Source organism: Aricia agestis, chromosome 7 (genome assembly GCF_905147365.1).
Source record: "Aricia agestis chromosome 7, ilAriAges1.1, whole genome shotgun sequence".
NCBI classification, from domain to species: domain Eukaryota; kingdom Metazoa; phylum Arthropoda; class Insecta; order Lepidoptera; family Lycaenidae; genus Aricia; species Aricia agestis.
Window position 1 is genome coordinate 8587835 of NC_056412.1, and position 55045 is coordinate 8642879.

Genomic DNA, 55045 nt, shown 5'->3' on the forward strand with positions numbered 1-55045 from the left:
TGCGTTGATAGTAAGCCTGCAGCAGTAAAAAAGCTTTACGGAAACTTTCGAAAACATGATTGGCTTGGCCGACTAGTCGGCCGATTAGTCGGCCTCTTTGCAGCCGACTAATCGGCTAGTCGGCCAAAGACATGATCGGCACATCTCTGATTCTTAGTTATCCTCAATTAAATGTTATTTTGTTAAAATTTATTTTATTTTTCTTTCTTCTTTGTAGTTAGGAGTCAATAATAATATAAGATTATACTGTGGTAAAGTTTTTTTCAATTAATTAAAACAGGTGGTAATTATTGTAATAATTTATTTACGTAACTAATACAAAACGATAGTAATTATGTATACCAATTCATGCTGTACAGTCTCTATGGTTAAACTTCGTAATTTTGAGAGAAGAGTTGCAAGTACTGTTGTATTTACTATTACATTAATTATTACAATAATACGATGAGTTACGGTATATAAATATTATAGCCATGTAATACGAATTGATACAGTTAGATACATATTATGATTAATATACAATATTTACCTTAAAAGTAATATTTAGGAAATAATAAAATGGTACGATTTCTATATTTAGCACTTACAACATTAGGTAAAAATGTATAAACTTGGTATTTTGTAAAAATAAAAAGACATTACAAAAAAATACTAATTATTCAGTCACGTATTCTTAAAATAACAAATAAAAAAATTGGCACATTCTTTTGTAACCAAAATAATTATGAATCTAGATTTACACATCCAGAATTGTTTTTGCGCGTTTTACGGCCATTCCCAATATTTGATCTATCTCTGGTTTTGCCCTACTAGAGATAGGAATAGCTCACAATTGACATAATTTATGTCTAATGTGAGCTATTCCTATCTCTAGTAGGGCAAAACCAGAGATAGATCAAATATTGGGAACGGCCGTTAGACGATTACTTATCTATAATCAGAGATCGATATATAGATTATGAAGGAAATGGTTTACATGCAAATACTTTTGAACTCCCGAAAAACCTAATTATTTTAAAACGCAACACGGTGTTTGCGCGGCGGTCTTTGTGCTTCCACTAAAATCTGTAAATTATTTCTTCTGGATGTATTAAAGGGGTACGAAGATAGTGGCCGACCTACCGTACCGCTATTGTGTTTTTTCGCGTTCACGATTATTTTTTTTCAAAAATGGATAGCTAACATCAATACAAACAAAAAATAATCCTGGACAAAACCACGTAAGGTGTCACATTTCGAAGATATGAGCTGCCAAAGTTTTACCATTTAAGATATTGCAACTTTGGCAGCTCAAATCTTTGAATTGTGGCACTTTACGCGGTTTTGTTCAACAATGGCGGAAAGTAGATCGGTCAGGCTCCATACAAAAATCTTCATACCCCTTTAATTTTAAGGATAAAAAAATATACTTAAGCGAAAATCTCCAGCCACACAGTCAATAGTGGTTTAAAAGTACCATAGAATAAAGGTGACATTGTTTGCAAGCCGTAACAGTTACAATATGACTAGGAGTTATAATCACACAAAATATTTCTAACAATGTGCCCAAACAGGAATGTCGTCATGTTCCAAATTTAAATAACGAGGAGATCCTATAATACACTAATTTAATAATCAAAATATACTGAAATTAATTAAAAATAAAGATCATTCTATTTTCTGGCAGTGGACGGTAAACAGGCTGGTTGTTTTAACTTTCAAATAACGTACGAAATAGCTCGCAAATTTTATGATAAAATGTTATGTAACAATATACATGTATACAATATTATAACCTAATATTATGTACGTTATACTTATAACTCAAGTCTCAACATTTTATACTGATTCTTACAATGCCTTATGTTTGACATGTTATTCTATCAGATTAGATTGATATGATACAAAATATAATGTGTTAAAATTACAAGTGATAATGCAGCATTTTCGAGCAGTTTTCTTATCAATTCCTCAGATTTTTATGTCAATTCAACGACTTTGTTAAAGTCAGAATATACTTACATACATTATTTTGTATAGTATTACTAGAGAAATTGAGTCATATAGGCAGAGGGCGGACTTACGTTATTTGGTCGTGTTATGTCAAGCACAGCGAACGGATTACAAATTGTAATTTACAAGTAACATTGACATGTCTTAGCCCTATCAAGTGACGAAGATAGGTAACGGCCTATGAGTCAATTTCTTTGATGGTACATTTAATATATTGTGACTAAACTATAAAATAATCGAGTAACATTTTCGTGGCAGTTCCAAATAAAAATAACACCAACTTAACACAAATTAAAAATTAGCTTATTCCTGAGACTGTGTTTTTAAATATAAAATACAACAATTATAATACAGGATTAATCAAATGAGATAAGTTCTGCGTCTAATATGTTAATATACCATAGCTAATACTAACCGGGCTAAACTAAACTATATACAATCAGATAACTACATGATTACTTTTGTCTAAGGAGCAAGTTACATCGGAAAAGGTGTTAAATGAGCCCTAAGTCAGCAAATGGAATCTTACAGGACCTAATCCATTATAGAGAACTATAAATAAACTGATATGGTTCCTTCTGAATTGACATTACCCAATACTATGAATATCTAGTGAGTAGTGACCTACGACTCCCGCCTATGGGCCCTAAAGGTTGTACTTATGTTCACATACAAAAATACTGGTTTCCCATTCAGTTACTCCAATTACTAAAGGCTGGTTCAAGCATAATATGTATTGCTTTGAGATCCTATTATTGCCATGCGGTTATTGAATTTTCTTCCGATATAATATCATACAAAAATGGAATGGTCCGAGTGAATTCGTTGTTACATAATCAAATTTAAACTCAGTTTGAAATGACTAGCTGAGCTTGAGATTACAAAAATATTATTTTATCATCCATCGTGTCAATCGTACAAAAAGACGCCAAGTACGGGTGTTAGTGCGTGTGTTTTAAATTACGTTAAATTTATACCTATACCTCGTTGTGAGCATTATTTAAAAAGTCGTACAAAACATTTTACAAACCATTCACGTATTTCATATTATCAACCATTCTCTCTATACCCATATAATATGTAAAAATATGAAAAACACCGGGAGCACAAAATGATCGACAACTGACTACATATTCTATGTAAAAAAACTTGTATCCGAATGCTTTTATTATTTAGAACGGTCTAAATTCATGTATATTTTGGGGTTCGTAAGAAATAATTAGCACATTTAACAAATAAAATGTTATTGTTTTGGAATGCAATATCACAGGTAGCCTTAATATCTTGTTGCCAATTTGTGGACTGTTAAATGGTTTTGAAGCAGAAATATATTTAAGTAGGTGATCGGTAATGTTGAAGTAATAAACCTTCGATTTCGCAGCAACACAATTTTGTACAATAAAAGGTGGGGCCACATTATCTTGATTCTTGAAGTAACATTAAATGGTGTGGAGTAACTTTCCGCAGAAACGACAAGTTCACACGCGAATTTTTACGCGAAAAAAACAGATTTCAAGAAATTGGTCCCACCTTTAATCAGTGTTCATGACTGCTGTGGGGCGTGCCGAGAAAATGCATAATAATGCCGCTTGTCGCCCGTACCGGGGTAGCTGGGGAGACGTAAAATAACATCTTGTGCCATATTCCTGTCATAAACGCCGTTAGCGCACCGCCGCCGCAATCAAACAAACAGAAAATTCTACTGTCTCACACTTCAAACGATAACGCTTCACGTTCCATCTCGCTCTATCGCTTTCTTGGCGGTCGATGTGATAGCAGCGAAATCATTTGACAGATTACCACACCATCACGAAAAAGCGACAGATCTACCGTCTCACTCTTGGCGAGTAGTATTGCGCTGTGCATCTCGCTCTATCGCGATTCGCGGTCAGTCAGCAGTCGATCCGACAAGGCAGCGGGAGATCAGAGCGGGGAGGCGAGGGGTGTGCGGGGGGCGCGGCGGGCGCGGGGCAGCGTGGCGGGGGGCGCGGGGGCGGGGCGCAGCAGGGCGAGCAGCAGGCGCAGTCAGTCCGCCAGCACGGCCGCCGCCACCGCAGACAGCTCCTCCCGCAGCGCGCGGAACGCCGGCCGCTCCTCCGGCAGATGCCGCCAGCACGCCTTCATCACCTGAAAAATGATTAAAACTTATTAATCGGGTCTTAACGCGATTTATTCTACTTACGACATAATTTTGCGTACATACAACACGAAAGTTTCAAATTTTAACCTGAATAATGAATTTTATATTTTGTTAATCTCGCTAAGTGTCTGAAGCTACGAATAATAAAGACTATTATTATTCGTAGGTCTGAAGTCTATTGCATGCGTTTGACATTGCTGACGTAATCATGCCGAACTTCCGCCGCGGAACTTCGGCATGGTGTGTTTAGACACTAAAACTCGACAACGGCTAAACCGATTTAGCTAATTTAGTCTTGAAATATTCGTGGAAGTCTAGGGAATGTTTATAATAGAAAGCAAGTGATAGAAAGTTCACCAGGTCTTAAAGTTCTTAATAGATACGACATTAAACCCCTTATTTATAATAAAATTAAATACTAGAAATTTTAAAAAAATACTAGAAAAACGACAAATTTGTATTGTGAGCCCCAAACATTGAGCAGGCTGATGATGAAATACTACTTAGAACATACTCCAATTATGTCACTTTAAAAACAAAAAAAAAGTAGACTGACTACCCGTTTGGATGCTTCAATGCAATGGACAGACAAAAAGACACCAATAGATAGATATGTCAAACTTATAACACCCCCTCTATGCAATTTTTTGTCAAATAAGTACCATCGAGGAAATTGATTCCTAGGCAGTTGACGGACCTACGTCATGTGGTCGGTTTATGTCAATTCAGTGTTAGCTGTGATCGGTCGGATGGGTTTGACTTAACGCGACCAAATTACTAGGTCCGCCATCTTCTTCAAGGACTTCAGAGCGTAACCGCGTTATTATATAATTCGCGTGTATATGCATTACGAGTTGTATTGTCGCTTGTAACAGTTGCAGTAACTAAACTTTACTTACATTATATATTTCGTTTAAACAGCCTTTTGGTTTTTCCAGCACCTGTCCTCTTTGAACCATCTCTACTACTTCGGAATTTTTCATGCGACCGTACGGCACCTTGCCACATGTGAACACTTCCCACATTAGCACACCTAAAAGATAAAACACAAAAATTCAATAACACCTATTTTAATACGATAGCCTTATTACTTATTAGTCGTTCCTGTTACATTAAATTTAATGAGTCAGAAAAACACGGGCATACAACAGTGTGTAAAACACCATACCGAAGATACGCGGCCGAAGTTTGGCAAGATTACGCCTGCAACGCCGTATTACCGATGACACACCATGCCGAAATTACGTCGCGTTATATTGTATGCGTAGCGCATTGCTGACGTAATCATGCCGAACTTCGGCCGCGTATTTTCGGCCTAGTAAACTAATTCTGCAAATTCAAGAACTTTCTTTTCTATGGAAATAATAGGCGATGTATCGCGATGAATGCCGAATACTATAATTGTTTTACTTTAAGCTGATTGCACATTTGTCAGCACCGTAATGAAATGACGTTAGGAAATGCGGCGCTTACGGTGCGGATGAATATTGTGTTCGCACCGTACGAGCCGCATTTCGTGAAGTCATTTCATACAACGAATTCTAAAATTCGGGTGCTGACAAATGTGCGACCAATTTTAATAGTACTACGAGAGTATAAGACCGTAATTGAGACGTACGTACCGAAAGCCCAGACATCGGATTTAGACGAGAACCGCGTGTAGTTGAGGACTTCAGGCGGCGCCCATTTGATGGGGAATTTTGTACCTCCCGAACTCGTGTATTGGTCATCTAGAACGTATCGTGCTAAGCCAAAGTCTGCGACCTAAAAAAAAACATTAGTTTTAATTTTTGATAAGACGCATATTTAGAAAGATATATCGAGAGGTTTTACTTTTCCAACTTATTACTTGCGATTAAGGGTCAATTCAAACCGCAACGCGACGCGTATTTCCTAATTTGTATGGATTTGACAGATATGCAAGACGTCTTACGCTCACGAAATCTGTCAATTCAATACAACTCAAAAAGTACATTATAATATTTACCTTTACGACTAGTGCATCGCCAACCAAACAATTTCTAGCAGCTAAATCTCGATGTATATAATTATGTTTTTCTAAATACGCCATTCCTCTACACACCTGAAATATTAAGTTGGTTTTATTATAAACATAATCATTGAATTATTATACGTTATTTATATATAAAAGAAATGTGATTTAAAGTCATTTGAATTATGTTTGCACTGTGCATATTATTGTAATGTACTTTATAATTTTGCTGTCAAACAATATTGCCATCGCGTTTCTATCGCGCACCTATGGGAAAGAAATAAGCGAGTGTAAGACACAAGTAGAGATGGGTATTGTAGCTCTACCATGAGTTTAAAGCTATACCCCCTTACTAATAAACGTTGTATAAGCTTTGAATAGTTATACAGTGTTTTATCTTCTTCAATCCAATTAACAATGTCACTTGTGTGACAGGAACAAAACACTGTATAACTATTCAAAGCTTATACAACGTTTATTAGTAAGGGGGTAAGTATTTATCGATACTCGATACCGACTACGTAAATATTTAGTATGGCGATTTTAGTTCCGAAAGTAACCGCTAGAGGCGCTGTAAAATTTGCCATACTAAAAATTTATGTAGTCGGTATCGAGTATCGATAAATACTATAGCTTAGAGCTACTGATTGTTATGTGCTTATCATCAGCACCACAACCAAAATTAACATAACGCAACCAATCTACGTAGGTCCATCTGCCTATGAATTTTCTATGAAAACTTCTATGATAGTACCTACATTCTAAGCAGAAGCAAAAAAAAACATTCTAACCACAGACAGACTAAAGAACATACTTTCGACAGACGAGCATTGCTCGTCGTTTGGGAACGCAAAGTACATACACATGCGGTATCTATCTTGATCTATGTCTGTGAAATTAAAGATCTATCCATCTATCACGACCTTAGTCACGACCTTACGGCTCAGTTAGTGGCGAGTTGGTAGCGTAACACAAGTCCTTCAGGTACTTAGCACGGGGCCAGACAGACGTGGTGTGAATTGTCCTAGATATTTTTATCACCTGTATGCACATATCTAACAGCACGGCCGGGCCCAGCTGGTCGGGCGCGGTGCGTCGCAGGTAGTTGAACAGGGAGCCGTGCCGCATATACTCTGTCACTATGTAGATCGGCCGGTGTTTGGAGCACACTCCGTACAGTTGCACTAGATTATCGTGCTTTAGGTTCCTGGGAAACACAGTAATAATAATAGTTTAAAAAAAAAAACTAAAAAAACACGCATTTGAAAAATCAAAAGAAAAAAAATGAAGAAATTATTGCATTGTAACTGGCTCTTAAGCGGTTTCTTTCCGACAAAGACTACGTAATTAGATGTGAGCAAATTACGAAGGTATGTGTGCAGGTCTGCTGACTTGTATTATGTGCGCTATTAGTCGAGTCACTCACATCATGACTTTGGCCTCGTCTATGAAGTCGTCCTCTGACATGGTGCCCTCCTTCATCATCTTGACGGCGGTGTCGATGCGACCGCGCAGCCGCCCGCGCCGCACCACGCCGAACTGGCCCGCGCCGAGCTCCTCCAGCAGGACCAACTCGCCCGGGTCGATCTCCCATTTGTCTGAAATTTTAGAGCCAAGAAAACATTTAATTATGTAAGAGCTTTTTTTTTATTATTTTGTGGGAATATGCGTGGTGGCCACAAGGTAAGATCTTCTGACCGAGCGAGGTGTTATGCTCGGTCAGGCCGAAGCCCACGTGATACATTTCAGCTGTCGTATAGTGAGCGAAAAAATAGCTCACAACGCGTTGTGGTCACAGTGAAACAGCCACGACGCGTTCTGGCAATCACAAAAAGACCATAACGCGAAATTCGTTTTGTGGCTGATATACTATTCGTTTTTCTTGATTTGTTCTTGATTGATTAATCGTCCATAGGTATGGAAGATTATATTTGAATTACCACGCGAACTACAGAATATTTTTTCTTTTACTTAATCACTGCATAGTGTGTTTTTCATTATTACTTATTTGAAAATATCCATAGTTCCATAATATTCGTGCTAATATTATTACAGTCTGTCTGTCTGGCGCAACGTGTTATTGTTTGTTGTAGTTTTTTTTTTTTAAATATAAGGTAATCTGATCTTAATAAATTATAAAAATTTAGTTTCATTTTAAATATAATTTATATATAATACATACTACTAATTGATGCCCGCAACTACGTTGCGCCAGACATACAGTAATAATATTAGTACGGATAGTATGGAACTATGGATATTTTATAAATAATAATGATAAACACGTTATTTAGTAAAAGAAAAAATATTTTGTATTACGCGTGGTAATTCAAATATAATCTTCCATACCAATGGACGATTAATCAATCAAGAACAAATCAAGAAAAACGAATAGCTTATATATCAGCCACAACACGAATTTAGCGTTGTGGCTGTTTCACTGTGACCACAACGCGTTGTGAGCCACTTTTTCGCTCATTGAGCGATTTCGATCTTTGAGCGTAACATATATACCGACGCACTTAGAAAACTTCGATAGCGCGATCCGGGAATGTTAGGCGAATGTGGGTACCGCCACAATTTAACCTGCGACCCGCCGGGACTTTATCAGTGGGCCACGTGAATCGGTAATCTCGAACAACGTTATTTTTTTACCCCAAAATAATTTTGGTGGCCCGTATGAAAATAGATTGAGTACCGCTGGACTATACAGGTTCAATAACTTGAAAGTTGCCGCGATTATGACTTATTAATAAATGTAATAACCTAAGTTTAACGTTGCCAGAATATTTTAAAACATTTCGAATTATAATATGATATAATATGTAATATTGTCAATATCAACCACACGATGCTACAGCGCACAACAATAGTAAGTATACCGTGTGAGAGTCCGGCGGTGGGCGGGGCGGGGCGGTCGCAGGGCGTGGCCTTGAGCCGCGAGCACAGCCCGCCGCTGTTGTGTTTGTGGTAGTTGATGAGCTCGGGGATGCTCGCGCAGCAGTGCTTGTCCGACAGGTAGAACTCGCCGCGCGCGTTTTGCTTTATGTGATAGTGCTTCGTTTGAGGATGATTCCTGAAACATACGAGGAGATATGAGAATATAAGTACAGATAAGTTTTGACAGTTTTGACTATTATTGACTAGCGAAGGAACTTGCTTACTTACACTTTAGTGAACAAGGACAGCGTGTACATGCCCTTGGTGGAGGAGTTGCGTACGACGAAGCAGCCCTCCTTGTCCTCCTGCTTGAGAAGCGACTCGGCGCGCTGCCGCGACATCTCACCCACGTACCATCTGGACGTTCACAAAAACAACACTGTATAACTATCAGAGACGTTAATTCATAGGCAAATAGCAGACGAAGGGCCTATTTCACCACTTCCTGGTAAGTGCCGGATAGGCTATTCCAAAGTTAATATACCTAGCGGAATAGAGAAACAAAGAGCTGAGCAAGCGAGATGTCACTATCAGTAACACTGCGTGGTAAAAAGACACGTGTGAATTGTGATACATGACAGCAGAACCCTTTTTTCATCTGTTTTGAGATTCAGTCTGCACTTATCGGCACGTTGACAATTTGAGCTCTAAGAAAAATGTATGTAGGAACACGCACACGTAAACACACAGATGTAATTCAATTTTATATTAGTATCTAGTGTATGGAAAACTTACTCATATTTCTGCAATCCTATAGTTTCCTTCTCCTTCACATAATTACTTGGAATGTAGCCCACTGACCTGAAATTATTATAAAAATACTATTATTGACATTTTTTTCAGTCATTACATCCAATATCGTATTAATATTTATTATCTCTCGTAAAACACAAAATGATTGGCATGAACAAAACAGGATTGAAATTATTGTTTTAACTTTATGTAAATCATAATATTTCTGCAATTATTATGAATAACATACTATGAACTACTTTAGAGATTTTTTGTTTACTTCTGACTTAATAACACTTACCCGTGTTCATCTTTGACTTTCCACCAATGCTCCTGAGAATCATCTATTACTTCATATTCCGCACCCTGAAATAAAATATTAAAAATACTTAAATTACCAGTTATTTTTTAGTAAAATTAAAAAAAAACGCTTAAAATTATTTCAGTACTAAATAAAAGACATTTTATTTTTTATTGGCTGTAAAATATTATATTTTATTGGCTTTAAAATATTTTATACTTTATTATAACAATAATTAAACTATGCAAGAACATTATAAGGTCATGTTAAGCTGACCATATTTTACGATCTTTTAACCTACATAATAAAGATAGATAACTTGATCGTGCCAACATTTCGAACGTAAGGATGGGCAGTAGGTTATAAGTTATAAACTTATAACATAACACACTTTGACACAAACATCTTAACACGCGAAAAACAGATGCCAATTTTGTAAATGATAACAATAGTATTTTAAAAAGATAAAACCGACTTCAAAATTGTACGTAATTAAGAATTAAAATTCCCTATCTCAAAAACTACTGAACCGATTTTGATGAAACTTATAGTATTCCCTAAGTTGAACAATACCTAGAACAACAAAAAAAGAATTACTTAAATCGGACTAGTAGTTCCGGAGATATGCGAATACAAACATAAAAACATACATACATAAATACACTTTTGAAATTTGGCACATTTGTTCAGACACCGATATAGACTAACATATTATATGAAAACTGGGCAGTTCTGGAAATATTACATACATACAGGTCAAATTGATAATCTCCTTTTTTTAAGTCGATTAAAAAAGATGTCAATAGTCAAAAACATGCCATAAAATAATATGTCGTACGTCGGTACTAGGGACAGTCGAGTGAGGCAGTTTAAGGACAATCGACATAATACGCCTCGCCTATAATGTATAATGTATAATGTATATGGTGAGTGCAATGTAAAAGGGAATGTATGTAAGGAGATATGTAACGTTATACCTTCTCTAGTGACAAGTCGCCAGCCTCGATCGCTTTGAACGGGTAGAGCGCGACCACAACTTTTATCCTTGGTTTCTCCTGAAAGTAACGGGTGTCGGTTTATCATTTCATCATATGCTCATTTCACAAGGGTTGTAAGCGGTGTCCAGCTCGGCTGGTAGTTTGGTGACTGTTCATTTTATAACTTATACTGTGGGCGACAAAAACGAAACTCATAATTTAATATGTCATTTCGAGTTGCTTTAATAAAGATATAAGAAGATATATGTGTGACTTGATATGCTATTTAAAAAAACTATAACTAATAATAAAACTATAATAAATAATGATACTTGTAGATTTAATTTTAAAAATCAGATGCCTGTAAAGAAACGTCAGTAGATAAAATTGACATGTAGAATCGACATGAAATCGATGAAAACTGCCTTGTGATAATAATTTTAATATCATTCCTTCACCAACTAATACAATATAGAAAACGATAAATTTTCGTGAGGCAACTTTAAACAACGATTGTCAATTGTAATATGCCAGGCACATCTTTTTAGGCCGCATATACTATACTTATTAGTGAAATTTCCTTTGACCTACCTTTAGCTTAGCTGAAGGCGTGCCGGGGGGCGCACCTCCCCCTGGCATGGTGACTACTGCTGTAAAGAAAAGAAAAGAAATATCAGTAAAATTTCCTACAAAAAAAATCCTATGTTAATGAATGCTTGTTTTTAATGATACCTAAATATATTTCAATTTTCGAGAGCACTCTGCACATTTTACAATAAAGACACTATTTTTTTACGTTAAAATTATAACTACTAGTTAGGGTTCCCTAGAACAAATTCTTTTATTACTATCAAACAAATATTTCCTGAGTAGCTTTATTTTGATAAGACGAACAACAATTTCCTCTGCGAAAATTCTTAAAAGTAGTAGCTAACAGAGATAGAAAGGATTTAATATTTTGATGGTCCTAAAATTAATTCGTGGTCCTAAAATATGGATTGTTCTGTTTGTATAGGACAATGTTACTCTTAAATTATATAACTATTTAACTATCAATATACAAAAAATCTGCTGGTTAGGGTTCGGTAGTCAACCAAGTTTTGTTGATTACAAATTATACAATTTGTCAAGAAATCGGACTGCATTCTTTAATATAAAACGCAAACAAAGAGTTAAAATAAACAATCACTATGCACCGAACGTAAAAGGCCTTATAAACCTTGAGTTATTGTTTAAATCTATTCGATTGAAAAAGGTTTCAGACACAAAAAAAGTTATAAAACGTGTCAACTTAACCCTGATTTAATGTTGAGTTTTAGATTGAGAACAGTTCCGTCAACAGTAGAGTAAACCTTCAAGAAAAGAGCGTATTCCCTCTTAAAAGGCCGGCAACGCACCTGCAGCTCTTCTGATGTTGCGAGTGTCCATGGGCGACGGTAGTTGCTTACCATCAGGTGACCCGTTTGCTCGTTTGCCCCCTTATTTAATAAAAAAAAAAAGATGCACTCTATATTTTATGTTTTTAATATTAGCAAATAACTTTAGAATAACATTTGTATTTAAGTCTTTAAGGCCTTTAGTAAATAGTTCATAATATTATTATATTATTTATAGAATAATTTCCGTAGAATACTTTTGTTACAAATATTTGTTTCCACACTCAACAACTTCAACTCGACCGTTTTTTGCGGAATTAAGTTGAGAAATTTACGGTATCATAGACAAGAAAAATTAAATTACATACCAAAAATAATTAACGTAGAAACAGTTTCCACGCCAATTGATTACTTACTTAAAAATAGTTCACAATATTATTCTTAAAAAATCTAATTACAATAAGCCCTCAAACGATCAAGGCTTTGCACTGCTAATAACCTGAAAACTTTTATTAAGAGGATTCCACACTGCCATTTTTTCCATACAAACGTTGTCCCCTGTTTCCTCCCTGGATAATGCTAGTAGAGTTATAATTTTTTTCCTGAATATCTACGGCCACTAATACAATGTCCCTATGTTTTCCTTTTTTTCATAATTTAATTATTAAATAAGATATGAACGTTCAAAAACCCAAAAAAATGGCCAGATTTTCCACTGTGTTCAAACGTCCAGAAAACAGATTTGGATAGATTATACAAAAAAAGCAAAACATAGGAACACAGCTCAAGCCTTTTTTAATCTTTAATGAAAAAAGTACTTAAATCGGTTAAGTTTTGGAGAAGGAATCAGGGGACAACGAATCGTTGATTTTCTGGATTTTCTGCAGTTGTCTCTATCGCGTTCTGCGGTATAGGCTTGAGGTAAGGGAGACAGCTATAGATTTTACACGTACTTTTTTTCATTTCTCTAGCCGCTGTGGTATCCTCTTAAGTGTGTAGACACTCGGGTCGGACTCTTTGCGCTCACTGATTTCGGTGTTATGAATAAGCTACTGGTCAACTCTACACTAGTCCTATGAAATATAATCCTGAAATATTATATTACATTGAGTTTATGACATTCTACTGTGACATAGTAATAATTTATATCATAGAATATAGTAGTATTAAACGAGCAATTTCCTAATTTACGGGTTTCCTCAGGACTGTATTTATAAAATTAAATTAAGAAATTAAAAAAAACCCCGCCAAACAACTTTAAAAAGTAATGAAAAAATTTTTTTGTTTCAGTTGTACCTATGGGGACCCCTAAAATTTTTAATATTTTTTTCATTTTGTATCAAAATCTTAATGCGGTTCACAGACTACATTTACTTACCAATTTTCAATAGTGCAGCTCTCATAGTTTCGGAGAAAAGTGGCTGTGACATACGGACAGACAGACAGACAGACAGACATGACGAATCTATAAGGGTTCCCTTTTTTGCCATTTGGCTACGGAACCCTAAAAAAGAGAAAAAGTCTAAAAAAACTTTAAAAAATATCAAATCCTTTTTTAAGGTTCCGTACCTAAAGGGTAAAAACGGGACCCTATTCCTAAGACTTCGATATCTGTCCGTCTGTCTGTCTGTGTGTCTCCAGGCTGTAACTGAAGAACCACTATAGCTAGCCTTCTGAATTTTTCACAGATTGTGTATATCTGTTGCCGCTATAACAACAAATACTAAAAACAAAATAAATAAAATATTTAAGGAGGGCTCCTATACAACAAACGGTATTTTTTGCTCGATATTTATAACGGCCACACATAGGTACATGAAATATTCAGTTGTGTTTGTACTTTAATAATTAATAATGAAATTTAAATAAAAATTTAAATCCCATACAAAAAACACAATTTTCAGCCTATTTTTCTCTATTGTGGTACGGAACCCTTCGTGCGCGAATCTAGCTCGCACTTGGCTGATTTTTTACTTACTTTATCAATCAAAATAATATTATGTACTTACTCATAGATTTAAGTAGGATATCAGTAAAAACCGCATAAAATGCATTTTTTGCATTTTTTAAGAGCATAAAACATTTAAGTACTGTAATTATTGCTGTAGTTAAAACAAAACAGTCCGTCAAAACCAAAAAACTAAAAAGTAATGTTTCGAGAAATAAAAAAGCAACTTGAAATATCTTTAAACGAGCAATTCTTGTATATATATATAATTGGAATCTCGGATTCGGCTCCAACGATTTTCATGAAATTTAATATAAGTATAGAGGGTTTGGGGGGCGATAAATCGATCAAGCTAGGAATCATTTTTAGAAATTGTCATTTTCATCGCATACCGAGCAAAGCTCGGTCAAATAGCTAGTAAAACTTTATGAGAGACATAAAAGATGGTTCATTACATTTTGAGTGCACGGAAAAGTTGCGTAAAGGATTTAAATCATAATTTGTCTGTAGTACAACTGTAACCTCGATGCGCTAATGCATGTGGGCATCAAAAAGAAAGTAGCACATCCCACGAGCGAGATGGATATATCAATGCGTCTTCTTCTACATGCAAAATAAAAATATATGTACATACAGATTTTTACGTCTGATAACTTGATTTTTTTTTTTCATTTCAATTAAATAATTTTCAAGTCAAGTTATTCCTCATTCCCAAGTCCTATGTGAAATAATAGCCGACTTCAATAATAATACTTAATAACAAACATACATATTATGTACTATATGCATCGGACTCTACCGACAAAATTAGAGATGTAAATGGGTGCCAAGTTCTGTGCTTTTAAATTATACATAGTTCAGTTTTTAACTTAGTTGGACACATTGCCTTGTGTCTAGAGCAGCCTTTCCCAAAGTGGGCATTAACGCCCCCTTGTGGGCGCTAAAGGCCTAAAGGGGAGCGGTGTGGGACCCAGAAAAAACATAGGGGCGTTGTGTCCTCCACACATTTAATTTAAAAGTAGTAGGTGAAACAAAGGGGGCGCCAAAATTTTTTTCTCAAAGTGGGCGGTAGACAAAATAAGTTTGGGAACCCCTTGTCTACAGTCTATAGGCCTACCTATTTATAATGTTAAATAAACGAAAGTAACAAAATATTGCATTGGCGTTATTCAACGTAGAGTTTTATTTTATTTTCGTTTATTGGGGTCTCCAAACAGTCTTACATTTAATAATAAAGTAAAGTATACATTTATAAGATTTACTAAATGCAAAACTAACGGCGGTGACCACAGATGAATAATTAGTATAGGAAAAAATAGAGATCTAGAGAGCAGAGAGTAGTGTACGTAGAGTTACAGTTTAAGTATGCCTTAAATTCCATTGAATATAACTTCGGCGGCACTTATCCTTAACAATTAATATTGCAAGTTGTCAATAAAATGCGCGTATGTCGCTTACCAATTAACAGGAAGCGGAAGAAATACGATTCAAAGCATACAATGATTTACCAGGAAAAATTAACCTGACCATACTCGAGCATTCTACTTGGTTTGGCTGCACTCCACGCATTCCAACATTACGTGAGATTAAGGGCTTTCAAAGCGAATCTGGCAATATCTCTCAAAAGGAAGGGGTATCAAAAAGGATTCAAAAACTCACTAACTTTACCACCAAACATGTGATTTATGTAATGCCTAAGCATTGAATAAACAAGTTGTGGAGATCCACTACAGTAACTCGTAAAATGATATTTAAGTAGTTTAGTATAACTGCACACAAACTGCGGGGCTAAAATGGTCGCTTTGGAGAATCATACAATTAATCATAATATGATTAATTTTTAAACTCCACTTTGCATGCAATTCATATAGTGATTCGCTTATATCAATATATGATTCTCCAAAGCGACCATTTTAGCCCTGCTGGGAATAAATTAAACCTATATTTATTGAACCGCGTAGGCCCGCGGTGTGAAAATGAAAGTAAAGAAAACCGTTATGTGTTACAAAATACTTTATGGAAGTTATTTTGTCAGTTTCAAGTTTATTGTTGTTTGGCGAGATACTTCTTGGATTTTGTTATTAATTTAAGTATTTTTATGGATACTTAGGGTCTGTTTCAACACTTTCTGATAAAGTGCCGAATAGGCTAGGACTAATTAATAAAAAAAGAAATAACTTTTTTGACAGATTCTCCATACTTCATCTGTCAAGTCAAGTGGTGGATAACCTATTTGGCACTTATCAGGAAGTGGTGAAACAGGCCCTTAGACTTTAAAGCAATTTTATTCGCTTCCCTTGCTATGTTTTCACAACGTTATGTCCTTAGTTGTGAAAAAAGAAATTTTCTTATAAGACATCCGCTCTACCATTTTTAGCCCTATTGAATTATTGCCGGGTAATAGATAAAACTAACTAGAGCTAACAATTAAAACTTATAAACTTAAAAGTTGAGCAGTGAGAACTAAGTAACTAACACACTCTTTCTATAATAAGTTCTCAGTTATTTATTGCTAAAGAGAGGAAGGTTTCCTTGAAACAATAAATTAGCATTATGTCATAGCTCTACATACCGAATTAAAACTCCTTTCTCTTGAGTTAGAGCCGAAAAAAGTGAGCATAATTTTATCATAGTAACTTAAAGTATTGTAATATCAGCTTATAACTTATAAGACTGATGTTTAAAATTTAAAGGTCATGACAAAAACTATGTTTTGAACAAAATCATGACTTGTTTTTGCCTTAATTATGTACCATCAAGTATTATTAATATAATCAAAGTGTACAAGGCTCTATCATTCGTCGTGCTTGTCCAGAAGTTAATTGTTTTTATTCGTATTTGACAAGTGATTAATCGTTTTTAGTTAAATTAAGTAGTCCACGATGTCCTCATGTTAACTTCATATAAAAGATGAAATACCTTGTCTTCATGTAGCTTTTTTTAACAAAATATAGACCGTACATTTCATCTTTTTAGGATATTGTACTCTACATAACAAGCAGACATTACAGTAATCGGCATGACCTTTTAATACTTATAAAACGTTGCGAGTTGCGACGATACCCATATTTACTTTTCACGTTTATGAATATTCTCAAACTCCTACCTTATGTTCGTCGAATAAAAATCGTGTAATCCAACACTGTGAACGTATAAACTTATTTTCCGTACCAAAAAACACTATAACAACTTAAAAACACAGAACATACACCTGACCACGACAAGAAAGTGAAGTGCAGCGAAATAAGTGAACGCAAACTAAAACTGGTGGCTCCGAGGCCACAGGAAAAAAAAGGTCACACTAAATGCCGTACCCTCTAACGCCGGTAGGAAGGACGATAGCGACAGACACGCTATTTTCGACTTCTTTTTGGTAACCATTGGCTCGTCTTCGGACTTGGCCTGCAACATGGAAGACGACCGGATGTCCGCGGCGCTCGCAGCACACTGCCGCCCGCGCCCGTCCGCCGTCGCCCGCGCGTGTCAATGCACCTCGGTAAAGAGTGGCACACAATACGAGGGCCCTTATTGACGAATATATTATTCCGCCGTTTATACAAAACTTTAGCCATACAACTAATTGAGGACCTAGTTTATTTACAAACAATTATTGTTTAACATTCATCAAATCCTATGCAAACAAGTAATTCCATGTAGAGTTTGCCCGTAACTTTTTAAGTCAATATTCACTTGGTAGTTTAGGCGCATAAATAGACGTATTTACCTACTACGCAAACATTCTTGGAAAAACAGTAATATTAGAGAAAAATTGATCAAAATAAAATTTTTCTACAAAGGAAAGCTCCCACTTTTAACTTTAAGCACAAGGCTCTATTATGAAAACGTTTTTAAGGAGCAAGTACTGCGACGATTGTCTCTCGACTCTATAAGCGGAGAAGCACAGTTATCGGAGCTTTAAGCTCTTGCTCTACAATTATGATCCAGCTTTATCCAGTTTTCCCTATATTCGTATTCGATTTTTTATCCCTGATCCCATGAATATGCAATGGACTGAAGCTATGTAATGCCTCTTCTCTAACAATTATAAAGCCTTATTAATTTATAAAATTATTTACACCGCGCTTACTGTAATCAAAATATGTCTGTCTGTCTGTCTGTCTGCCATTGCCTGTCAAATCATTTTAAAAGCAGACAAGGAGCTCGGCAACGTAGCAAAAGCACGGAGTAAATATTTTGATATTTAAGGACCTTAAAGAGGAGGAGGACTCACTAGAGTAAACTCCAGATTTCCTACGGAATAGGTTTAAAAAAACAAAATAGTTGAAAAGTTGGATCCTTCAGTAACTATTAGTAGTGGTATCGCAATACATTAAGATTGAGCTCCAAATTATAAGTGTAGTGGTGATGTTAAAGATATAAACGCACAATATATTGATCAGTCATAATTTATTACATACACAAGAGGCTCAAATATAGAGGCAGATATTTTTATAGTGTCATGGTGAACAACGACTTACAAACCAGTAAGAGGAGATGGTCATACACGGCCTACATTTGCCGTAGGAGCTCAGTCCGCTGTCTCTTTCGCGCAAAACTAACTGCACCTTGCTAGATAGAGACAGATATACGGCGTTTCTAACATTAAACAACTTATAACATGCTTTTTGTTAAGCTTTATGGAAAAATAATAAAGAAAAATAGTAAGAATATTACTAATTATTATTTTAATTAAGATTTCATTCATTTGTAAAATTAACTCAGCTCAGCAGGTTGTCTTTTCGACTCCATTACGTTGGGCGATTCTAGTTATTTTAATTAGTGAACATAATACTTTTGGATTAATTAAACTTATGAGTTATAAATCTGAAATCTGAATAGTAAGCATTTATTTTTATTTATTTAACATTTATTGTACACAAGAGACTTATTCTAAAACAATTGACATGGAAAGACGACACAAAGGAACTGTTCGAAAAAGTACATTCACTTTCAAAAATGAAAGTAAGTAAGTAGCTGCGAGACAAAAAATTGGGACATGCGTCAGCCGAGACTAAGTAATGACACAGCCGGCAGACTGGGGTAATGGATCACCCGAGATGTATGGGGTGGACCCCCGACCCACGTGACTCAGAAACAACCTAGTGAAAATCCTTCTCCACTGACTATTCGGAGCATATTCTAGAAGGATTTTCTACATCAGCCTCGATGTTTATATACGTGGGAGAGCCATGCTTAGGCACGAATGGGCCTGGTCGACCGGACAAATACCACGTTCTCACAGAAAACCGGCTGTGTTTCGCCGAGTGAGTGAGTTTACCTATTCCCTCTTAAAAGGCCGGCAATGCACCTGCAGCTCTTCTGATGCTCCGAGTTTCCATGGGCGACGGAAGTTGCTTTCCATCAGGTGACCCGTTTGCTCGTTTGCCCCCTTATTTCATTAAAAATGTTTGTAATAAAATCTTGAAAGTAAACTTGGCCTTCGACTAAGAACATTATTTTCCAAAAACCCAAGAAAATCCAACTCTAAAAACTTGTCCAAATTTTCTCTAACTCAACAAACATAATTACTATCGTAACGGTATAGTCTGATATGGCGAGCGATCCGTTTTGACGACGCGTGTATAATCGGTAATGCGTCGTTTGCGTCACTATTTATAACGTGTCTGTCACCCACAGTTTCCCGGCATAAAACAAATCTATCGCAGCGCCACGCCGCGTGCCACTGATATGGACATTAATCTACAGATATTTACATAATATTATTTACTATTTTATTTATTAAAGGTGGGTTGCACTAACTTACTAACTTGACTATAACTACAATTAAAAATGTCAAATCTTTGGTTAAAGTTAAAAATGGACGCCATCAAGACGCCATATTTAACCATAACCATAGAGCTCGACAAGGCTATAAATGCACGTGGCGAAAAAAGGAACTAAAGCTGTCATCATACAAAAACGCCATTTTTGACAGTTCTAATTTACCAGCAGCGCCCCCGCCCACATTCTTATAAAGCTTTGTCGGACCAGCAACGTCCTCTGTCAAATTCTGTGGTCAAAGTTAAGGTTAAAGTTAAATTAGCCTTAACTATAACCATAACTTTGACCATAACTTTAACCACGCCTCTGGTGCAACCCAACCTTAGTAAACAAAGCCCAAATTGTAATCGACTCAGCATCTTACATGAGCACCGATCGACCTTGTCACGACAAATACTTTGAGCCGACTTTCGACTTCCGATTAAATGTGTCAAAGCCTAAATCGGAAGCGCCGGAAACAAACAAAGGCTTGAAACCTATTGTTTGAAACAATATTCAAAAATACTAGCTGACCCCGAAAACGTTATAAATACGTTGTCTTGGTATGAAAACTAGACATTTAAAAAGTTGGTCCTGCGGCTGATCCCCTGCCACGTGCCGGTGGTATCGGTTTGTCCGACACAATAATATATATATGTTACGAGTGTGAAAGAAGACTGCGCAAAATGCAAATACTTCATCGCTATAAGTATTAAAAATAATGTATAGCTGGCCTGGTTTCAGTGAAACCGGCCACCGTCACTGCAACCATTTTATTATTTTCATTAATTACAATATGGATGGATAGATAAGTCTGACTAGACGGAAGCTGCCCCGTGTGCACGACACAGAACGTATCCGCATTACGGGCTTATCATGATTATTCCAAATAATTACATTAAAATAATATTATAAACGGCTATTTTGTTAAATAACAAACATATTAACCTGAATCTTTATTTGAAAACTTCATGCTAAAGAAAAGATAGCACAAAATTGTCCTGAACGTTTGAACTTACCTACAGGTCACTTGGAACTTGGAAGTAGCATTAAGTTGATGAAAAATGCTGGTATTACTTATTGTGTTAAAATTAAAGTTCAGTTACAGTACAATATAGGTACCTAAGGCCTTGATTACACCTACTATCTACCGAGTAGAGTGGCGAGTCATTGGCGAGACGGTGCAATCAGACAACTTGATTGGCAGAAAGCACTGCCAATGAAGTAGTCTGTTTGCACTGTCTTGTCTGCTCGGTAGTTGTGATCAAGGCATAATCGATTTTTATCTACTTAGCCTTAATCCTTTCCTCAACTGTCGCAGCCAGCGGCGGCGCGGCCGACCAGAATACGTCACATGAATGTGCGGCTGAAACCAGTTTTTCCCAATTGTACTCACCCAAGACGTTGTTGTTGGGAGCTTGCTCCCGCAGTATAAGCTCGAGGTCGGGCTCGGGTAGCGGCCAGACGGCAGCGAGCGCGCAGCCCGGCGCCGCGCGGCGCTCGGCGTCGCAGCACGCCCAGCGGCGCGACCACACACCCGGGTGGTAGCGTGCGCGGCGAGGGTTCGATATGCACACTGTAAAAAATTTAGTTCTAAGATGTTCGCCTGGTGATACATACAGCGTTAGTGAAGGCCCACTTATTCCCATGGACCTGTCCTAACGCTGCCGATAGGGAATGCAATCTCGTTCTCGCGAGATCTCGCCCTTTTTTAGCGAGATTGATCTCGGACGAAAAAAAGGCGAGATCTCGTGAGTTTAACGAGATTGCACTTGAGCATAAAAACGTCTTATTTGAAGCGCGGACTGACTTGGACGCAGTTGCGATCACGGAGTCAAAACATAGAGGAGCTGGCCTAAGCAACTGTGCACTGTGACTTTTGTTTGTTAGTTATAAAATAACTATTTTATTACTAAAAGATTTGTGTTTGATAGTGCGCTTATATAATTATGGACGTCACGTTATCCTATGTTGTATGACGCCACGTCCAAAATTATAAAAGCGCATTAGAAGAGAAGACTGGCTGTTTCTTTCATTTGTTATTTGATAGATAGTAGATGCGTATATCAAAGTTTACTACTTAAAAATTATAGACAGATACATCAAACAACGTTTGATGCATAAAATTAATCTTTTCATACTTATAATATTTATTACTTTTTTTCATAATTTATTCAAATATTGTGATTATTTGCAAAAAACCCACCAAACTGCTAATCTCGCGAGATCTCGAAATTGGCGAGATCTCGCGGTATTGTATTCATAAACTCGCGGGATGTCGCTTGAACCCCAATCTCGCGAGATTTGCATTCCCTAGCTGCCGAGGATGCAAAAAGCAGTTCCTGGCGGTAAAAAAGGGTTATCAGTGTTATCACGAGTCATTTGATATCGTAGTACCTACCACCGAGTTCTTGTGGATAAGGCTGCGTTTATTTACCATCTCTCTGACCACAGCGAGTTGCATGTGTAAACCTTGACGTAAAAAGGGGTAGGAGCAGAAATTCACCTCAGTCACCTAATGACGGAAGTGGAGAAATCTATACCAATGCTTTGCCGTTGTAAGGCCGCGGTAGAGCCAGCGCCACAGCCTTTGTTGTGTCAAACAGCTGTCAGATATCACGAATTAGAAATCTTCATTATTTCATACTCGTGACAATTCTTTATAGACCTGGATCCCAGAAGGATAAGACATAACTTACTCTCTGATGGATGAAACCATAGGTTATTAGTAGTGCCTCGTGTACTTAGAATACCTGCGAATTTGTGTAGCTCTAAGTGGTCCTGGTCAGGTACCAGGAACCAAAGTGGACTAAAAATGAGTCTTACTTTACTTATTTTCAAATGGCTAATATTTATATATAATTTGTATATTATTGTTCTTAACTAGTATCATGTGGTGCAAGACACTTTTCAATGACCAAAACTATTGTCAGACGTTTTAAAAGTAACTTTGTTGCTATATTTTTTTCAAAGGCATTATTTTTATTTTATAAATTAATATAATACCTTAGAAAACAATACGATATTGCAAGAATTTATTTTCTACTAGCTGTTGCCCGCGACTTTGTCCGTGTCAGCATACTGCATAGTATAATAACAAAGATGGACAATTTTCCTCTGTTTCCTTACCCAAAGGGTAAAAACGGGACCCGATAACAAAGATATTGCAGCTTGTCCGTCTGTTTGTTTCTGTACCAAATTTCAGCAAAATCGGTTACGTGGTTAGGGCGTGAAGAGGTTACAGACAGACATACATTTTTACACACTATGAGTGAGTTAGTGAGAGTGAGTATAGCTCCATGTAGAGCATCACTAATTCGAAGGTATTCTAAGTACATAAGGAACTACTGAGAACCTAAGGTTGCATCCATATTGTGATAGTAAGTTGTCTTATCGCTCTGGGATCTGGGTCTAACAGGTAGGCACTTGACTAGGTATATAATAATAATAATAATATCTATGGACGCTTCACACCGCGTCAGTCTGGTCCCGTGCTAAGTACCTAAAGGACTTGTGTTACAGGTACCAGACAACGGAAATATATTTAATACTTTTATACTATACATATATTTAGGATTTTTATTATATCATACACATATTTAATACACATCCAGACCCAGGAACATTGAAAACTTTTTGTTCCGTCGGCGGGATACGAACCCGCGACCCCCGGCTTGAGCTACCAACGCGCTTACCACTGACTACTGAGCCACAGAGGTCGTCATATTATTATTTATATACTTGTGTAAGATTTCTTTGTAACTTGTAAAAGCTTCTGCGTTTAAAAGAATTGTATGTTACATAATGCATGTCAGCGGCCTTATAAATGTCAACATGTAGAAATACGAAGAAACTGATGAGTCATTCGCATATTGCCTTTCCCCCATTCTCTCGACTCAGCGTATTGTACTCACCGGTCCGGATGTCGTTTATCCAGGTCAGTCTTTCGCTCTGCTCCCGGGCCGAGAGGTACAATGTGTAGTCTGTGTTCTGTTCCGTGTACCCCACCTGTACAACATTATGTATGAATCAAGTGCCTTTACTTTTGTACGTTTACATGCCACTTTATCAGAAGGAGGTTTATCTTTGTCCAGTAATTTTGTATACGTCAAATTTTTATTATGGAATTTGAGATCATTAGGTTCGTCTGTGGCTCAGCGCCCTGAAAGGAGACGAGACGAGATGCGAGAACGACGCGATGATGAATTATAGCGATAGGAAATTTAGTTTTTTATACCATTTTGTGCTTTACGGGTGCATTGTCATTTGCCAAGTCGAGGCTCGTTTTGGTGGTATAATATGTCATCCCACCCTTGCCTTTAGAGTATCAGTGGCTCTATCAAAACGGTCAGTTTTTTTTTGTGAATTTTGGTTAATAATCAAGTTGTATGTGCAACTGACATATTTTGTTTGAGTTACTTGCTAATTGGATTACGTTATGTGTTTTCCTTTCATTAAAAGTTCGTTTAAACAAAAAAGTTGGGATCTAACTTTAATTCTATTTAATTGGATCTACGTTTTAGTACTTGTTTGTTGTTAGCCATAATGTTTTATTACTAGTTGTTGCCCGCAAATTTATTACACGGAAATTAGTTAATCGCGCCGGAAGCGTTCATTTGAAGCTATAATATAATCTATCCTTAAAGCTGCTATCCATTCTTTTCCAGGACTCAGAACTATACCTTTCTTTAAAATAATTTCAACGGTTTTGGCGTAAAGACAGACACTATAGCTAAAGTTCTAACATAGACAATGTCTTTCCTAAAACTCAAAGTATTTCTTCAAACTTGGTTTGGCGGTTTTAAGAGCCCATATGACCCTAACTTGACTACATACTTTAACCTAGATCTCAAAATCTGTAAGGTCTAGAAAACAGATTTTTTGACACAAGTAACTTCAGTTCATAAAGATTAAATGCTCAAGACGAAAACACGATTACTCAAAAAATGCTCGATAGTTTCTTTTTTACAAAAAACCTTGTTTTAGACACATTTTTGCTTGGATCTTCAAAGTTTGCTGTCTTTTCTTTAAGTAATATTTTTTAATATCTAAAAAGGTATTGATAAAAGCTAAATTTGCTCAAAACACTTTTTTCATAATCATTATAGTTCGTCTTTTATTCAAGTAAAACTAACTCGGCGATGATTCCGCGCCGTCCTTTTTCACCTGGCATATGAAAGACGGGCGTGAATGTAAAGAGAGAAGGACGATGTTTGATTTTTAGAGTCAGGTGAGCTCTTAATGCTGATTGATTGTGTATAACTTGTATAAGTATAATATATTGTGGTATTAATTATTACCACTGACCGACATCGACATGGGTACCGCGGCCCGCGACCGGCTAGTAAAAATAAACGACAAGCATTCTCGATCCCGAGCGATGTGTCATAGATTGCGGTTTACCTGGAAGGGGTACCTGTAGGCGCGGCTCTTGTCGTTGTCGATGTCAGCTACCTGTTTCGTCAATTCCCCTTGAGCCTGCTCCACAGTATGTATGGCGTTCGTGGGTATCCTTCCGCGTTCTTTTCTCTTCTGTATAAAAGAATTGATTTCGTTAGCACTATTATACAACAGTTAGTAGTAGTTCTGTATCAAACTCACATCACAGATCACACATAACATCTTTGTAACAGAAACATTAACCATGTAATTATATGCAGTAATGTTAGAGCTGGTAAGCTTGTAACGTTGTGATAAATGGAGTGCTAGAGACTTGAAGAAGCAAACTCTTATTTAAGGGAACGTACCCAGGCTACATTACCACTTTCAAATATTTTATACGGTTAGTTTTTTTTTTTTTATGAAATAAGGGGGCAAACGAGCAAACGGGTCACCTGATGGAAAGCAACTTCCGTCGCCCATGGACACTCGCAACATCAGAAGAGCTACAGGTGCGTTGCCGGCCTTTTAAGAGGGAATAGGGCAATAGGGGAGGGTAGGGAAGGGAAGGGAATAGGGGAGGGTAGGTGAGGGAATAGGGTAGGGGATTGGGCCTCCGGTAAACTCACTCACTCGGCGAAACACTGCGCAAGCGCTCTTTCACGCCGAGAGTTTAGACAAATCGTCACAGGGCTTATCTAACCTAGCTTATGTTGACATAGATTCAACTCAGCTGTTAACTCAAACAACTCCTTCTGAGGGACTCAACTTAGGAAGTCAGATTATTATTAGGAATAAATTTAAATTGATAATTAGGAAATATTCTATTGAATATCTTCTTAATGAATGTGAAATGTACTCATACTCCTTTTTCCACTTTTTTGCGAGTCAAATATTAGGTTACGGTATACGGTTTCAGACATTTTTGCCTCTAAGTATTTAAATGGCTTGAGCCTTTAACAAAGGACTTGCTAACGAGAGCAAAGCTATCACGATAAAAAGGAGGAAAAATAATATGTAAAGTTTCATTAAAACAGAAAACCAGTTCCGAAAGGAAAAAATGTCCTATACTGAAATGTATGTAGGTCGCCCTAATAACACTTTTCCAGGTAAAACTTTCACAACGGCTCGTCTGCCTCTCCTGTATTATGAATTTTTAAATACGTCGCACAAAATGTTCTTTAGACGATGCGCGGTCGAAACAGTAATATTTTTTTTCCAGTCGTGATTAAAGGAAAATATAACTTCTGAGGCTCCTTAAATTACCAAAAATATTTATTAGTTATTTTGCTCTACAAATAGTAGATATTTGAACTAGTTTCAGCAGTAGTATAATAAATGCAAGAGAGGATATTTTCCAGTCCCGTAGCCCTAGCACGGCCATCAGTAGAAATGCGAAAGTATAGACAAACTGTGGACATAAACTAAAGGTGCCGTTCCGATCTTTACCGCGTCCAATCGCAATCGAAAAAAAATAAAATCAAATGCCACTTTATGACAGACTATAGTATATGTCAGGATATTATTTGAATTTTTAGGACTAGAGTCTGTCATAAAGTGGCATTTTAATTGAACTAGAGATCGCCCAATGGTCGAAATTCGAGCTTAGTTTCAACGACATTAGGACTACAACCTATATTTTGTAAAAAAATATTAACTTTATCATATATTTTTTCAACTCTTGTCTTTAGGACTCAGCTGATCTCAGACTGGCCGTGTAAGCATTGTCTCTAGTATTTAGATACTAGAGACAATGCTTACACGGCCAGATTCAATAAAAAAAAACTATAATCCATTTTCAATTTGTCAACTTCTTGTCAACAGACTTCAACCATAAATAAAAGAGAATAATTCGTATGTATAGGTTTGTCACTCAAAAATCTGTCATCTTCTTGAGTGTGCGTTATGTAGTGTATGTAATGTTTTATTTGTTAAAAAATTGTATGATAAAAGCATAATTTCAAAATAATATTAGCTCGATGCACTCCTTCACCATATAAGCTATAACTGTGAAAAATTTCATTCACCTACGTTTCCGCATTTTTCGTCCAAAGGGATACAAAGTTTTTCGCTTGCGTATTAATATATAGATTGTTGGGAACGAAAAAAGATCGGAACGCTACCTTAAGTTTATCTCCACAGTTTGTCCATACTTTCGCATTGCTACTGATGGCCGTGCTAGGACTACTGGGGTGCCAAAAGAGTGAAAATAATGACCTAAATCGAAATTTTAAGAAGGCAGCTTATAGCATGAAAAATGAAGATAGTTCAAACATGAATGAAAGGCTCTTTTACAGCGGGAAGTATAGGCGGCACTCCATTTTCAACAACCGGTAATCTCGTTATCGGCTCACTCTGCTTGTGAAAGCCGCACCAAATGAAAATTAACTTGCATTTAACACTGGCTTTTCGAGCGTTTTCATTGCTTTTATGGCTCTAATTAAAGGCTCGTAATAAATAAAATTAAATGTGCAGCGCTTTTAAAGCAAAATTTTTCGCATATCGATTTTATTTATTTTGTGGTTAGGTAGTTATTAACTTCTACACCGGTTTCTTTAAAAAACGTTTAATCATGCGCAAAGGAAATTGCTGGAAACCTCACACTTTATTTAGGCATCAAAAGCTTTACAAAGCAAGCAGTAAGTGCACCTCTGAGGGCGCTCTATTAAGGTTGCTCGTGGGGACTGTTAGCGACACATGACTGTGCATATTTTACACGGAGGGTGTCACTCCGGAGGGTCGAAACTTAGTTATTGCTGGGCTTTTTTATTTACATTAACGGCGTGACAATTGGTAACACTTTAATCGGGATATTTTAGAAATCAAATTCTGACTTAAAGCTTCTGCATTAAACTTATTTAACTCAGTTTTCTATTCTATTTAATTACTACTAGCTATTTGACCGAGCTTTGCTCGGTATTCGATAAAACACGAATTAAATGACATTTTCTATAAATGATAATACGAAACCCCTACTAAATTTCATGAAAATCGTTGGAGCCGATTCCGAGATTTCAATTTTATACAAGAATTAATCGTTTAAAGGTATAAGATTCTCCTACAGTTTAGAATTATTTAAAGTAAGCATCTACGTAACTGGAACATTACTTTTGATTCTATATGTAAACTAATAAGTAATAATTAATTATTATTAATTAAGTTTAAACATATTTATTTTGCGGCTAAAATAAGTAGCAAAAAAGTATTTCACAAAATAGAAGCTCAAAGAATATAGTAACTATCGAGACTTGGCATAAAAAAGGATTTTCCTAAGATTATCTTGTCGATTAACTATCACGCGAGTAGGAATTTTTTGGACAAAAGCTATATATTTATAAACAATTTATTTATGCCGCCTTCTAAAACGCAAAATTACAAAATTAACACAATAAAATCACGACAGTTTAATGAATCACAAAAGTTGGAGACCATTTTCGGTGGAGCTACCAAAGATTCTGCGTAGGTGGTTGATTTACAACGTATCAATTAACAAGCCGCGTAGGTAATACACGAAGCGAACGCAGGAAGGTTTCAAAGGTGGATGCTTATGTGATAAATTGAATTGTCGCTAAATAATTAAAAAAATTACCGATCGGAAGCGGAGGACGGTGAGAGGCACGGTCGCGGTCCCAGACTGCTGCCGGGTGCGTATCCGAGGGCAGACACGCCCAAGTCGCGCATGCGTGCCTCCACCCCTCAACATCAACCGGGAATATGCTTTTGCACCGGTATACGAAACGCAAAACGCGCTAATAGTTTCACAACACTATTAATATTGCCTACATTCAATGAATTACTAATTTTAGAGAAGTTATTTTGCTTTTTTAGATGCAAAATTCTGTTGCGCCACGATGATTTGCGATAGAGAATTAAAAATGGAACGGCTTCTCCGATACAATACCGGCGCCTGTCTATATTACGCCGGTCATGACTCTTGAGCCAATGTGGAGGACATTGGCTCAAGATGGGCCAATACAAGCGATTCCGGACGTGTAGAGAATAGATTCTCCAGTCTCCTAGAGCTTTCCTAGAGATCATAGTGGCAATCATGGTCCTCCAATATTGCCAAATGTGAAGAAGTACAAAGACCCTTTGGGCCTTCTTTCTTTTTCTTCAAAGGGCAGAATCCTTCTTTCGTGGTTGCTTAAAAAAACTGTATTTTAAAATTAGGTTATTTATATTATCACGATTTTCTTGATTGTTCTTGACCTTCTACGGTAAGAGTTCAAAGTAAAAAGCACTTCACTCGTCAGGAAGGCGGTCAAGTTCAATTAGGGTCGCGAAGGGTTGCCATTCCTTATATTTTGTTATAATAATATTATAGCAGCGTCATTTTATGTATGAAAAAATCCACTACTGTAATTTACATATGTACCATCGAGGAAGTTGATTCATATTATGCAATTGACAGACCAACGTTATTTGGTCGAATATGTCAATTCAATGTTAATTGTGATCTGTCAGCTGGGTTTGACGTAACGCGACCAGACTACTTAGGTCCCCGATTTGCATAGGAATCAACTTCTCTGACAGTACATTATTTTTATGATTATTATTATTTATTCTTTATACACAAAGTTACAAAGATACATTTAAAATATGTTATAATAATGCATCGGCTGGCGTACTTATCTCTTTAAGAGATCTCTTCCAAGTTCCAGCAACATTTTACTGCTTTTTCCTTTACAGACTTTACGATATCGAAGTAACAGCCGCAGCAAAAAACGGACTAATGCAACAATAACATGTTTCTGAGAAGTATGAATAGAAATCACCAAAATATAACTATTATCAAAATATAATACGAGGGCTGCTATTTATGTATCCGGAACTGGCCACTTACAAGAACAATATTTAAAAAGTAATTACAACATTTGAAAATAGAACTCTTTGGTTGAAGAATACATTTTGTTTCATGTGACTGTCAATTATTTTTCCATTGTGGCGTCATTTTGAAAATTGCGTGAACATTTTCGTGCAATGATTTACTACGATTTTCGGCGTGGGCTAAATCAACAACAGTGCTTTATTCAACTCACCGCAACTTTTGGAGATGAAGCACCATCAAAAACCACTGTTTATTACTGGTACAGTGAGTTTAATCGTGGGCGGTCTATGCTCACGGATGAAAATAAAGAAGGTCGCCCAAAAACAGCTGTTGTCCCACAAAATATAGATGCTGTGCGGGAACTAATAATGCGTGATCGTCATGTTACATATCGCGAGATAGAGGCGTCCTTAGGCATAAGTATGACGAGCATACATAAGATATTACACGAACATTTGGCTGTAAAAAAAATATGTTCGCGTTGGATTCCGCACAACTTGACAATCGATCAAAAACGGGCTCGTGTCGATTGGTGCAAAAAAATGATAAAAAAATACAACCGTGGTACGTCAAAAGCCGTTTATAATATCTACACAGGTGATGAATCTTGGATCTATGCATATGACCCCGAAACTAAACAACAGTCAACGGTGTGGGTGTTCCAAGATGAGCCGAAACCAACAAAAGTTACTCGTGCAAAAAGTACTTTGAAGCAAATGGTCGCCTGTTTTTTTGGAATTAATGGACATGTGGCTACAGTGCCATTAGAGAATCGTAAAACGGTTAATTCTGAATGGTATACGACCATTTGTTTACCAGAAGTCTTTGAAGAAATAAGAAAGGACAACCGACAACGCAGAATCATATTACATCACGACAATGCTAGCTGTCACACCTCAGCTGAAACAACTCAGTTTTTGGAGGGTCAAAAGATCGAATTGACTGGTCATCCGCCGTACAGCCCTGATTTGGCACCTAACGATTTCTTTTTATTTCCATACGCGAAGAACAAATTACGTGGTCAACGTTTTTCGAGCCGCGAAGAGGCTGTTGATGCGTTCAAAATGCACGTTTTGGAGATACCTCAATCAGAATGGAAAAAGTGCTATGAAAATTGGTTCCAGCGTATGCAAAAGTGTGTCGATCATCGCGGCGAATATTTTGAAAAGCAATAAAACCATATTAAATGATATATGTTTGTTTCTTTTTTTAATTCCGGATACATAAATAGCAGCCCTCGTATCAGCAATCTTGAGGTCATGGACCTATCAAACTTATGGCTCCGCATAGATTGCGACGACCACCCTCGCGTCTATGCATGCCTATATAGGTCCCATAGTGGTGACCCCGAGACGGACCGACTCTTGGAGCACCTGCAAGCTGCTTTAGATTTTGTGCAGCAGCAGATCCCATCCGCAGAGATCATAATACTTGGCGACTTTAATGCCCACCACGCCGACTGGCTCAATTCCAGTAAAACTGATAATGCGGGGAGATCTGTCTGCAACTTTGCCCTTGCGAACGACTTGACACAACTGGTTACTACGCCTACGCGAATCCCAGATGTGGATGGTCCTTCCTTGTTGGACCTCCTACTGACTTCAAATCCTGACGGCTTCCAAATATCCGTAACCGCACCACTTGGTTCATCGGATCATTGCCTTGTTAGGAGCCACTTACGACGATGTTAAGACAGCGCGCTGTTAAATACCGTCGTGTGTGGCACTACAAGTCAGCAGACTGGGATGGGATGCGGTCGTTTTTTGCATCCTATCCTTGGGGGCACGTGTGCTTCTCGCCGGATGATTCCGACAACGCTGCCAACTCTGTTACCGATGTGGTAATGCAGGGGATGGAACTTTTCGTTCCGACCTCTGTAGACCAGGGACGAAATCTGCCGCCAGTTGGCACTCCAACTGGCGGCAGATTTCGTCCCTGGTTTGGTTCATCCCCCAAAAAAGCTTCTCGCCGGAAGCAGGAGGCTTACCAATCCTGGGCCAACGCAGTGTCTGCACGGGATTTAAATACCAGCACATATAAAAAGGAGTACAACCTTGCCTCTAGGTCCCTCAAGAAAGAGATTACTCGGGCAAAGCAACAGCACGTCAATAGAATTGGCAAGAGACTTGAGTGCCTCCCCTTGGGAACCCGTGCATTCTGGTCACTGGCCAAAGCTATTGAAGGAAATTTCTGCAAGCCAACCCTAGCATCCCTACACGTAGGAAATGGATCGTTGGCCCAGGACGCAAAGGACAAAGCCGATCTTCTGGGCAAGCTCTTTGCGTCAAACTCGACCCTGGATGACGGGGGGCAGAAACCGCCGACCATACCGCGATGCACGAGCATCATGTCGGATATTCGGTTTCATCAGCGCTCAGTGCGAAAAGCCCTCTGTTCCCTTGATATCCAAAAGTCGAGTGGGCCTGACGGAATCCCGCCTATTGTGTTGAAAAAGTGTGCTCCAGAGTTGGCTCCGGTCTTGACGCGTCTTTTTCGGCTCTCCTATTCCAATGGCATCGTCCCGGCTTCCTGGAAGACAGCCTTGGTGCACCCGATCCCCAAAAAAGGTGACCGCTCAAATCCTTCCAACTACAGACCAATCGCTATAACCTCTCTCTTCTCGAAGATAATGGAATCCATTATCATTAGCCAGCTTCTTCGATGCTTGGACGGCCAGGGATTGCTAAGCGACAAACAATACGGGTTCCGTAAGGGTCGCTCGGCTGGTGATTTCTTGGCATACCTGACTCATCGTTGGGCTCAAGCATTTGAGTCGAAGGGAGAGGCATTGGCTGTTAGTTTGGACATTGCGAAGGCCTTTGATCGGGTTTGGCATAAAGCGATGCTATCAAACCTTCCAACATACGGGCTGCCCGAGAAATTAAAGAATTTAAAAAATATAAGGTGAAGAATCTGATCATTTATTTAAAAGATTTTAACCTTAACAGCTCACTTATAACATCTTACTTATAGATATCCTCGACAAATATCAACCGAGTGTCCCATCACTATAGACCGCCATGTTTAGTTCTTGGCAATATGGCGCCGGCCACACTTTTTGGTAGTTATGTCGCTTCCAACTGTTTCCTTATTAAACCTGGCCCATCAAACGGAGACCCAAAAAAACACCAATATTAAGAAAACCGGAAGTAAGATCCAATTAAAAAATAGTAATCATCGCGGGAGTAGTAGACCACAACCCTCTAGCCCAAAACAGAAAAATGATAGTATATTTATTGGCACTCTAAATACAAGAACATTAAGTACACCTCATAGAACTTGAACAGGCCTTAGAAACTATCAATTGGCATATTTTAAGCCTTAGCGAAGTACGAAGACAAGGCGAGGAAATTATGGACTATTCGAAATATATTCTATATTACAAAGGTGAGACACAATGCTTATACGGAGTGGGATTTCTTATAAGAGAAGATCTAAAAAATAACACCGAGAAATTTATAGGAATTTCTGAAAGAATCGCAGTACTCAACATCAATCTGAACGAGCCGTGGTCTATCGTACAAGTTTATGCACCCACAAACGTAGCAAACGACGACCAGAAAGACGATTTTTATGAACTCCTAAGTACAACCCTGGAAAACGTAGACCATAAAAATATAATCGTCATAGGAGATTTCAATGGCCAGATAGGCAAACATAACAACAAGGAAACCCATACAATCGGAAACGATAATGGCCAGAGATTACTCAACTTTGTCCTCCAGAATAATCTATTAGTAATGAACACATTCTTTAAAAAACGAGAAAGCATAAAATGGACTTGGATCTAACCTGACGCTAATGTAAAAAATGAAATAGACTTTATTCTCTCAAATAAGCCAAGAACATTCAAAGACGTAAACACAATCAACCAATTTAATTTCAATACAAACCACCGAATGTTGAGAGCCAAGCTATACGGTAATATTCCAAAGACTCCACGTAGATTCTATAGCCAAATAAAAAGCCAGCCTACATTGCTACAAATTCCTGAAGAAGTCCTCGCTAAACACGCTCCAGCGCTTACCAAAATCATTGATTCAGAAAATATACAACAAAAATACAACAAATTAGAAAACATGCTACTTGACACTGGTAAAGACGCCACCAACGAACATATAATTAAAGACAAAATAGGACCTGTAGCTAGAGAGCTTCTTATAAAAAGAAAATTGCTATTAAAAAACCAAAAAGAAAACAAAAAAGAAATTGCACAAATTAGTAAAGAAATAAACAAAAGCATTAAAAAACACAGAAAGGATCTACGAACTAATAAAATACTATATAAAGAAATCAGGAGGGGTTAAAAATGCCATTAAAGAATTAAGAGATAACACAACATGGATACCAAATCTAAAAACTAAACGTGGTAAATTAGAGTCAAACAGAAAAAATCTAATAAAAATAGCAACAGACTTCTATAAGAACCTCTATGACAATGACAGTGCTTACCCGGACTTGGAAATAACAAATACAGACACTGGTAATACAGTTCCTCCGATCCTGGAAAATGAGGTAGAAAAAGCTATTCGAACCCAAAAAACAACAAAGCAGCAGGCGACGATAAAATTACCAATGAACTTCTAAAAGGTTCACTAAATCTTATAAAAGCACCTCTCACAGATCTATTCAACGACATAGTCATCAAAGAGACTACGCCTACACAGTGGTCAAAAAGTACAATTATACTACTACATAAAAAAGGTGACAAAAATCAAATAAATAACTATAGACCGATTAGCTTGTCATCAAATATTTATAAAGTATTTGCTAAGATCATCCTGTCCAGAATAGAGAAGCAGTTAGATGAGAACCAACCAGAAGAGCAGGCAAGATTTCGTAGTGGATATTCCGTACTTGATCACATATATGTAGTAAGACAAGTAATAGAAAAATATAGCGAATATAATTTAACTTACTACCTTGCATTCATCGACTTCAGTAAAGCCTTTGACTCCCTTATCCATCAGAAAATTTGGGAGGATCCACTGTCGCCAAAAATGTTCTCCGCTGTACTTGAGAAAGTATTCAGGAACCTGTCCTGGGAGGGTTACGGATTGAATATAATCGGATCAAAGCTCACTCACCTTAGATTTGCTGACGACATTGTACTGTTTGCATCATCCCCAGAAGAACTGAATACAATGATCAATAAACTGGCTAAAGAAAGTGAAGAGGTGGGACTTAAGCTCAACTCGGAAAAAACAAAAGCAATGACAAATGGACCAGAAAATATAATAACAGTGGGAAATAATGTAGTTGAATATGTGGAAGACTATATATACCTCAGTCAAATAATATCACCATATGAGACAATAGCTAAAGAAATGGAAAGAAGGACTACAAAAGCATGGAAAAGCTATTGGAGCCTAAAGGAAGTGATGAAAAATAAAGATATCCACATAAAACTAAAAAGTAAACTGTTCAATACCTGCATACTGCCAGTTTTCATATATGTAAGCCAAACATGGTCTCTAACCAACAAACATATCGCTGCTCTGGCGACATGCCAACGCTCAATGGAACGCAGTATGTTAGGCATTAAGAAATTGGATAAAATAAGAAACAATGCTATAAGAAAAACTACCAAAGTGCAAGATGTTACTGTTAAGGTCAGACAGTTAAAATGGAGATGGGCTGGCCACACCGTCCGAGGAGTAGGAAAATGGAGTGAAAGAATTACTTCATGGTACCCTAGACATGGAAAAAGGAGTAAAGGTAGATAGAGAAAAAGGTGGGCTGATGATTTTAAACCAATTGCTGGAGTAACTTGGAGTTAGAGTGGCCAGAGACAGACGAGAATGGAAGAGGCTAGAGGAGGCCTTTGCCAAATGGCAATCAGAAATTGTTAAACTTAGATAACTATTCTGAAATAAAGGCTATAAATAAATAAAAAAAATATAGTTATAATATGCAATATTTATTTAATAAGTTGAGTATGTATAAGTTTTTCTTTTTTTTTCCCTGTTTAGTAACTTGACCTACACAATTTTGTTCCTGTATCGCCCAAAGGTTGGCTGGTAGATAATGCCATTAGGCCTTAAGGCCTAAGTGGGCTTAAGCCCACCTTTGTACTTTTTATGTGCATAAAGTTTTTTTAAATAAATAAATTAAATAAATTGTATAGTATTGCATAGTATTTGCAAGTTTTTTATTTGTTGATACATAGTCAATTTACAATAACACACAAGAGCTCCTACATTAATTACTAACCTAAAATGAACCACATACCTTATTTATGCAGCGGATTTACTGGAAATCCTTGACAGCATTTATATAAAAAATAGTTTAAGATTAGTACAACTATTTTTAATTAAAAACATGATGTAATTGACTTTGATGAAACAATAATTAATAAATAGAATATGGTCAAATTATTATATGGCTGACATAATAGGTAATTAATAGGCATTGGATTATATGCATTTGCATACTTGCATATTATGCAAATGCATATAATGGCACTTTTTAGGCGATAGTGCATATTTTGGCAATTTTTCATTGATAGTGCATATTTCGGTAGTTTTATGCCCTCATAGTCTCCAAACTACATAGACACACACCAAGGCCACAAAACAGAGGTACGATAGATCAAAACACTTCAAATATGTGGCTCCATCCCCATTTAAAGAATGCAATACACCCGATAGGTACAATATCTTTCTAGTAGGCAAGGTAGGTAGTTATCGTACATACTTGCATGCATATTTCGGCACTTTGGTCATGCATATAATCCGATGTCTAGTAATTAATAATGAAATATTCTTACCCCATATTTTGTTTAGCCTTTTAAAAAAAATATTTTAAAATAGTAAAAGAGACCTTTAAAGATTTTTTGCCCTATAAATATATTATGCATTATTTTAAACATTTACTTACATTTCCATCTGTTTCATAGTAAATTAGAGCTTTTTTAGTCAGCACAACCCAACGCTCCTTATAATTTACTGGAGTGAAAATTTTCTTGTTTTGAGACCGCTTCACCATAAAAGCTTCACGTATCACCTCATCTTCATCAGCACTAGCCATCCTAAAATCTAAATTGTAGAAATTATAGAAGTAGCCAAGCAAACATACATGTTTATGTTATTGTTTATCTACAAAAACATTGTACTTTTTTATGAAACATACAAAAATATATTGGATACAAAATACAATATTTATTTGGTAATATTTTCTAAACATTCTCACAGCAGTAAGTAATAATATTATAAATAAAATTATTGTATTAAATGTACCTGATAGTCATCGCACAAAAACTGTACAAACAATTTATTTTTTATGTCACAAACGAGTAAGAATCTATACAATTTACATATATAAAATGAGTAATTTAATTTGTTATTATCGCTTTTTCAGCTAATTAGTGCTAAAATTTATATTCAACTCCTTATTTTGCCGAGTTGCCTCTGTTGCCATTTGCCTGCCATTTTTTTTCTTTATGCACAGAGCATAAGAATAAAGATCAGATATTGGCACAGACTACTGAGTATTACATTCATAAACCTACAGTATATATTATGTCGGCTGTACACTCTCGCCGAGAGCTCTCGGGCGAGAGTCTCGTGCGAGAGCCCCTTGCCCGAGTGCGATCATGTACATTCTCGCTTAGTTCAATTGCAGTTATGAACTCAGAGAAGATGGACCATTATTTTTCTCTATGCATCAAAAGATATCATTGTAATCCAAAGATCTATAATCATATTTAATTTTATTTCTCACAGATAATGACTGATAATGACGTTTATTATTGTTATTTTTCTGGAACTGCACTGTCTAGCGGCGCGACTAGTAGTGAAAAACGCGAGAGTGTATAGCCCGTCAAAAAAGTCATTAATAGAGTCGCCCCTTGTTTTCGGTGTGGCCTCTTATGGCCACACTGTATCCAGTCACTATGAAATATTTTGATACTTTATATTAAATACAGTTTAAAAACACGTTGTAAATATTATGACTTATATATATTATGTAGTTAAGAAAATTTGAAATAATTATGATGTAGTTATATTGTGTGTTTAATTTACGACATTACAAGAAACAATCTAATCTATGTTAAGTACCTACCTATTATAACCTTTGTATATGTCATAGTCTGTCTCTGTCAAGGAAGTGAAGAAATTAAAAAAAGTGGCAACATCGTAGTGTCATCCCTTTCAAATCAATCTAAGAAATAATCGGTCAAGTGCGAGTCGGACTTGCGTACGAAGGGTTCCGTACCGTTATAGAGCAAAAATCAGCCAAAATTGTGTTTTTGTATGGGATTAAAAATAAATTTTTATTTTATTTAAATATTATTAATAATTATTAAATAACACATATTATAATTATGGCCTTTGTGAAAATTTCAAGTGCCTACTTGTTGTCATCATTGTTACCGAGCAAAAAATGTTTGAAAAATTATGTTTGTTGTATCGGACCCCCCCTTAAATATTTAATTTATTTTGTTTTTAGTATTTGTTGTTATAGCGGCAACAGAAATACATAGTCTGTGAAAATTTTAACTCTCTAGCTATTACCGTTCTTGAGTTACAGCCTGGAGACAGACGGACAGAAATCGAAGTCTCAGTAATAGGGTTCCGTTTTTACCCTTTGGGTACGGAACCCTACAAAGAAATGACACTACGATGTTGCCACTTTTTAATTTCTTCACTTTCTTGACGGACTATATAAAAAATGCAATAACTCGATTAAACGGTTGAACTGATGTGGCTAATTTTAGTATTTAAATATTCCTGGAAGTCCAGGGAAGATTTATAAGTGACACGAAGTTCACCGGGACATCTAGTCACTAGTGCTACATATTATTATGAATTTATAACACCTGTTATTTAAGTACCCTCTCCCTGAGAGCTGCAGAGCTGCTTTGATGACCAGTGAGAGCTGAGAGAAGCTCACTCCTTTTTTTATTATGGAATCACTTATTTAAGAAAATACAAAAAATAAATAAGTGAAAAACAGGGTTTTGTTATTTTAATAAAATATGATCATCCAAATAATATTCTACAATGTAGCCGGAAACAGAATCATCGCCACTTTCTAGTTCCATGTAGTTACAGCAGTGGTGTCACAGTGAATGGGCACTTTCATCTTCAATAATCAGCTCTTCAATATTGAATTTAGGATATCCTAATAAAGGGTTAATTCCCCACTCCTTGTATTTATTTTCAGTGTTTCAAAATGATAGCATAAATTCTCCCAGTCATTTCGGTTATTTCGTTAAACGCTTTTTCTGCTACCTGTAAACATAAAACGTAATAATTATAATATTATATTACGCTGCATCAAAGTGTTAAAGGAGTTAAGCACATACACTTGACACGAGAATTTTATATACCTACGTCTAAAAACGCAAAGCACCTAAGTCAAAGTATTAATCATTGTTAGGCGCGTTATATGATAGATTTCTTTGACAGTTCATTGTTTACGTAAACATAGGGTTTATGTAAAATTATTGTATGTAAATACATAATACTTACTCAGGCTACTTAAAATTGCAATAAACAATAATTAACTAACAAAATTTATGAAACAAACGCATAATTACCTGCTAGAGGCTACTATGTTGATTGAGCGATCAGAATCGGAAATATGGACGCGAGAATTTCAGTAATATTTTCGCATTTTACTTTTTTTCTTCAATGAAAATCTTCAAATTTTCAGCACTTATGACACGTCTTTCACTTTAATTGTTCATATTAATCACAGTAACATGTAGTTTTCACATTGTAAAACTAAATTTAAGCAAATTGAAAATCTTTGTTTTGTAAATTTTATGTCATAGAGTATCGATACAACAAAGGGATAATTTGGACAAATGTCAAAAGAGTGTTGCTATTGTTTAAAAAAAAAGTTTCGCCTCCTAGACATTCTTGACGCACTATACAGTAATGCGCTCGCTCTGCCGTGGTATAACAAAAATGCCGTTAAGTGACATTTGGTCGATTTTCAGGTTTTGACTGTACATGAATAAGAAAAAAATTCTCTATCGACCTATATAAGCGGTTTTCTGATAAGTTGAATAGTTTCCGAAATAATAATAATGAAAATGCCGTTATATTACCCTTTTTTGTGCATGTAATACGCTTAAATGACGTTAAGTCATATTGGGAGTCAATATAGCCGCTAAATCTTTCCTCGCGAGACCCTTTGTCTCGGGCGCAAAATACCGACACCGGACCGAGAGGGTCCGAGACAGGCGAGACGAGGCGAGCGCACCCATTTACACTCTCGCACTCGGGCCGCCTCGCTGTGTCTCGGCGAGAGTGTACAGCTGACATCACAGACTAATATCCAATTGTTGATTGATTGTGATGGTTCTATCCCACAAATACCGGGATTGAAATTATCTTGCAGGATTGCATTCCCTAGCTATAGCCACTGCATGCGCCATTTAATGGGCCAGCGCTGGGCCATCTTATAGAGGCGCCACACCGCCATTTGATGGGCCAGCGCTGGGCCATCTTGTAGAAGCGCCATCAAACACTTGACAGATGATTAGAGTGTAATCTGTGATTAGAGTGTTTGATTGATCACTGTGTAATGTGTTTGGCGTCGTGTTTTTGATTTTTCCTATAAAAACTATTCTATGGTCGTGTTTGTGTTCCTATCAAAATTATAGAAAAGAAAGAGAGTTGTAATTAGGTATTTTATTGATTTAATGAGAAACTCTACTTGTTATGTTGATGTAAAAGTTTTCGTCAAATCATAAGATGTCCTCAGAAACTGCCCAAGTTAGTTCATTGCCGCTGCCACCTGTGCAGTATATAAATTTTTACACTGATGAAAATGTACGAAGAAACAGAGCGCCACTGCCACCACGTCCAATTCATGATTCTTATTCTATGTTTGGACACACATTCAACGCTGATGACACAATCATAAGATCATTAGAAAGCCAAGGATTTCGACGCCTGTATCCTATGCACTTTGATAGAAGAAGAGAATTGAAAAAGCTGAACCATTCACTTCTAGTAAATTTCTTGGATTTATTAGACTTATTAGTTCACTGCCCAGACTCTCCCAAAAGAGCAGAAAAAGTTGAAGATTTAAGTTTACTATTTATTCACATTCATCATCTTCTAAACGAATTTAGACCACACCAAGCCAGGGAAACGTTGAGAGTTATGATGGAATTACAAAAACGGCAAAGAATTGAAACTGCAATGAGGTAAGTATTTGTCTATGATCAGGCCTCCTCTTCATGTTGGGCCAAGATAAGTAACTATGATTTCAGAACTGCTATCAGCTGAGGAGCTGGTGAACAAAACCATCGTCTTCTCTTGACCCATCTGCGTCAATCTCTGTTAATATTTTCAATCAAAACCAGTTAAAAAGGCTTTAACAGGTGCATTTTCAAACAAAAAAGGATAAGTTCAGAATTAGTAGTACTAGTAGTTAATACTAGTTTTTTAGCCACTCTATAAATTTTTTTCTCATGGAGTAAGGGTCAATTTATACTAGTATAGAGTTGAAGGGCATCGAAGCGAATTATTAAAACTGAATATAGCAAATTCAATCTTAACTCCAAAGCATTAACGCAGTTTATTATTTCTGAGAATTTAAAAAGGTGCGCGCATCCACGCAAATCCGCATCGATGCGCCCGACCAATGCTGATTGGCCTCGCAGATGTATGCGTTACACTCTGGAGTTAAGGTTGAATTTTTTGTGTTCAGTTTTTGGGAATTTGCTTCGCTCGACTGTGCTAGTATAAATTGACCCTAATCCGGTTCCTGTTTGCCAGCTCCTGAACTATTGTAAGAACAATAACAATTATTGATGTCATTCATGAACAATTTTTGTTCATAATATTGGGCCACAGTAGTTACAGAATATAATTTTATTTAAATATGCTGTAGTATTTCATAAGCTTTAACACAACACCAAAACTCTTTTTAGATTCCAGAAACATTTAGATAAAGTTCAGGATATACTTCAGAATGCTCTTCAAAGCTTGCCAGACCAAAACGACTTGGAAACAAATTTCAAAGTGCCTGCAGAAATTCTAGAACAGATGGACTGTGGTCCAAATGACAATCAAAATCAAGATCCATGCTATGACTTAGACCGAATTATGTGTAATGTAGTTGACAATATGAGATAAGACTAGCATTTTTGTAATCATTAAAAAGAAAAAATTAATAAAATATGTATGTACTTGTTTTGTGAAATAACAATACTATGTTCCTTAAAAGATAAGGTAGTTTTAAAAAGAGGAAAAGAAATAAAACATTTTTCATAAATCAAGATTATTTATTGTGAAGATATTCCAACTCTTATGATGTCTGCTAAAACTCTGAATTCTGAAATAAAAAAGATCTTTGACCACTGAGCAGACTATCACCACGCAGGAGTCCATGAATTTCTGGTGCAAACTAAGGGAAGTAGGTACTACATTATAAAAATATACTCACAACATTGCTGCCAGGATTTCTGGATTCTAATGTGCTATTTAATATTCTAAATCACTTGTTGTGATAAACTTACACAATGACCTGTTATGTAGTCAGTTCCAACTGCTATCAGAGTAAAATATTTGTTAAATACTTACAAGCTTATGCAGAGGAAGAACTCGATCAGTCCCACTTACCGCATGCATTTGTTGCACCCTAATACATTATATTGCTACTACAATAATAATGATTAAGACTATTACTGCTAATGTGAGCTCCATTCTCAGCAAAACTTCCGTGGAAAAAATGGTTAAACATATAAATACTTACACTGAGTCCTCAGGAAATTAGGTGTTTGGTGTACATGTTATCCTGAAAAATACCAACCGACCAAAAAACTATAAGACTCCAATGCAGCAGAAATAAAAACTGTCAACAAAAAAACTAAACATTCATACTTCTCCAATGATTCATTCCAGGGTCACTTTAACACACAACCATTTTAACACACAAAAGTCCCCCAAGTTAGAACTTCTCTTGTCAACTATTACACTGTCTTCTATGCTTAAACGCAACGTGTAATTTTGCTTTTCTTTACAAATGTTCTATGAGTTAAGGAGAGTAAGGCTTAATCGAAAAAGGTAGCCATTTAATAGTTGTTTCGTCGTCTGTATTGGCCACCACTGTTTCGGAAGTCTCTCCTTCCATAACCTCCTCTACCCCTGCCAGAGTTAGGCCCAGAAAATCTTCCACCAGCATTGTTTAATCTTGAGCTATATTTCCCGGAAGGTGGAGTATACATTTTAAGGTTTCTGTCCCCACTTCGAGCACGTTTTTCAGGTGACTCATTTTGAGAGCCATTGTCAAAAGTAATAGGCCTGTGTCGCTTTGATCCAGATGTATCTTTACTTGGTTGGTCACTTGAAGCTGTAATCTGGAAGATGAATAATTTCTGATTAAAAAAATTATGTTTTAAAAACCAGAAGTTAATTGTCCTTTTGAATCATTTATGCACTCTTTTTTTAGAACAGAAACAGCAATAGAATTTGAACTTACCTCTTTTTCAGCTTTCTTTGTTTGGAATGATAGTTGAACTTTGCTTTTAAAGCTGGGTGGAGTCCTAAAAATGTCTCTGATGAGGGTGTTGATATTTGAAGTGGTTTTCAATGCTGCAATCTTCAGTTTGTTTTCTTCTGAATTTTCATTTTTCTTGTCCTTAAAAAGTAGCAATGATTATGTAACAAATAACATGTCTGTTAGAAAACTTATTTTAGTTTTCTAACAGATTTGACAATACAAAAGTATAGTGAAGAAGACATAATAATCAATTATATTTACCTGAGTGACCTCCTTGAGTTTCTTTATATAGCCCTGAGTTAAGCGTGCAGTATATTGGAGTCGTAAACGAAGAGCTTTAAGTCGGTCAGCATCTGCACCTAATGCTTCTGGGGCTTTACGGCATAAGGAATGTAGTGCAAACAGGGCACACTCTACATGAGAGAACTGTAGTGATGGTGTTGGTGCTGAAGATTTTGTTTCTTCTGCTGGTTTCTCCTCGCTTTCTTCAGTTTTTTTCGCATTTTCTTCCTCATTTTCTATTGGAGCTTCTGGTAAATATTTCTGTGGACACAATAAGATATGATGATAATAAATGAAATGACAATGAATAATTCAATTAGTTTTAGTAATAGTAAGCATTTATTTAGTAATTGAAGATATTATGTGAAACTAACCATCAAGACATCATAGACAGTTTTTATTTTATCCTGAGTGTTTTCAAGCTCTCCACAATGTTCTGTTATTTCAGCAAATGTTTTAAGCAGTTCTAGCTTTACATCACTAGCACCGGCTTGTTCAGTTATGTCATCCCACTTTGGTAAGACATTTTCACAGAATATATTCACAAATTGTGTAGAATCTACTTGTGCCTGAAACAATAATTATAAATTATTATTGAATGAAAATTTAAGTTTTTTTTAAATCCAAAATATAATAGCTTATTACCGTAAATAATGGCAATGCATGTTGAGTACATTGCAAAAGTCTGTCGACATATTCAGGATCCTCAGGATGCCAATCCCCAGGAGTGAAAGCCAGTGCTGCGATAAGTTGAGTCAACTCTTTTCTTCCAGCAGGAGTCTTACCCAGCTTAGACCACATTAACAAATCCATGACATGCTCTAATTCTTCAGCAACAGAGTCCTTGAAGAAAAATATGATAGTTATGAATTATTTAAAATTAAAATAATTTGGTTTTATACAATATACTACAATTGCATATTTTCATATAATGGTGATAAAAGTGCTTGAGCTGATTTTGTCTTGTTTATTTTATGGACCTGTTCTATACTATTTTTATAATTAACATAATGCAGCTGCACTGCTACAAAAAAATAATAAAAACAATATACATTTGCTTTAACACCTCCATCGTGGGTATCACAGACACAATATATTTTCAATTGTTATGTGGCAGCCGGCTGCGCCTTGGGGATTAGTGGGTTAGAAACACTTGAAAATGAAAAAAAATATATAATATGTACCTGTAAAATTTTCTTCCCTTCTGATACAATAAGATCTTCACATTCTTTGTCAATTATGTCTCTACCCAGCTGTTTTACTTTACTGGCCAAAAACTTAATACATCTCTCCCTAACAATTTCATTGGGGACCTCGCTATCTGTACTTTGCTGAATTTGAGAAAATAATCCAACTAAGGTTCCTTTTGGGTCAGTTTTGAGAATTGCTAACAAAGAATTATTAACAACATTGATCTCAGTAGAATCCTCTGATTGCAGGAGTTGCGCCAAAATATCTGCTATTCTATTTGTATGCTCTTTGTTATTCTTACACATAGTTGGTAGATCTTTTATAGCCTGTTTACGAATCTGGAAATAATTTATTACTATAAGCTAGATGTTATATTATACCATCAAAGAAATTGATTCATAGGCAGTTGAGACAAATAATGTTAGTTGGTCGGATTATCAATCAATTTAGTATTAGTGTAAGTACTCACATACGATTTTGCTCGATCGAGCAATAATGTCGAGCAAAACCCGCGGCTCAGAATTTCGTCCACACATTCAGCATTGCTCGATAGTTTTATTCAAAATCAATATATTTTAATTCCATCAAGCCGGCTTGATGCGAGCCTTCAAGCTGCTCGATGCGAGCCTTCGAGCTGTCAGTTTTGCGGTCCACACAGTAATAATTATTACTCGATTTGAAGTAAAACTATCAAGCAAAACTGCATGTGAGTACTTAGCATTCGTTGTGATCCAACGGTTTGACATAACATGACCAAATTTCCTATGACTGCCAACTGATTTGTCATTGAGTTTCCCATACAAAAGTAAAAAAAGTTACTCTTTCAGCGCAGCCACTTTCACAGTATACTCTACACAGGAGCCCATACACTGTACACACTCTATAATTTTATCACTTAGTTTTGTTACATATAACATAATATTATAATTCTATTGCATTTGTTGTCCAAACATCAGTCCTGTGATGTTTGTTTTATCTAAACTTCAATTTTCCATTGAGCATTGGATAAGATCTGGACTATTATAAAGTTGTGCAGTATCCTGATAATTTGGGTACAGATTTGACTACTTTCTAACTTAAAAAAATTATACACACTAAAACGTGAACTGATTACAACTGAGTACTTACAGCAACATCGTCATCCTCACATAGATCGAACTGGGCCTCTATAGCCTGCTCCGTTAGATTTGGGAAACTATTAAAAAATTTCGCAATGAACTGCGATGCTAGACGCTTTTCCTTGTCAGATCCTTTCACAGCTGCTAATATTTCCAAGTATTCTTTTTCATGCTAAAAAGGAATATGAATTATGATTCTAGAACTTTGAAACACAGTTTTTATTTACATAAAATGAAAACAATGTGATCATATTATAATTAAAAATTAAGGTTAGAATACCTCGGTGATTTTATCTTTAGCTTCGGCCAGAATACCATAATTCTGGTACAATTTTTCTATGTTATCCGTAGACATTGTGAATGAATTCAATCAGTTATTTTAAACGCATATGAATCAGTTGCAATGCACAGTATTTGAAAGAGATTTTAGTAATAATTATTAATAAAATAATGGACGCCGGACGCGGAGCGATTTATCGATGGTAGTCCGTAGTGTTGCCAACTATTCAAAACGTTTTCCCCCTAAAGCAACTTCAAAACCCACTAAATTTCTACCAAAACTCCCCAAAAAATCAAAATATTTAAAATTACTTGGGGTGTGTTCTACTGAGCGCTCAAAACGCTGAAATACACCTTCAACAGGCCAAACAAAAAAAACAGGCCAGCAGTTTTTAACAGTGTTGCCAACTATTCAAAACGTTTTCCCCCTAAAGCAACTTCAAAACCCATTAAATTTTAACAAAAACTCCCCAAAAAAAACAAAATATTTAAAATTTCTTGCGGTATGTTCTACTAAGCGCTCAAAACGCTGAAATACACCTTCAACAGGCCAAACAAACAAACAGGCCGGCAGTTTTTAAATACTTCAATCTTTCTTTTTTTCATTACATACAATGACAACAAATATAATAATCTGTCAGCCTACTCTCAGCTGGTACGACTCAAAAGACTATAGCTCATGTGCTTTGTGAGGCAGTTCCATCTTAAAGGTGGCTTTCGGATCTATGCCACGAGCGACCGCGACCGGTAAAAAATCAAATAAAATGCTACTTTATGACATAGAATATAGGTATCATTTTCTACTGACATTTACGTGGCGACCCAGGCTGCAGGCGGCGTAAAAGCTAGTGGTTGAGTAAAATGAAACCTATAGCCTATGTCATAAAGTGGTATTTCGTTTGAATTTACGTCCGTCGCGGTCGCTCGCAGCAAAGTTCCTAGCCACTTTAAGGTTGTTATTAAAAAAATATTCCATTCTTCAAAATAATTTTTATCCCCAAAAATATCTCCAAAATATTTTACCCCCTAAAAAACCCACTAAATTTATTTTTTCCCACTAAATTTAGTGGGAAATCCCCATAGTTGGCAACACTGATCGACGGGGAGGGAGGGGTTGACAAATCACAAAACTGACACTGACACATGTAGTGTTTTTTTTCTTTTTATGGCACTTCGGCTATATAGCTATGGCCAGTGTCAAGTAAAATAAATGGCCGAGAACAGTATCAATGTTGCATACAATTTTCAGCAGCGTTTCTTTATATCGTCAGGTCAAAAGTCTAGTCGAAGTTGAAGTAAAAAGTCAATACAGTCAAGATTCAGTAAAGTGGTAGACGCTTTACTGAAAATTTCGATGGAGTTTTGGAGGGAACACAAAACAGCTCGTTTCTGGCGCGGTTAACGTGCACAAGTGTAAGAAAGTGATGCAATATCACTTTCTTACACTTGTGCACGTTAACGAATATCTAATGGTTAATATCCTACCAATATTACACATACACAACATTAAAATGTATATAACATTTATAAATTCAAACATTCTGACCTAAATTCGAAATATATAGTAGAATAAAACGTCCTGCATCGATTGATACCAAAAAATCAATACCTTAACGACAAGTTACGTGAAATAATTCATTTTAAAATTTCCATTTAACATACGTAATGTTTGCCGGAAGTGTTACATTTTTTGAGAATTCGTCAGAATTGGGAACTTTGTATCAAAGATAAACAGCTAAAAAACTGTTTATTAATTTCTTTGTACGATTTGCGATTTTTTAAGCCCAAAAAAAGTGGGTTCACCGGTAATTCTGAGGAAATATTTCAAATTGAAATCCTTCGAAGGGTGCGACAAGACTTTATGTGAACTTGGGCGGGGGCGCTGCTGGTAAAGAAGAACTGTCAAATATGTCGTTTTTGTATGTGCCAGCGTTAGTTTCTTTTTTCGCCACCTGCATTTAAAACCTTAAACCTATATATTAAGTCTATGTTTAAAACTTTGCCGAGCTTTCTTGGCCGCCATTTGCGGTAGACAAATTACAACATTTTTTTTCAATAATAATTAAATATCGAATAGTTCTTTAAAAATCAATTATAAAAAATCATTATAATTAATAATAAGTGTCTGGGTGTCCAATTTTTTACATATTTAGTCCTTTCATAATTTAATTGGATGTAGTATGGAATTTGACCTTACATATTACATCCATAAAAACCCCACTAACACAATTTTAGGAAAATAATACAAAAACACAACATCACTCTTTCACATTCCCGACAAAACAACATGCGGTGTTGCTATTCTTTACATAAACCAAAGATTCGTTCTGTCGTTTTTTAAACTTCTTGGTTCTGTCATTGTTCTGGACTCCAAATTCCAATGTCAAAATGTGGAGTCAAATGAGGGTCATTGAAATTCTATTTGCCACATGTCACGATAATATGCCTATTTGACACACTAGAGCTTACCCAAAGGCTACGTAGCGGCATCAGCCTCCCTAGACAAGTGGCAAAACGCTAACGTGAACGCTAGCGCTAACGCTACAAAATGTATGCGATTTGACATAAGTCATCGCATCGCTAGCGAATACTAAATAAATGTCAAATCCATACATTAGCCGTGTTCGTTTCATTTTTTCGCAGTTTGGCAGCCGACTGTCAACTTCATAATTGAGTGTCATGTTCAATCATAGACTTAATATATACTGTCGTACATATGTTAAGTCCATAAACCTATAATGCTACAGTATATATTAAGTCTATGGTTAAGTCTATGTGTTCAATAACATCCAGTTCTGACAGAAATTGTTAGGATTTTATTGAACATGACACTCAATTATGAAGTTGACAGTCAGCTGCCAAACTGCGAGAAAATGAAACGAACACGGCTACTTTGTAGCTTTAGCGTTAGCGTTTTGCCACTTGTCTAGGTGGGCTGGTGGCAAATAGAATTTCAAAATTACATTCTGCAATCAGAGAAATTGAATCGTAAGTAAAAGGCGGACCAACGTCGGCACTCGGCCGGTACTTGAACGGTTCAACGGTACTTGAACAATGTCAAGAATAAAATATTATGTTCTAAAATCTAAACTATCGGCTATTGGCCACCACATAGGTGGTAATGTGGTCCCCCACTTTGTTTATCAAGCATTATTTAAAAATATGGGAGTCAGAAACCTAAAAAATACAATTCGGGACTTCTTATTCATTTGTTTAAACATGTATTATTGCTATTTGCTATGTTCCTTGCCTAATGTTGTTTTTTGTTATTTTATATTGTTTATAATGCAAATAAAGAATTTATTATTATTATTATTATTATTATTAGGGAATAAATAAAACTCGTGAAGGATAAACGAAAGTTTTAATTTAGTAATTATTCTTATTCAATCACATTTGGTATTTTGAGATCAAGTGATGGTAATGTTACCCCCCGGGGATGTCGCATTAAATGTATCAATGAACAAGTGAAACTTAACGGCAAAAATCACAAATGTTTACCTATAATTACAGTCACCTTTGCAGCCTTCACAGTCCACAGTCTACATAGCCCATTAGCAATTATGAAAAACTCAAAGCAGATATTATGTTATGTAGGAATAACTCAAATTAGACATTAGAGACATATATTTTATGTCAATTGTGAGCTATTCCTATCTCTAGTAGGGCAAAACTAGAGATAGATCAAATATTGGGAACGGCCGTTAATCCGGAAAATAGTATGGACGTAACATATCTGTATAAGTAGAATATCATTGCCCATTAGTCAAAAACTTGAGACTGTACCCATGGCTCTACAACTATCTAGCACGGCCACCAGTAGAAATGCGAAAGTATAGACAAACTGTGGACATAAACTAAAGGTGCCGTTCCGATCTTTGCTGCGGCCAATCGCGACCGACAAAAATTCAATTAAAATGCCACTTTATGACAGACTATAGTATATGTCATGGAGTAGGATTTATTTTAATTTTTAGGACTATAGTCTATCATAAAGTGGCATTTTAATTGAAATTTTTCGGAACGAAAAAAGATCGGAATTTCACCTTAAGTTTATCTCCGCAGTTTGTCTATACTTTCGCATATCTACTGGCGGCCGTGCTAGCCCGGCAGGGCCCACCAGTGGTCCGCGGACCATCTTAGCCGATGGTCCACGGGCCACTGTACTAGACGATTCACTATACTTAATTATTATTTTCATTCAACTATTATTACTACGCATAGTCTAAACGACTGCGAAAGTTTGTTTTTTGCGCTGTGAGTTGAAGCTGGCAGGCTGGCATCAACGTGAGATTTTTCAAAATGTGGGTTTCTTACGTAAACGCGTTGGATTGTTTGTTATTCAGTAGATGTATATTGTATAACGTCAAAGTAGTTTCGTTCGACGAATTAGTGATCGTATTACGATTTCGCTTACGTCTAAATCTTAAGAGGGCGACTAAACATCGTCCTTCTCTCTTCACACTTACGCCCGTCTTTAATTTCTCGATGTAGCTGCTTGTTTATCTCTAAACAGTAATTATATCTAGACAAAGTCGTGCCAAGCCTAAGGTTCCTGACTGCGATTTCTTTATTATTATTATTATTAATGCTGTTTAATCGGGTTTGGGCTTTGACACAAAGCGCTGCTATAAAAGCTTCCATCATAATATTATGAGCTCCCCGAGAATTTATGCAAATGGGTCACAAGTTTCTTAGCAGACAGAAGCATAAAGGTCGTAGTTGACGGCGAATGCTTTGAAACTCAGTCTGTTGATGCTGGTGTCCCTCAGGGCTGTGTGCTATCGCCTACCCTATTCATACTGCAAATCAATGGTAATATATGAATAAGGGCGCCCTGGTCACTATGACTTTTTATTTTTATTGCAAAATCGAAATCGGCAGCTCATTATCTATAACCTTCAGTGTAAAAAATAGTAAAAAGTTAATTTTAATAACCAGTAAATGAAGTTTTAAAAATGCTACATTTGTGAGCTGTTAAATTCCCCGGCGAAAAAAGCAACAAAGGCTTCAGTGACCGTTTTCTTGGAGTGCGTGAAAGGACGCGCGGGGCGGTGAGGAGGCGCTCGCGCCACCACGCCCTTACTCCGCGAACTCGCGTATGCGTCATTGCACTGTTTTTTATTTAAATTACTTTGTGTAAACCGTAAAAGGGAACACAAAGCAAGTATAAAAAATGTTTTACATTCTTAAAAGTAATTACCTGGAAAAAAGACACTACTGCGTCTGTGGCCTTTTTCCACGGAATCATCTCTTAGTACTAGTACTAGGGAATCGTTTGCCCTAATGGCTTTTGTTGCCTTTTCCTATGTACGAAATTTATTTCTTTAATTTTTCTTTAGTTGAACAGTTATTATTGGAAAAATTATTACATGAATTTGCCTTTTATATACCAACCGTTTCGAAAAGTATATAATTGAAAGTTTATAATGTTTTGTTTTAATTTTGTTAAAAAGCCGCAGTGAACTTTGTGGCTTTTTCCGTCGTATAGAAAAATAGTTGAAGGTAGTGTGCTACAAGAATATTTAAATATAAAATAATATTCCACAATATAATTTAAGTTTTTTTTTTGTATTTTTAGGTTCTAGAAAACGAAAACAGTCCCCGGTGCCAGAAAGAATTAAAAATAGTTTCTTTTTTATAAAAAAATTTAGGAAAAGAGCTTTTGGTGTATCGAGAGTGAGTGTAACGAAACTTTTTTTTTGTTACTATTATTTTTTTTGGTTTATTGGGCGAACTGTGAGTAACTGAACGTACCCAAAATTTTGAGTACATCTCTTGAGCTGTGCTGATGATGTATAATCAGTCATCACACTCTTGCAAAAGGACACGAGGGATGTCGTATATCGTCTCATAAAAGGATTTGATTTAGAATACAAAATATTAGCGTTATCATGCTAAGGTGATGTTGAAGTAGAATTTATAGGCACCGCTCCGTCATATTGTACTCATAAGCTAAACCAAGAGCCAGAAACAGCCAGAGTTTTCTTTTACCTATAATCATTATGCTATACTCGTACTTTCCGTTCCGTTACTTTAAGTATAAATGGGAAAGTATGTTTGTTATTCCTTACTTCACGCCCTAGCGAAGCAACTAATCGACATGAATTGTAGCACGTACTAAGTCGAAAGAATGAAGAGTAACTAAGGCTACTTTTGGTTTTGGAAAAACATAATGTTCCTAAAATACTCGTGTTTTACGCGATTTTTGAATTTCACGCGATCGAAGCCGGGGACAAAAGCTAGTAACTCATATAGAGGTAAGAACGGCAACCAACTATTATAGAGCTTCGGTCGTGGATACTTTAGGAGGTATCCAGTTTTGAAAGTCTACCGCACCTTCGATAAAATTTAAGGTAATTTTTTTCCTCTCTCCCACTCTCTCTCTCGAATCTCGTCTTCCACTGACGGACCCTTATGCCAGTTACTCCCTATTGCCAGACAACTTATGCCAGTTACTTTCCACTGCCATACCACCTAAAAGTGTAATACTTTTGGCATTTTAGGGAATAATTAAGGGTGTCTGAGATGAGATTCCTACATTTCCGAAAGAAGTAAGAAAAAATAGCGCTTTACATTGTATCGAAGGCTAGGTAGACCTTCAGAACTGGATACCTCCTAAACGCGATCGAAATTCTATAGTTGCTGTTTGTTCATACAGGAAAACTTTCAGCTTTTATAAAATGACAAAAATCTGTCTATCGCTGGCTCTTGGATAATGTAATTGTCATAAAAGTTAATATGTATAGTATAGTTAATAATTTGTTAAGAGAAATCAAAACATTAGGCGTCTATTGGGTTATGTGGTCGCTGGCGCTATAGCACACTATTGCCGGGCTCGCATCGCATTGACGGATTTTGAGTACTTTGGATAGCACCAGTGTGACCACTCTTAAATCACTTGTGACTCTATATATCAAAAACGTTGCTAATTGCTATATTCTACTAAAATCTACTAGACCGTGTTTTAGTATGTATGTAGTAATGTATTCTACGTGGTTGAAACTAAAATAAAAATAAAATGTTTATATGGACTGGCTTCATTATGCATTTTAAATTTTTATATTATTTGTTATATAATATCGATCTTCTATTAAAATTTACAAAAAATTTTGGACTACTAAATCGTCATTCATTTGACCTCAAATCTACCAAAAAGTGGAAATCTATGTGAAGTATAAAGTGTGGTCACACTGATGCCGGGGCGCAGCGGGTTTGTCGGGCCTTGCCGGGCCTTGTCGCATTGACGGAAATCCGCTGCGCCCCGACACAGTGTCCGCTTCCATACAAATTGTATGGAGGCGGATTTTTGCGATGAGCCCCGGCATGCTGAGCCCCGGCACGGCCCGTCTCAATGGGCTCACTCCTTAAGTGTTAACCAAACGTTACGTTGGTTGTTGTTTGTTACTATTTCAGAGGTGTGAACTTAAAATTAGCTTGTACCCGCCTACTTTTGATTTTGAACTACTACTCATAAGTCATCCACTAATAATATAAAAAATACAAAAGTGTGACTATCTGTCTGTTACCGTTTCAAGCCCAAACCGCTTAACCGATTTTGCTGAAAGGTATGGAGATACTTTGAGTCCCGGGAAAGGATATTTAATAGGAGAATTTTTATCTCAGAAAAATGTTAGACTCCTGCGCGATAAACGTTTTTTGGCGTAACGGAGTTGCGGGCGTCATCTAGTAAGAGTTAAGACAATAATAACTATTCTTTCTATCAGTCTCCAGCTCTCACCTCAGTGACGGATTAACTCTTAATCAAATTAAGCAATTGCCTAGGGCATCACGTCTGAGGGGGCACCAGAATAGGCAAAAAAAAATCCGTCCTAATAGGGCATCACGTCTCACTCTAACGTCAACAAAAAACACACCAAAAAGTTTCTAGAAGAAAACTAATGTTTTTAGGCGGTAAAGGTTTAAAGTCCGATTATAGTTGACATACGAATAGCGGGGCCCACAGGCATGGATTGCTTAGGGCATCAAGTAGTCTTTATCCGTCACTGTCTCCACTCGATATCCTTCCTATCCTTATTCCTTCCCCAACAAGCTCAGTAAATGTATGAGTTATATGGGCACACGTTTTATTCAGAGCATTATTTGCCTTTGTCACTTTAACTTGCCAACAATTTCGTATAACACAACAAGGACATTTTTACACAATTGATTGACACACACCCAACTAAATATTTTAGAAATTCAAATATATTGATCATAAATAAGAAATCAAAAAACAACTCTTTTTTTAAATAATGCATATACAATGTGTGTAAAGATTTACAACAAAATATCAGATCATATAAAACACATGTCTAAAAAACACTCTATTAGAGAACTAA

General features: G+C 36.5%; 3 protein-coding genes across 5 annotated transcripts; 1 reads left to right on the top strand and 2 right to left on the bottom strand.

Moving 5' to 3' along the window:
• Positions 1–1388: 1388 nt before the first annotated feature.
• LOC121728792 (tyrosine-protein kinase Btk29A) lies at positions 1389–37778 on the bottom strand. Of its 3 annotated transcripts, XM_042117077.1 has the most exons (17): positions 37605–37778; positions 37246–37403; positions 25563–25691; positions 24074–24167; positions 21556–21735; positions 11667–11725; positions 11076–11153; positions 10099–10163; positions 9801–9866; positions 9294–9422; positions 9008–9201; positions 7552–7723; positions 7167–7332; positions 6120–6215; positions 5755–5896; positions 5032–5165; positions 1389–4119 (listed from the first exon to the last, which is right to left on the bottom strand). In XM_042117077.1, exons 2-17 carry the CDS (start codon positions 37393–37395, stop codon positions 4018–4020), a joined length of 1956 nt encoding a protein of 651 aa, XP_041973011.1. In that variant the 5' UTR covers positions 37396–37403; positions 37605–37778; the 3' UTR covers positions 1389–4017. The 3 variants fall into 3 exon arrangements, with proteins under 3 accessions (XP_041973011.1, XP_041973014.1, XP_041973012.1); XM_042117080.1 differs by lacking the exons at positions 37246–37403; positions 37605–37778 and adding an exon at positions 29128–29159; XM_042117078.1 differs by lacking the exons at positions 21556–21735; positions 24074–24167; positions 25563–25691; positions 37246–37403; positions 37605–37778 and adding an exon at positions 17714–17836.
• Positions 37779–40897: 3119 nt separating this feature from the next.
• LOC121728729 (mediator of RNA polymerase II transcription subunit 7) lies at positions 40898–42664 on the top strand. Its single transcript, XM_042116966.1, has 2 exons — positions 40898–41533; positions 42263–42664. The coding sequence occupies exons 1-2, from the start codon at positions 41076–41078 to the stop codon at positions 42465–42467; spliced, it is 663 nt and encodes a 220-aa protein (XP_041972900.1). The 5' UTR covers positions 40898–41075; the 3' UTR covers positions 42468–42664.
• LOC121728728 (apoptosis inhibitor 5) lies at positions 42653–46899 on the bottom strand. The gene is made up of 8 exons (XM_042116965.1): positions 46705–46899; positions 46435–46596; positions 45300–45644; positions 44761–44958; positions 44490–44684; positions 44095–44376; positions 43813–43971; positions 42653–43690 (listed from the first exon to the last, which is right to left on the bottom strand). The coding sequence occupies exons 1-8, from the start codon at positions 46777–46779 to the stop codon at positions 43406–43408; spliced, it is 1701 nt and encodes a 566-aa protein (XP_041972899.1). The 5' UTR covers positions 46780–46899; the 3' UTR covers positions 42653–43405.
• Between the last annotated feature and the right edge of the window lie 8146 nt (positions 46900–55045).

Coding starts and splice junctions, on each gene's coding strand:
- LOC121728792 (XM_042117077.1), bottom strand. CDS start 37,395: ATGGCTAGTGCTGATGAAGATGAGGTGATACGTGAAGCTTTTATGGTG. Junction 11,726..21,555: donor TCCCAACAACAACGTCTTGG/GTGAGTACAATT, acceptor TTTTCTTTACAG/CAGTAGTCACCATGCCAGGG. Junction 7,724..9,007: donor CACCGCCGGACTCTCACACG/GTATACTTACTA, acceptor CTAAAATTTCAG/ACAAATGGGAGATCGACCCG.
- LOC121728728 (XM_042116965.1), bottom strand. CDS start 46,779: ATGTCTACGGATAACATAGAAAAATTGTACCAGAATTATGGTATTCTG. Junction 46,597..46,704: donor CTAAAGATAAAATCACCGAG/GTATTCTAACCT, acceptor ATTCCTTTTTAG/CATGAAAAAGAATACTTGGA. Junction 44,685..44,760: donor ATGCATTGCCATTATTTACG/GTAATAAGCTAT, acceptor TTATTGTTTCAG/GCACAAGTAGATTCTACACA.
- LOC121728729 (XM_042116966.1), top strand. CDS start 41,076: ATGTCCTCAGAAACTGCCCAAGTTAGTTCATTGCCGCTGCCACCTGTG. Junction 41,534..42,262: donor AGAATTGAAACTGCAATGAG/GTAAGTATTTGT, acceptor AACTCTTTTTAG/ATTCCAGAAACATTTAGATA.